The 72089-nt window shown below is 37.1% G+C and overlaps 1 long non-coding RNA gene and 1 pseudogene across 1 annotated transcript; both read left to right on the top strand.

Annotated features, from left to right (window-relative positions):
• The first annotated feature begins 11965 nt into the window (after positions 1 to 11965).
• LOC141922907 (bifunctional heparan sulfate N-deacetylase/N-sulfotransferase 4-like) lies at positions 11966 to 14140 on the top strand (annotated as a pseudogene).
• Positions 14141 to 38705: 24565 nt separating this feature from the next.
• LOC141922350 (uncharacterized) lies at positions 38706 to 49904 on the top strand. The gene is made up of 4 exons (XR_012622958.1): positions 38706 to 38819; positions 44916 to 44972; positions 45112 to 45222; positions 49834 to 49904. It is a non-coding gene; the product is annotated as an uncharacterized LOC141922350 (long non-coding RNA).
• The last annotated feature ends 22185 nt before the right edge of the window (positions 49905 to 72089 follow it).

Genomic DNA, 72089 nt, shown 5'->3' with positions numbered 1-72089 from the left:
ACAGTACCGTGCTGGTTCTTGAATGCCTGCGTGTGGTTAAATAAAGCAACAAACACAATTGCTCCATAATGTCTTGTGCATGCCTTGAGTCTCTTTCCAAATTAATTCTTCACTGACCCACTCAGGCTCCAATGGCTCAAACGAGGTGACTCTACATGAGAGCAGGACACAGGACTGGCTGAAAGCTGACAGTTTTGGGGCTGTGTTCAGCTCCAATGTCATGAGTTCTGGCAACAGCGTAACAGTCTTGGTAAGAAAGCTGCTAGAGCACAAGCTGTTTTCCTAACCTGACAAGTAAAGTGTTTGCAGATGAACAGAGGAGGATATGAAGCTTGCATAGTCTGCTGATGATTTTTCGCCATGCAGAAATGCAAAGATAATTGAATAGTATAATGGAGAAACATAAAAATTGTCCAGGAGACATATTGACCTCTTTTTTTTTTTTCCCTATAATATAATAGGTGGGGAAAAAACAGCAGGGCTGGAAGAAGGAATGGAGAAATTAAAGAAGACAGGAGCACTCTTGCAGGTGTTTGTCACACAAACTTCCTAAAATTGTCATCACTTCTGGAAGGGGTAAATGGGTTGTAAACACTGGAGGCTGAGTGCTCACAGAGACCTAGCATCTAATATATACTCACAGCTTCTGCTTTGCTGAGTACGCCTCGAAGGGAGACTCTCCAAGCAATAGTTATTCTTAAGTGAATTATCTTCTCTGGTTTTCCTGCACGGAAAACTAGCCACAGGGAAATGTAACCGTTCCAGCCAGTCATGTTCCAAACACTTCCAAAGCTCCGAGAATCTCTTTTTGTCTGGAGCTACTGCTGAACAGCATCTGCTCCTCAGAAGGTGTCATAACAGCTGCATTAATCCCTCCTGTTGTAAATGCAACAGCTAAATATATGCTTCCTTGAGATACATATATCAGATTGAGATCAAAAAAGACCTTTGAAGTAGGGATGATAAACCACAGGTATGTCTTCAATATATTGCAAATTGCTTTCTGCAGGGTGCTACCCCTCCTCTTGTAAGTGATTTTTCTAAGATAGGAAAAAATCCTTCTTTATGCCTCTTTTGCTTCTGCCTCTTTTTTGCATCCCTGTAGAGCTGGCCATGGCAATCTGTCCCTAGATTAACAGAAGTCAGATTTGTTATCAATAATTTGCTGAATGATAGTCTGTTTATGATTTCTTTTAAGATTTCATGATGTGTCATGCAAGAGGCAAAATCAGTTTCCATATCTGCTTTTGTTTCAGATTTGCATGTTTTCAAGTTTCTGAATAGTTCTTCATTTTTTTGCCCTGTTACCTTATTTTCAGTGAATAACTCCACATATATTTGCATTAAATCACAGCTGATGTATTGAATCACTGCAAATGCATCCATTCTTTCAAATATTTGACAGTGTAACATTTCATAAGCCCATTATCTAGATAATTTAGAAATTTCCAAACAATGAATAATTCCTCCAACTTGAGACACTTGGAGAAATAGCTTGAAATTTTCAAAATTACCTTGAATTTCTTGTAAAAATCAGTGGTGTTTTTAATGTAGTCATCCAGAATAGAGGAAGGCAAATAAAACTTTGATAGTTTTTCCTCTTATTCTACCCAATATTGTAGTATGTGTATACGTGTATTTTATATCTAACTTCCTCTCTCTAGCTTTCTTCATCTCTTTATCTATGAATATTGGTATCCTTATCTATGTTCAGGTTATTTAAAAATGCAAAAGGAATGGGAATTATTATATATGTTCTTTGGAAATAAGTTACCATATATTTTGCCTGATAGTAGCATAATACATCTGATCCATTGAAAATTATGAGTATGTATTTTTAGCATTCTATTGATACTTTTCAAAAGCAAAGAATATGCATTTTCGGTAGTATATGCTAGTGCTTCCATTTTTTACTCTTATTTTTAAAGCAGAATTTCAGCAACTGTCCCTATTACTGTTAGTCTGGTCCTTGTCCTGATGAAATGCATGAGCTATGAAACAATTCAATATGACAGTGCTCAGAAGGGGGAGATAAAAGATAAAAAGTAAATATTTTTTTTTCTTCCCCCTCCTCCCTTCTTTTCATGAGCCAACCCAGGTAATCTTCTCATCATTTTCTAATGTTTTCTTGATGTGATCCAGTTGAGTATTACTGAGAAGACTGAAAAATTGGCTAGCAGCAGAAGCTAGTAGGAATCCATTACTTCACTGAAAACAATCTACAACCTTCCAGGTGCTTATGTCCACTTACAACATACATGGATATTAACTATCATGTCTATATTCTACTGGTGTTTCTTCTATAAATGGGAAATGTGCTGGAAGGAAAGGGAATGTTTGTTGTCAGTCCTTAAATATGTCACGTATTTTTTTATTTTTGATGTTTCTACAAATAGATTTGTCATGTACCTAGTATATGTAATTGTAATATAGTAGAATTAAGGAATATATAAATAAGATTCCCTCCCCCCCCCCCCCCCCCCCCCCCGGTAAATTAGTTGTTGTCACATGTTGAAGTGAATTTGCATTTAGAGATTCATAGTTTTCATAGACATCTTTCTGAAAACAGAATTCAGAAATGTGAGTAGAAATGAGACAAATGAAATTTTCTATGACTGAACATATCTTGAAATTAATATAGCAAAGCTTAAAGCATTAACCCTACTCCCAAAGCATACTTTCAGAGTTAAAAGTGAAATAAGTGTGGAAGTAACACAGGTTACTTGAGTAGCCTTATCACTTTTGGCTACTCAACATGCTACTCCATGAAAAAAATAGTCACTTGTTTTGTGGTTTAAAAGCAAAGTGAAAGTTTGTTAAAATTAGTTGCAGAAGTCTGAACTTCAGTGGTCTTGAATAATAGACTCAAAGAAATGATAAATGCTTTGGAAGCTAGAGTTATTCATTAGTTGGAAGAATGGAAGATATAAGTATCGGAAGTGGCATAAGCATCATAAGTGTATCATAAGTATCGGAACTGAGGGGAAGAAAGAGTTTTAAAGCTAGTTGAGGCATATTTCAAAACAAGTGCTAAAGGTTTAATTTATAGAAGATCAGATCTACAAATTGCATAAAGCTTGAATGTGACAAAGAATTTAATATAAAAGTATTTTCATGAAAACCTACCTTCACCAATATTGTATCAATTTCTTCTTTATTTTAAGGATCAAGATATCATTAGCTGATTTAACATAGATTCAGTTCAGATCACAACTTGCCTTTCTATTCAATAAATGCAGTCATCCTCTCAAGACTCAACTCCTTCAGTGAAACCACAAATGCAGAACAGTACAGAAGTCCAATTCAGCTAATAAAGTTTATTAAAACCATTGAACAAAGTGTAAGAAAAATGTCTATCATTGTGGAAAATGGGTAGCACCTGCCTGAATACATGTTTCTCTCTTTTCACTTTATTTAGTCATTTACTGTGGTGTTTTTTGTTTTGCCTTTTAGGATGACAAACAGAGGTATTTCAGAGTGAGACTCTATCATTGTGTTTCTGATGGGAAAATTAGCACTTTTTTTCTTTCTGCAGATTATGATGTGCTGTTAGTGGCAAAGCATTATCTATTCTGCCAGCTAGCTTACTATGGACTACTTTCTTTGATAAGTGGAAGCTGAATGGAGTATTTCCAAAAGCAGTGATGAATTAGAAGATGAGGTTTGATGTAAGACCACAAGTCACTAAGAGACAAACCTTTGTGTATGTAATTAGGTTGATCAGTATTTCCAGGTCCTAGCATAGGTTAACTCATTTGTTAAGTGAACATTCTACAGTACTCTATCCAGCAATGTCCAGATGTATGTAGGACCCCACAAAACACAGTAGTTCTAAAAGTAGTTTAAGGTTCCTGAGTAAATGGATATTAACCTGACATTATTATTTTTCTCCCAATCATAGATATAAGCCCATCTCTAATTATTTTTTTATTTTTAGTAAGATTCTGACATGGAAGGTGTTTACTGCTAAAGACTTTATTATAATATATGACCATTCATTCATGCATGTAAAATTTGAATTAATAGAAGCCATAGAGATGAGTTGGCATTGTAGATTTATGTCTGGTTTAATGTAAGATCCTCTAAGAAGACAGAAAAGAAATTATTTATATTCCCATCATTTAAGAGGTGAAGCCCCTCTCAGCAGCACCTGAGTACCTCTAAGGTTATACAGGAGGACTTTTCATAAATTACCCGGTTCATTTAAAATAAAGATTATTCAGAGTAATTATGTAGGTCAGTCCAATATAGTAGGGTGGGAAATTACTTGAGTCCCTTAATTTCATTTGTGTCCTGTCAGAGAAAAATCCATTGGAAGTATAAATCAAGGGATTGCACTTTCTCCAGAAGAGGTAGAGCATGTATAAGATTCCCTCACATGTGTACGTAAATTCCCCCAGATCACTGTTTGGTTAGGGGACTCCACCTGAACTGAGCTAACCCTACCAGCTCTCACAGGACTAGCCCCACAATAATCGGTAGGGCTTACATGACTCCATTAAGATACAGTGTGAGTTCTGTACAGACTTCAATGCCTTTACATGCACAAGAAATCAGAGGCAGGGAAACGTTAAGAACTCCTTTATAAAGGAGGAGCCTATGGTGTGACTTGGATGGACTTTTAGGGTAGGATTCATGTGGTCTTCTGCCATCTAAACTGGTACATTCTGTACAAAACACTGTTTTACTTTACTCAGAAACAAAGTAAGGGGGGTAGAAAGGTCCTTTATTTTATTCTTCATAGCTTCATTTGTAATACTTGCATGGTATGGGAGTCCAAGGGTTTCTGTCCTTTCCTAATACAAATTTCAAAAGTTTTCATCTTGTTTACAGCTAACATCATGCCAGAAGAGTGCCCTATCTGTATTACTACAGGTTAGCTTGGACTGTAAGAAATCCCTGCTTTACTCTTAGAATCTGTGCCATTCAAATAGATCATTAAAGATTCCTCAAACCAGAGGAAGAGTAACAGTATAACCTGCACAGTACACTATGTGGGACAGAAGAGATAGGGGGTCAGTTCCTTCTCCAAGGACAATTAAGGTATGTTCTTTAGATTAATCATGAACTGAATAAAATATATAGATAGCTGAACCCACAGCATGTTTTTTCTTGTGAATGCTAGACTCAAAAGCTACCATATAAAAGGCGAACACCATAACTTTATTCTCTAGATTCCTCTTGTGTTTTTCAAAAAAAAGATGGTGGATGTGCTTGTGTTTGTCTGGAAGCCTGGCCTGGGTTGTCCTTAATGTGTATTCTGGACACAAAAAACAGGTGGAGAAGCGCCTTTCGTTTTGAAGACTGAGGAGCATTTACACAGTTGCAAAAGCCAAAATGTAGGAGTCTATGGAGTTATAAATAACGGAGTTTGGGCATTTTGAGGATTGTAATCTTGGTCCTGGGTATCTAAATGTCAGCTACGAATCAGTTATGTATGTAAAATTTATTGTGTATTTCATCCTGAATGGACTAGGAGTAAAAATCACACAAGTCTGTGGAAAAACAGGGCTGTACTTACTTTTTTTTGGAAACAAGCAAAATCTGTCACTCCTTTCTACATCTTCTTCACCACTCCTAATGCTTTCAGATCTATCTACAAAGTCTTTTGAAAGAATCTTCTCTGTAACTGCATCGCTGAAAATCTGAGTAAATAAGGAAAACTCTTCATGGATCTTCAGATCATGTAACAACAAAATCAAAAAGGAAAATAGAGTCAAAAAATGACTGGTTTGTGTTGCATGCCCTGGCTTGTGCCATAAGGAATTGTGGGAGGATTTGATAGTGCATTGCCTATTATCACAGTGTTGCAAGAGGTAGAGGGAACCAAGCTTTGTGAAGCTTCTTTCATACAACTGCTTGGGAATTCTTCCAGGAACGACCCCAGAGAGGTGCCACATTTTGTTATAGAGGTAGTTGGAGTGGCCCAACAGACACGTGTTCCCCTTGCATTTGCCATCACTTAATGCAGGAAAAAGTCATGCAACATTTTAGAAACAGGTTTCGGGGAGAGAGAGACTTCATAGAAGGAGAAGGTGATAATCATTTTAAAACCAATTTAATTTGTCTGTAGTCACGCTCTTATACCCACATACTCTCAGGCACCAAGATATGTGTGCCCCAGTGGTCTCTACTGCATTCAGGCACCAAGATGCACATATCCAAGCAGCCTGGCCAAGATTCTTTGCAGTGCTGCAGAGGATGGGGACACTGGCTTGTACTGAAGTCCTCATCACATCTCCTGGACTGCTTCTCAAATTGCCAGTTGGCTCTTTTGGAACCATAGAAGAGCTGACAGCAATAACCACTTCTGTTAATCTTTAAGATTTACTCATTGTCCTTTTTCTCTGAATCTCCTTGTTGGAAGAAGCTGCATATAGATATGCTGGAATTTTGATAACCTACTACTGTAAGAGTCATCAAAATATGCAATAACTCAAGCCTTTCTTTTGCCCTGCCTGTTGATGCTTCCACACTCAGACATCCATATTCATTCTCCACTCGTATCAGCTCCAACATTTCTATTACAACTAAATATTTCTGGACAGTCAGGGGGGTCTAGTGTTTCTGTTTGCTTCATTGCCTAGAGTTACATATCACTCTATATGTATCCAGCGTGTTTTTTTTTTTTTTCTCTGGCTCAAGTTGGGTTGAAATGTCGAAAATCTTGGAAGCGTTTGTAAGCTAATAATTGAGAAAGTTTTTGGTGTTACATCAACTGGGAAATTTCATTTTGATGCTGACCTTTCTGAAAGTACTATTCTAAAAATACTGTTATTGATTTACATCTCTAAGCAAAAAGTAATCTCAAGCCAAAATTTGGAACCTGTCATTTAGAAAATGTCGACATGGGATGTTGTAACAACTGTGAAACTTCTTTTCCATTTAAATGAAAAAACCACCAAAATCAGCCCGTTCCTTATGAACAACTTTTTGGTTTCAGCAGATCAGCAGCAGTACAAGTTCAAGCAAAAAGTGACCAGGAAGCTGTGAAAGTGATGCCTGCTGCCTTTTGTGGTACCTAGTCCTGAATTCTGTGACATCCTGAAGTGAAGCCTCTGTGTTTGCAGAAAGGAAGAGCACAGATGACTGGCATGCTTCCAGATCCTTCACTTCTCTGTGGTGCAGAGGAACAGGTTAAGGTCTGTAAATGAGGTGGATATCCTTTTTTTTGTTTAAACAATGAGCACTTATTGATCTTTTCCTATAGTTCAGATATACGGAAACTTTGAATGTTATGGTTTTGATCTTACTGAGCATAAGTTCTCGCCACAAATGTGTGGAGTTTCCTTTTGCACTACGTTGTGTCCTACACAAGCTGCTTGTGTGTTGGAAGAGCTGCTGCTTTCTTTTTTTTCCGTGCAGGATTGTGTGTGGTAGGTATGTGTCATACCTGCCACACTATGTCAGCAGGTATCTCTTTCTCTATCACGTGTGAACTTCTTAACATAGGTAAATGGGTAAATCAAGACCCCTGCAATCTCATTACATGGATCATTCAGTCCATAATTTTTACAAGCATCGATAGAACAGGTTAGCTGAAGCAGCTTCTGACATCCAGCTCTAAACACATAATCAGTATTGGTTAAATTAAGGTCTGTCTACCTAGAAGATTGAGAGCACAATTGGGTTCCTGTTTTTCCTCTTCCAATCTAACCAAACATTTTTCCATCTGAATTAGTGCAGTACTCATCCTGACCTACTGAGATAGAGGATATGGTAGGTTTGGCTTGTCATTGTGACACTATGGTTCTACTTGCTCTAATTATAGGATAATCCTGTATCTCCATATATCTGCAAAATGCCATGTTAGACAATGTGTGATAGCTGTAGTTGTGTTGTTTGTCTTGTTGTTGGTTTAGTGTTCACCACGTGTAAATGAGATTGGCTTAACTTCCACGATTACTTTACTAAGCATCTTTACTATACAAGCACCTTTTTTCCAATTTCCAAATAAATTTTGGTAGTGGGGAACCAAGATGTTATATCTTGAAAGTAGGATGTGAAAGGATGTTGCTTTTCCCTTTATTTTAACTTTATTTTCTGCCTACTATCCCTTGACTTTGAAATTAGAAAAAGAGAAACCATCTACCATGTCACCAAAATAATATAGTAAACAGGCATTCTATATGACCAGTAAGAGCTTGAATGTATTACTAAACTAACCCAAAACATCATTGATTTTCTCACCAAAAAATGTGTGCAATTTCACTGCATAGCATAATCTGGAGGAAGCCAAACAAGATACCACATACATCTCTGGGTAACAGACCTTCATCTTCAGTTTATGACTGAACAGAGACTGTCAACAATCAGTTCCACAGTTACTACATACAAACAAAACCTCCATAGTTGAAATTTTTCACTGAATTGACTGACTAAAGGCCTTGAGAGTGACATCTGGAATCTGTAGCTGACCCCCATAGAAACCATACATTTAAACTGAGTTTGGCCTTTCAAAATTATCACTATCAAAACTGACTATGTCATTGCCTCATTGCCTTTTCAAATAGATAATAATTTTTTTCCCTTACCATTCCCTTTTCAAATAGATAATAAATTCTCTGCATAACGATCTTAAAAATGAAGCAAAACAAAAATTCAAATATGTTTTCTTGGCAATGGCTTTAAGTGACCCTAAACTCTCCCAGCTGGAAAAGCCATTTGTGTTTTCTTTTGTTCAGAACGTATGACATGGCATCTTCAGAGAACTGTAAATCATAGACTGGAAGTCATGTGAGGTCTTGCTGTCTATGCTCACCCAGATGTAGTTGCCACTTACTGTTTCACATTGCATATACTGTCAATAACAAGTATCTCTGAAACACTGCAGCATGACATTAATTATAGCTGTATGTTCAGTGAAGTACAAAGGAATGTCCCTCTCCTAAGCAGTTTTTCTCTGGAAAGTCCAAAGATATCCTGATTATAGATGGCTATATAAAACTCCTAGCCAGAATAATGTCAAGACTTGACAGAGCTTCAGTTCATAAAATTGCTGTAGTTCCATTTACTTTATTAGAGCCATATCAGTTTACATCAAATGTGGAAATTATGTAATTATATTCTTATTATGTTTCTTTCTTTCTTTCTTTCTCTATTTCTTGTTTATTTCTTGCAGTATATTTTATGTGTTCAAATAAGATAGTAGAAGTATAACAGACAAGCTAAAAACATAATGTTGTTCTCTGGCCTGCCGTTGAAAAATCCCATTAAGACTATAATTGATTTCATAATACATATTTTCTCATCTTAATTCCATTTTGCAAGAGTCTGTAATGGAAAAGTAACTTTCCTGAATGAGGAAATAGGCTTGAGATAATGATATGATAAGTAGAAAAAGCATCCAGATACCCCAATGGAAAATTCCTTCTGTTCTACTTCTGAAGCTACAGAAACTCAGTAAAAAGTAATTGTCTTTCTCACTCTAAAGAGTATATATCATCTGCAGAAATTAGTTTCATTTTTTTCCCTAACCCGTTAAGTTCTTTTGCTTGTTTATCTGCAGAAACATTTTACATGTCCCACCAAGAGAATCAAAATATTTCACACCACAGAGTGGTAGGGTTTTTTTGGGGAGGGGCAGTCTGCAGCATTCAGACCCCCTCCACCCCTGACAAACAGGAATAGTTTGTCCCAAGTTCTTGGAAGATAATGAATAAAACACTTCTTATCTTAGATCTTTGATCAAGAAATTGCTTGAAGGGTAGTGGGCATTTGATCAGTTAATTAACGATTTAGAGAAAGAACTTCCATTTCATGAAAGCTGATTAGTGTCCAGTCTAGGTTGTTAATTTAAGACCATGTGTTCACCAGGTGATATACTGAAACTGTGATATACTGAAACTTGATAGAAGCATTTTGTTCCATCTGGAGCAATGGGGAAGGTTCTCTGCTTGGCCACAGGCAACAATACACTGGATAGCAAAATAAACCTGCCAGAGAATCAAATACTCCATTTTTCAATCCTTAGCATGGTTAATTTTGTGTTGACTCATTGTTAACTAAAATGGTCTTCCACACCAAAACGTCATTTAGTTGGGAGCCAGAATAACATCTATTTCAGATAAGCATCTCTTGACAAGACTGTTTTAGAGTTTGGGGTTTCATTGTTCCGGGGACAATAACAGAAAACTGTGTGGGTTGTTAGATGTTGAGGCAGGTCGTATTGAAATCCTCAAAGGCAATTGGCAATTGTCACTTCATGATTTTTGTCTCAGAGATTTTCCCAGTTATGTCACTTTGCTAGTGGTTAGTTGGATAACCAATACTGTGACGTCTGTGTGAATGTTTGAATTGACTTCTGTCAGTTTAGCATGTTCCGCTTAATAATTTTGCAAGGTAATATTTGCCATTAAGTTTTCTACTGTCTAGTAGACAATTTCCAATTCTTCAGCCTCTTCTTGTGAAATGTTGTCTTTGCAGTACACTAGCTTGTATCTTGTTTAAGCTTAATGAAGCCTGCAAAGTACATACTTCTACCAGCTTTCTAATCTAGTATTATTCTCGTAAGACTCTATATAGTCCTGCTATAGACATAGTTACTGCACAGTGATTTAGATGAGTTCTTATCAAAATATTAAATGAGTGATGAAATCAACAAAAGTTTCTTACTCTGTTTTCTTCTGCAGTTTAATCAGTGGCAGCTACCATGCTAATAAATAGATGGCATAGCAGACAGCTAATATCACCATACCTTGAAGCTGCGTTTTAATTTTCCTTACAAGTCTGTCTTCCATTTTAGCAGAAGAACTTTTATCTTCATTACAAAGAAAAAAAATTAAGTATATTTTTAAAGTTTCATTTACATATCCTTGAGGAAAGCAGAATCAAAGAAAAAGTGTTTAGGAATTACTGAAACATCTGATTAATTGCAGGCCTTTTTCTCACTTAGTTGTACGTTATTCTTGAATTGCTGCTTTACTCTTTCTGGTGACTGAAAGCTCCCCATTATTCAGGGGACATTTCCAGCTGTCTGTGTCGGTAGCAGCAAATGACACTCATAGGTCTCTGCTAAGAAGCTGCCTAAATCTGAAAGCAAATAGTGTGGCAGCACCATGACAGAGCCAGAACATGCTTTGGGGCTGTCTAATCCATCACCTGACTGTGAGAGGAATACAATATTTTCCCAAATTTGTCTCCAACAAAATGAATCTTTATGTAAAATCCTAGTGTGAGAAATTGTATTGTAACTAACAACACTGGTAGAACTCGACTTTGCAGTTACTGCTGATTTACCCTATTGTAAATAGGATGGAAGTATGACTTAGTGTCTTGATATAGCAAAGCCTAACATTATCTGTATTATCTTCAGCCGTGGATTAAATGGTGATCATCTAAAAGAAACTCCCTCCCTCTTCCTCTTTCCCCAGTAATGTAATTTATATTAAACTAGCTGTGTGTGGAGGGGAGGTTCCTATCTAGCTATCCTGCAACAAGCACAGAATTACAAAATATGATACACGCCCAAGTTTTTATAAGCTTCACTTTGTAGAAAGAGGAACTAGATTTGTCTCACTTTCTTTTTAGTTAAGTGCTTTTCTGTACTCAAGACTTACATGATTTGAATGAGTCAACTGTCTTTGTGTGAGCCACATATATGTACAGAAAGAGAGCAAGAAGTCTGAAGGTATGAAAAAGGGGGGGTGTGGGGGGAAATAAACCCCCACACCCCCAGTATGGGGCAGCTGCTATGCAACAGGGTTTGTGTTTCCCCATCAACATGTACCCTGTTGTATTGTTAGGGCAGGGCAAGAAGCTGCATTGCAAACTGTGCTGAGAAAGAGAGCTGTAAGTCATTCCTGCTGCTTGAGTCTTTTTAATGGGCACCGGGCAGCCAGGCAGGATGCAGTTGCTATAGCTGCTGCAGGCTAGGGGATCTCCTCTCTCTTCCTGGCATTTGTAATATTTGCCCTGCACAAAGTCAGAGACAAAATATTACTTTTAGTCCAGTCTGGAGGGTAGAATGACACTGTTCTCATGGGAGCTGCTGGGGAAAGACCAGAAGGCTGCAGTGCAGCTGGGGGCTTCCATTTTGGAAGCTGTTGCAAGGTGGCCCTGCAGCTGCTTGTGCATGTGCTGATTATAAGGACAACAGCTCATGCTGTTGGGACCATGCATCCAGACAGAGATGAGCTTATGAAGTGCTAAATACCTGACAGCTCCTCTGCAACATGCTTAGGGTGAGTGAAGCTCTGTCCCTGCTGGGGCACAGAGGAGGGTCCATGGAAGTTGGGTCCCAATTTCTTGGGCAGTTTCCCTATTCCTTTTTGGGCTGCCCCACACTGTGCCTGGCACAAGTATGGAGTGATAACGGCAGTGGGGAGTCACCCTGACAGGCAAGGAACAGGTCCTGGCACTGCTGGGAGCACTGGGAAGAGACTCTGGAGGGGAACAAGACTTGACTCCTGGGTATTTGCTTGAGGCAGGAAACCTCTGTGACTGTTGAGCTGCCTCAGTGTGGTCTCGAGTGGCAAGGTCTAAGCACAGCCCCTGGGAAGGCTGTGGCACAGGCATGCCTTAAGTAAATGAATAATTTCTGACAAATCTTCCCAAGGTTAGGCATGGGTTTTGGTCTTGACCACTGACAGTGATGAGTTTTTTGGTCCTTATTTTGTTAGAAAGTGTTTGGGTACAGGGCTGGCCAAATTATGCAGCTGACAATTTGTGTTCCTCCATTCCTCCCTGAAGTGTCTTGGAGGCTGTGTCCAGACAGCATGAAGTCTGGATATCCTTGCAGCCTGTTCTCCTCCCTTAGAAAGGAATAGAGAGTCGTTGCTATTGGTGTTATAGTGGTAATGAAAGCTGATTTGCATTTACTGGTCTGGTGGTTGTCTCTCCTTACCCCTGCCAGCATTTTGTTCTCAGTGCCCATCACTATCTGATCTGAACTCTTATGTACTGCAGATAGAAAGATTCCTGTTGTCTGCAATATGTGAAACAGGGTCATCTATCAAAAAATAGCTGTCCATGGTATCTTAATGGAAATTAACATTACTTAACAGCATTTTCCTTTTGTCTATTTTGTATTCTCAGCCCTTATTCTTCGATTTCAGTATGCAAGCAAAATTATCTTACCATTTTAATGTCAACTTAGAAGTAAATAGTGTTCTTTTTCATCCTTTTCAGGCATTGCTATTGAAAGTTGGGAAACTTCTTTTATTGTATGTGATATTTACATGAAAATATAATGGATAAATGAATTGCAACATCGCAACTGAATTTACAGATTAATTGTTCCATGCACAGTTAATATATAATTTACTGAAAATTGTCATGTATGTACAACATATCCAATTCACTTTAACAGTCATTGGTTATTTATTGCAATGGTTTCATATGTTGTGAAAGATTGCATCCAAACATGGGGGTTTTTTCCCCCAGCTTACATCCAGTTAAAAGGCAAGATGTATAAGTTTAAAATCATGAACTGTGGACTCTGTGGTCAGGTTTCCTAGCCATTTTTGAAGACTGGTTCGTCTCTTGACTTTATTTTGTGTGGTAAGTATTGCTGTTTCAGCTCAGTGTTTGTTCAATGAATGTAAGCATGAAACGGATGTTTCTAAGACAGTCTTCAGAATGGGATGTGGACACATCAAGCTTTTGCTTTCTTATCTGCTTGAGGAGAAAACAAAAAAGCAGTTGATATACCCAGAACTGAAACTGTTGTCCTGCTATTAGTGGAGAGACAGTATTCACAGCTGGGGCAGGACATAATTGCAATCCCAGAACAAGTTGATTTCATCAAAACATGGAGATTGCAAAGGGCAAAGTTGTTGTTCCATGTCTTATTGATAAAAGAAGGGGGAAACACATACTAATTATTTAGGAAAATATTTTAAAATATGTAAATACAGGTGCACAGCATAGAAACATTTTGGATAGGTACTGCTTGGATTGCAGTGTTGGTATGATTGATTGTCATAATGCCAGTGAGAACAATTTGCTCAATGCCCACTTAAAAGGATTTTCACTGCATCTGTATAACAGCTCAGGTCTTAAGGATTGTTGTGTTAACCACTGTTCTCCTTTACTTCATATAACCAAAGCTTCCAAAATTGCAATGAGACCTCTGACTAGTGAAGACTGGACGATATTCCAATGCAATCATTCCACTCATGAATAACTCCTGTTAGTTTGAAAAAAAAATCTTTGAGTCAGCTCCCAGAAGGAACTTCTCTAAGTATTTTGTATGTTACAATTTATTTGGCAGCAATTAAAACTTTTGGCTTCACAAGCTAATCTTCATAGATGTCATAGAAAAGAAAAGGCTCACCTGGTTCTTGGATAGGTGCATTCCAGTTGATACAGGTGGCATCTGTGCTGGGACAGAGAGAATAAGAATGAATACCAGGGATGTGCAGGTAAGAGGAAAATTGTGTGAATGTGTAATTTTAATTACCAGGGTTTAACAGGGTGATTACATTTTACTGCATTCAGTATGATTTCCAGCAACAATACTCATTGTCATTGTCTTTATGAACTCCTGATAATAAATGCAGCAAATGTATACTGAGATAAAAGTAAAAGATCAAGTCTTCAAATGAAGATATTTCTCGTTATACTACTTAAAGCCTGACCTATGTTTACCTAGCTAAATCTAAACTTAAAAGCAGTGTATTTCTTTGTGACTATGGACATAATTAAGGACATGGACCTGTTGGAGTGAGTCCAGAGGAGGCCACAAAGATCAGGGAGCTGGAGCACCTCCATTATGAGGACAGGCTGAGAGAGTTGGGGTTGTTCAGCCTGGAGAAGAGAAGGCTCCGGGGAGACCTTATAGTGGCCTTTCAGTACTGAAAGGGGGCTACAGGAAAGCTGGGGAGGGACTCTTTATCAGGGGGTGTAGAGATAGGATGAGGGCTTTAAACTGAAAGAGGGTAGATTTAGATCACATATAAGGAAGAAATTTTTTACTGTGATGGTGGTGAGACACTGGCACAGGTTGCCCAGAGCAGCTGTGGCTGCCCCCTCCCTGGAAGTGTTCCAGGCCAGGTTGGACGGGGCTTTGAGCAACCTGGTCTAGTGGAAGGTATCCCTGCCCATGGCAGGGGGGGTTGGAACTAGATGATCTTTAAGGTCCATTCCAACCCAAACCATTCTATGATTTCGATTAGTTCCATATATACCAGTAAATTATTGAAAAATATAGTGTTAAACATAAATCTTTATCCTTATTATCAGCAGCATAAATTCATTGTTTAGATCTGCTTCTAGTGAAATCAACTGAAATTTTGTTTCTGATTTCACTGAGACCAGGATTGAGACTACCAATATAGATGTGGAAAATGAAGGTAGCCAAATTTTTGAATGTGATTGAACATGTGTAATAAAATATAATACCATCATTCATCTTAATAGACATGATAAAAAAATAGTTTTCATAGAGTCTACAAGTAATACAAATGAATTAAAGTCATTTAATTGCAAAATATTTTAGAAGTCATGATGATAACTTAAAAATAACTGCTATGCCAAATTTTAATAAGATAATGACAGCTTCATTAGCTTTAAAAATGTGCATAATTTACAGGAATGTTGTATTAGCATTGGGGTGACATTTTCTATTTTATTCAGATTAAAATTCTGTAAATAGGCCATTTGAAATGCTCACATTGTATATTAAAATTAACTGCTCAGGAATTAATTCTTCAACTTCTCATGAGGGATCCTTATTCACACACGAAGTCCCATTGACTAATGGCGTTTTTCAGGCATAATCAGATGACAATGGGACAAGTATAAGAATTACTCATGTGAAAAATACCATCACTCTTTGTTAAAATATTTGCTGATAATGGTTCTTTTCATGGAACTAGTTATTTCAGTGTTCAGTGCTGTACAGCATACTGAGGGAAATTCTTTTGTGATCTCTGTGGATGATCAGTTTCTTCCCTGACACATGACAGGAATTAAACAAAATGCTGCAGAGACAGCATGAAGGTGTGGTGGTGGGAGGGGAAGGACACAATTTTTTACCTAGAAGAATCAACATAATCCTTTTAAGAGCATACATCAGGTATATTTGTGAGTCCAGACTAGTACAAGGCCTTCTCCTACCTTATAGCCACCTTGTTTTTTTAAGGCATATGCTCTTGGGAAGGTGGATAATTTTAAGAAGAATATCAGTGTAACAATTGAGACTTACTCTGCTCTTTCAGTGCCATGCAACACCACAGATAGGTGCATAATTGCCTTGTCCATTAAGGTAGAGTTTCATTTTTTTGGTTCTTTAAAGACATCTCTTGGTATTTTTATTGGGGGTATAGGACTGTTTATAATAATTTTTAAGATCTCAACCAGATTAGATAGTATGTGCAAGGTTTCACACTTGGATCAGGGCAGTCCCCAAGATCATTACAGAATGAGGGCAGCCCAGCGGAGTATTTGGGGATACTGGTGGATGAAAAATTGAACATGAGATGGCAATATGCACTTGCAGTCCAGAAAGCCAGTTGTATCCTGAGCTGCATAAAAAACATGGCCAGCAGGTCAAGGGAGGTGATTCTTCCCCTTTGTTCTTGTGAGACACCACCTGGAGTGCTGCATCAAGTTTTGGGCTCCCCAGTACAAAAAAGACATGGACCTGTGTGAGTGGGTCCAGAGAAGGGCCATTTCAATGATCAGAGGCCTTGAACAACTCTTCTATGAAGAAAGGCTGAGAGATTTGGGGTTATTTAGCCTGGAGAAGAGAAGACCCTTGGGTAGGCCTTAATGCAACTTTTCAACATACAAAGGGAGCCTATAAATAAGAAAGATGGAGAAAGACTTTTCACCAGGGCCTTTAGTGACAGGACAAGCGACAATAGTTTTAAACTAGAAGATGATAGATTTCATTTGGATATAATGAAGAAATTTTTTATGATGAGGGTGGTGAGACACTGGAACAGGTTGCCCAGAGAATTTGTAGACATCCCATCATTGAAAGTGTCCAAGGTCAAGTCAGACAGGACTTTGAACAACCTAATATAGTGAAAGGTGTCCCTACCTATGGCAGGGGCGTTGGACTAGATGATCCTTGAAGACCCTTTCCAACAAAAACCACTCTGTGATTCTATGATTCTATATACTATTTTCTAACATGAATTGCTGTAGCTTCTCAGCTTTGAAATAATTTTATAAAGCATTTTTGGCAGATCTTTTTTTTCCCCTGATCCAGCTTAAAGTTCGAAAACTTACAGAACTCTTATTAAGAGTGAATTATGAGGAAGTTCTCTCTAAGACAATGGACTGCATTGTATAGGGCTTCTGGGTAAATATCCAGAACTAGCTGAATCTAATGCTACTGCACTGTCTCTCCCATGCTAACAGAGTTCCTGGTAAAACATTGCTGATGAAACCAGAGGATGTTGTCAAATACACCAGAGGCTGACTCCATAGGGACTGAACATAAGGATCACTCCCCACAGCTTCCCCAGGCAGCAGAAAGATTGTATTTTATTTAAGTAGATTAGGGATTTCACCCTCCGCTTTTATTAAAGTGTTATTCTTATGAAATTTTCTTAAATAGTTAATTTTTTGTCTTTGCAGAGGAGAGGGAAAAGTAGCAAATATGACCATGCTGAAGTGAAGAAAATTAATTCAATGATGAGGACAAAACATGATTAAGAATATAAATCTTTAATATTTATTTTTTCCGCTTGATTTCTGGTAATAACATCCTTTCTGAATGGTATGTGTTTGTATGTGCCTTTTTCACCTCAACCCAGGACAACAGTGGAATCTCAAGAGTTAGATGCCTGTCTAAATGGTTGGCCTAAAATTCAGCTTTATGGTGTAAGTGCTATTGTGATGTTCTGCAAAAATGGAGGTCATCAATACATGAGATAACTAAGCAGTTGGTCAATTTAGTAATTTGTTACCTATTTTCATTGCAGATCCCTAAAAACTTCTAGTTTGCTTGCAGAGTTCTGTGTAGGAAGTTTTAGTTTCTTGACAGATACGCTTGCTTTCTATAAGCAAAGTCTTTCATTAGAGTCCAAAATCAATCCATGGCCATCAAAGAGTCTGTGGACCACAGACTGAAAAATACTGGATATATTATGCCAGTTAATTGCAGTACAACTTGTATTCCTAAATCATGTGGCAGCATTTTGATAAACTTACTGATGACCTAAATATGGATATAGAGTCTTAGCTTTTATTACATATTTCTAATGCTTTCTAGTTTTTCTAGCCATGCTTTCTTGCAGCTGTGGCTCTTTGAACCTCTCTTCATCATGCATAGTATCCTACTCGTGTCATTGTTTTCTATGACTTATTAAAAGATACATATATTTGAAATGAAAATTCTCTTGAGCATTTAAAAATCATCCAGTAGTATATTGAAAAGGATTCCTTGGGATTTACAAGAAGCACTCATTAAAATATGTCAGCTGCTCATCCTGTAATTTATAAACAGATAATCCTCATCAACAAGAGAGATGGAAATATTTCCTAAATCAATCTTGTTGCCTTTGTAATAGATCGGATTTGTGAAATATGGTAAATAATGCAAAAGAATATTTGGAGAGTGAAGACATAGGTCCTCTTATAGGACTGTTTCTTCTCCATAAGTCTGGATTGAAGACTACTATCTCCTATCCTACTACACTGATACACAGACTACATTAAAATATTTTCTTTTTTTTTTTTTTTTTTTTAAGAGCAGCTTGTTGGCTAATCTTATTTGCTCAGTCTTCATAACTGATTATGAAAATAATTGTTTTGTTTTTATTACTTGCTTTTTGTCAAAAAGACTTATTACTCCCCAGCCTTTTCTCGCATTTGCAACAAATTTTAAATAAAAGTAAAGTATTGGCAGCTGTCATGACCTCTGACTGCTGGATCCAGAAGCTCATATCAAGAGACTTAGAAAGTAGTATCCAGAAATTAAAATGTTCTAGCATAATTGTGTAGCCTCCTTTGTGTATTCAGCTGCTTAAATAGCACAATCTTTCATTCACCATAAAAAAAAAAAAATCAACATTTGGGTTGAGTTATTTCATTGAAGGGCAGTAACAATGTTAATTAATTGGAACTTTATTTATATTCACAGTCTTGATGTCAAGTGTTTGAAAGAAGCCACCAACATTTCATCAGCTACAGTCAGAAGACTTTAGAAGAATTCCTAAGGAGTTAATGCATTATTTTAAAACACAGTTTTGACAATTATCCCTTTGAGCAGGAAAAGAGGGGTGGTTGTAATAAAATGAAAATGGCATTGTGGGTCTGTGTGAAGAAATATTTAAGTCATAACATAGAGCCTTGTAAGTAGGCCGAAACTTTTTATTAATACATGACATTTTTAAAAACAGGATGGAATATTTCTGATGAGAAATGGAATCACTTTTGTCACCTAAATTAATTTGCCCCTGTGTCTTCTAAATCATTTCATGCCACAAATAATTGATCAGAGACTGAAGCAGAAATGAACAATTCAGGCTGTGATTTAAAGGGAATTAATTCTTAATTAAGTTGGCTTACTTTGGATTTTCATCTTTAGGGAGAATAGGCTGCTAAGCATTCATAGTATTGTCACTTAGTTTAATATTAGGAAAAGCCTTCACAAGAGATTAAAGCATTCTTCACATTACGGACATCAGAATGAAGTACCTGAATTTAAGACTAAGAACCAGAACTCATATCAATATATAGGGGTCTGGTGTCATCTACTAAGTGAGCTTCAGATTATCCCAAGAAGTGAGATGAAATGGCAAGTTCAGAATCCTGTGTTTGCAGAGGAAGCAGGTAGTTAATCCTGAAGTCTTTGCATGATTATCTTCCCTCTGGTGTATTTCTCTGGTATGGCTTCTATCAAGAATTTCCAGTAAGGATAATAAAGTCCCTTCTTTGTCATCTAATTGTAGTACCTTATGGGTGCTTATATATAAGAATACTGAATCTTATTTCTGAATACTTCTAGAACCGTATATATTGTTTCAAAAGTTCTGCATCCTTACATCTTGCGGTCCTTCTCTTCTATGTTAATTGTTATTTATACTGTCCTTCTCCTGTGTTGTTTGTAAATGGATATGTGTTTTCACATTTCTTTAACATAGTTTGGAAACTACATTAGTCTAGCCAATTAGTATGAAAGGAAACGTCATTATTTATTTCTAGGGACTGAATCATTAATAATAGTCATTCTGTATAAATGAAGTAGGTGCTCAAAAAATATATTTAGGTAGTAAATATATATTCAAAAAACTATTTGAATCATGCAAGTCAAAATATTTTGTCTGAGTTACTTAGATTGTGACAGACCATTATGAAGAAACCATTTTAAGGTTTTTCAGAGACCTAAATGCTGAGATGACTTCCAAATAGGTTTTTCAAAATTGTGTAGGTGTTTAACTTCCACTGTTTCGAAGGCTGGCTCTTAATTTCTCATTGGTACAGAAATTGAGTTTTGCTTGCATTTTATTAAAAGTAAATAAACTTGTAAGTTGAAATGATTGTAAGTTAAATTAAATTTTAAAAATGTGGGGTTTTTTTCCTGAAAGGCAATTTAAAAATTTGGGGTTCACCAGTGCTTACTTTTCATAAATGAGAAGAATATCATAGTAAATCATCAAGGAGCAATGTGTTTTAGAGCGTTGAACTGTCAGCTGTTCTCTTTTGTGATTCTGAAGAGATGGGACAAACTTGTTTGTAATTTTAAAAGTGCCCTAGGCACTGATTAGAAACAGCTTAAAATGGGGTTGGAAGAGAAAGGGAATTGTATGATATGGCAACTCTTCTCATTGGATTCCTGTATCCATGCCATTGATGCATTTGAAGTCATTTGCAGGATTCTTTGAAAGTATTTGGGATAGAACTATGAGATGTAAGATACATTGCATAGAAAATGGTATTAAATGAGTAGATGGGAGACACAAATGTAGAAATGTCGGTGGAAAGACTAGATATGAATATGTCATGACACACATCTTGGTGACAACTCTCATGTAGATTGCATGAAAATGCATTTTCTAGGAAATAACAGTAAGGAAGACAAAATTGATTGCGTGGCTAAGGATGTAGAAGGCACCCTTGGCAACAGTAATATTTCAAATTCATTGAAAGTAGGTAATGTAAGAAGGTATATTGTTGGACAGAAGCCGCTTAGTTTCAGTAGAAAGATTTTACAATGTAATTAATTTTCAAGCCTAGAAAACCTAACGTGAATCTCCCCTTTTATAAGGCCTAACGTCTGGCATTTGTGTGAATTCTTACAGTACATTGTATAATCTTTCCTACTACATGAGCTGTGACGTAGAAGCCACCAGAAACTAGAGCAAAAGTATGCAGGTAACTAGTTGGCAGGTGTGTGCAAAGGGAGCAAACAGTGTTTATTGGGGATATGCAGCTGTTCCACATTTGGGATGTTTGTGTTTGGCTCAGATTGATTTTGTGTGATTTTTCTGTAATACTAAAATTTTAATTAGGTTTAAGCGGAAGTGTGCCAGTGCATCTTTATTGAAGTGGTGTGAGGATTTACTGATCTGAAGACTAACTACTTGGTGCACAATAACTGATAGTTAGAAATAGTGATGTGTTGAAGTTAAGAGTGGGTAATGATCTTGCTAATTTCTGGTTACTGATGGATCTTTCTGTGATTGCTGAACCTAGTAAGGCTGTGTAATTGAAGTAGAATAGCAAGTCTTAAATAAAGAAAAAATTCAGGCTCTTAAGGAGTTGTAATATCTCCCTATTCCTATCAAGAACTAGAAAATAGTGAGGTGAATCCGAGACACCTTGGTTCATCCATCTGAATGGCATTTCCAGCTGATTTATATGTTTCAGACTTCCTTATCTTGCCAAAGGTGACAAGAAACAATAAGTCACGCAGCATGTGCTGAGAGCCTGTGGATTTGGCACATTTTGGATCAGACTGTGCACTGGACATCCAACCATAGGATAATCCCAAACATTGTTTTTCCTTTACATTTATTTTAATTTGGAGATAATAACATTTTATTTGTATATTCTCTTATGACGTGTCTTTCAAAAACTGAGTGTCTGTTTGTACCAATGGAACATTGAAAAATCAATTGCCTTTGTATATGTGTTGATAAGATTATTGGGATGGTGTTGCTTCTCCAGTATATTTTAAAATTACTCACTGTTTCTACCTGACAACTTGATGTATTTTAGTTTGTTACTTGATTAATTTCTTAAAGTATTTGCAGAAGTCAGGAAATGAAGCACCATGGTCAGCAATCATGATTTTATTGCAATGGTTGTGAAGTCATGTAATTAGATGAATTTCAGCTATTATGTTTTTAGCCCTTGCAGCTTTGGAGAAAAGGCAGGAAGCAGGATTCAGAAGACTGACGGGAATAGAAGACATCAGGAAGACTCAAAATACACACACCCCTCATGATTTTAAGACAGTCTTATAATTTCTTAGGGTCGAGCTTGTAATTTGTCAGGCTGAGTGTAGGCAGCGTTGCTGAAGATACAAAATCCAAGTCTGACACAGGACTTGGTTTATTCTTCATGTGCATTGGGGTTAGGGTTACCAAATATATTTATCTAATGGAGTGCTAGTGTATTAAATGATTTAGTAAAAATAACAGTTTTAAAATGTTGGGGGAAACAAACTCCACTCATAGCTAGTTTTTAAAGACAAAAGGCAGAAAAAAAGAAAAGGAAAAAGTTAAGAGGAAAAAAAAAAAAAAAAAAGGAAGTAGAGAAGACCCTGCCCTTGAAAATAAGAAAGTGAGCTATGTTACCTTTTTGTGTTATTCTTTTTGCAATACGTGCATGATGCCCTCCTGACTGACAAAGTTCTTGTGTTTCCCTTAGAGTGTATCTGTTCATTAGTGTCTCCAGACAGAGGTAGTTTAGCTTTTAATTAAAATACAATTTTCAGGTTTTTTAGTGTGTTAATGAGACAGCAAAAATGAATTCATTGAAAGAGGAACAGATATCTAGGCCTTACAGCAGTGAAAGTTAGAGCCTCATTAGTAGCTAATTATGCAGAACATAGTATATAAATAGAGCTGTTATGGCATTAAAAAAAGCCTCAGTGCATTACCTAATGACATAAAATGTTTACAGTCTGTTCTGAGAATGGTATAATGTCTTACTGAAGTAATTAATGGCATATTTAACAGTGACACAACTGGAATCACAATTGCTTTACAGGTACAAGTTGAGGGCAAGGGAATGTATAAAAGCCTTTGAGGGACAGATTATTTGTCTGCTAATAAATGTGAGAGTATCAGAAGATACAGGAGGAAGACATGATTTATGCATCAGGTGGGATAATGTCCCTTTCTGACAAGGACAGAGTACACTGGACTTTATTTTCAGGTTTTCCAAAAGAAAAGAGCAGTGAGATGACAGAAGTCCAAACTGATGCTTCCAAAAAGGGCTGATTCCCTGAGAGAAGCAAGGCCTATCTTCTGGTAACTAAGAAAGTGGAAAGTATTTTGAAAATCTAGATTTTTTGGATATAAAAATGGCAAGCAAGATTGATAATACACACAAGGTGAGAAAGGAAGTTTTTGTTTGAATATAAAGGCTTATGTAATCAGACATACTCAAAAAAAATAATAAGTTAAATAATTTTTTAATAAAGCATAAAAATGATTTTTGCTCTGCCTAACAAGAACTGTATATGTAGCTTAAGAATTAATTATTATTAATAATAATAATAAACAGCATTATGCTTCCATAAGGTGGTTCTTCATACTAAGAAGTAAAGCTGTAACTGGCAATAACTAACTGTAACTTGTTATATGCAGTGTGGTGAAAACCAGTCTCCACAGCAGTAGAGGAATGACTGAAGGCGAATACTACATTTGGGGAAACATACTGGCTATGGAGCCTGTCTAGCACGTCAGAGGTAATTTAGATAGAAGTAGAAAAAATCTTGTGAAAAGCTGGAGAGGGTGAGGAGGCAGATGAGGAGATGTTTATGCAAATAAGAAAGGCCTGTAAAATGATCTGTGCATTAGTCATGATGATTCCAATTACTGTTATATTGACTAGGAACCACAGAGCCACAGAATCAATTAGATGTTTTAAAATACAAAAAGCTATTTCCTTGCTCAATTTGTTCAGCAGTCAACAAGTTTAGAGTTTGTTCTGGGAAATTATTTTGGTATAATGACCAAGTTAGAGACTGATTAATGTTTAGCTGGGGGTAGGTGAATTGAAATGATTTTGCTATGAATTCAATGCTTTATTTTCTAGCTGTTAACGAAATAATGTAAAATGATGGAAAACATCATTCTTCTGTGCTTCTGTGTTAGCACCATTGCATATGTTAGTGACATTATCAGTTCTAGTGGGAGGAAGTGTTAATGACCTGCAAGTTTGTGTTACAGCAGGTAGGAAAAGCAGCTACTTATTAACTGCGGTGGGTTTTTTTTGAGTTCATTAATGAACATAATTTTGTATTCATAAAGAGGTCTATGTAGGCCAGAGCTGAAGGCCTGAGAAATCTGTTACACGTATAACGGGTACGGTTAAATAAATGTCAATGCCGGCATTGCCAAAATCCCAATCTGCCTCATTCTTAACTGACAAGACATTTGTGTGTGTGTGTGCACATGTGATTATTTTCACTGATCACTGAATCTGAATTTTTTTTATTACTGTGGTCAACGTGAATGCCAAGTTCCAGTTGTGATGATGCTTTCTGTAAATAATGAATAGAGTTTATATAAATTTGCTGAAGAATCTTGACTTTTGTAATCAATTATATATGACACATAAGGATGGTCAATTACATATAATATTATATGCCCATAAATATCTGTAGCACATTTCGATATCAGATTTTCTATGTTGGGACCATTAAAAGATGTACTTTGCAAAATACTTGATACTTTGCCAAAGGACTTGCTTCTTGCCCTATGGCTATACAGAGAAGTTATTTTGGCTGGCTGTGGACCTAGAGCAGGCTAGCTAACCTTTGTGACTGCCTGTGGTCACACTATTGCCTCCAGTAAGATAACACTGTCTTTGTAGACAGATAAACTGCTTTTCATGTATTGTGGAGAAAGGGAATGGTTGTAGTATGGTGAACAGCTCATGCACTAGAAGTCTATAGTTTTAGTCCAACTTGAAGTAACACAATCATAGTGTGTTTTGGATGTGCTTAGCATGTGTCAGTGACTATATTATGTATTTGCTTGCCAGAAGTGATCTGGTTGCCTTTAGGTCAGTGTCTGGATGCACCATCTTTGGCTGAGCAAAACAGTAAATAGCAATTGATTCAGATTCCTGGTAAAATCCTCAGATTTGCTGTGTTAAAAAATTGAAATTTCTACATGGATACTCTTCGATAAAAAATTATAAGCCTTGTCACCAGCTCAGCTCAGAGTCACCAGCATACACCAATCCACAGTTTGGCTGGTCACTCTGAAAATCACTAGTTTATTACTATTTTCAGCTAATCATTTTCAAATACTTTGTGGTAAGGGTGCTGCATTATTATGCAGATGCCAGTCTGTCTCTGCTTAGTCCAGGAGGAGAGCAGCAAGACCAATGCCAAAGATACTTTCCTGTTCTACTTTGCCTATCTCAGAGAGGCAAGAGTGTACTGCTCTGCAGGTGATTCATCCTGACTCCAGCTTTTTGTTTAACACCTTCCATCATGTTCAGGCTGGTCTGTAAGTCTCTTTGGCAGATGCTGTGCACCAGACAGGCAGACCCTGCACAATTTGCTGGTCATGGTGTCGGTGTCTAAGCTGCTCTGGCTTCAGTCCGCAGCCATCTTCCATCTTCTGCATCTTCTGTCTCCACAACGTGCTGCATTCTTATCCTTCCTCTGCTATTCAGACCTGGACAAAATGCAATATTTGTTTTGCAAGGTGATTCTGTTGTTGTTTGTTTGAATTGTGGATAATTGAAATTTGCATAAATTACTTTTGCAAACCTGAGACGGAGGTGGGGAAGGCATTCAGAAATAGTCACTGCTGAAGAGCTAAAAAAGAGTGCCTAGAAATCCTGACTTTAATGACTCTCTTTAAACTATGGCTACAGGAAGCAAGGGTCCATGTCCACAGAGAGATCCTACGTGAATGTTTTTATGGATTTTTCAAAAAGTTTATATTTTGTATTAATAATCAGGAGGGCAAGCAGGTGACTCAGAAAATTTTCAGATGGAAAAATACTACTTACAGTGTTACAGATGGATTCTTAATTTTTAGAATCCTGGGATCATATTTCTACTGTGTAAACATAATTTAAAAGATGTTATTAGAAAAGGAGCTATTAAAGTAGGAGAATAGCAAATGTAGAGGAATTTAAAAAATGGGTAAGGGCTTTGTATGATTTTTAGGTTACTAACTGGCTGTGCAGCACAACATATGGGAAAGAAGAATCAAAATGTCCTGTCTGTTTTGTGAAGAAGGTAGATGAGTGATGGAACATTTAATGTTCTTAAAATAAAAAATAAAGTAAAAGTGTGCCCAGTGGAGAATTTTTCAACAAAGAATAGAGAACGCTGTATGGATAGATGCAAGTCAAGTGGAAATAAAGAAACTAAGAGTAGTGGATACAAGGGGCCCAGGGGTCCCTCTGTTACGAGGATATCTATAATCCCTATCAAAATCTGTGCACAGAACTTCTTGGATAATAAAATGCAACTTCAAAGCTAACCAACACAAGCCTTCACATTAGATCTCATCAGAGGGACATGTGAAAACAGATGTTCTTTGGTTAAATTAATCCTTAGAATGTTAATTAGTTCATTCCCTTTGTACTTTTTAAAAAACCTTGTGCTTTATTTGTTTCCTTTACCTTACAAATTTTCCCTACTGGATCCACTGTTTTCACATTGTACTTTTTTTTTTTTTTTTTTTTTTTTTTTTTACTAGCACCTGGCAATTCGATTCTAGTACACCCCAGGCACGTAGTCCATGAAGCAGGTGTATTCAGAGTAATGAATATTGCCAATAGCTTAAAGGGAGAGATAGTAATGAGAAATCACATGATTTGTGACAGAGTGACCCTGTAAGAGAAGATGTGCACAGGAAAAATATTCAGCAAGTGTGAAAAGATGAAGTAGCGCCCTCCACATGATGGCAGTACAGACTGCGTATGTTGGGCACCTCCAGGAAAGAGCTGGTTCTTCCCAGATCTTTGGGAATTGGTGCCTCTAGTATGCTGGAGCCAGTATCATTAAAAAAAAAAAAAAAAAAAAGACTTTGCTAACCATCTGGTACACGTTTTTGTCCTCCTTTCTTGAGGAGATGATGCTTATAAGACTGTGCTCTTGCTAGTTTGTTTGTACTGGATACCCTTTCTCTCCTTCCCTTTAAATTAGCAGATAATTTTAACCAAGTTAAGAGAGCTATTCTATGCATTTCATGAAAAACAGTGACTGAGAAGTGGAGTGAAAGCCAGAATAACAGTCTTCCTGAGAGGAACCACAGCACAATTCACAGCCCATCTATTCCAAGGGACACTCAGCAACCCCATCAGACAGCACTTCTCTGCTGCCTCTAGTCCTTCAAACCAGTAAACAATGTGGAAGGCAGCAGGAGGTAACCGGAGATGGGAAGGAGCCATGGAGGTTTCTCTCTCACCATGGGAAGATGCAGGGAGTGTATGGAAATGGAAAATTAAGGAGTACTGCAGTGGGATGAAAACGTCACAGGGAAAATGGGGCAGGTGAAACTTGTGCTGTTGGGGAATATCATGTACGGGCTGCATTATCTGGATAGCTATGCAACATCAGATGTTACACTAAATGATCAAGTGATGCTTTTTGTGCATAAAATTTGTGTGTTTTCATCTTCTGCACCAAACAGACTGTTCTTTTGAAATCTCTTTTCTGGTTTGCTGTATGTATGACAAACTCTATATTATCGTATGTATGGCTGTGATATACCACAGGGAGCTGGAGGAGCAGAGCTATGTAAGGAAGAAAGATCAATCTCTGAATTTGTTCTTTATTTCTGCTTTCTTCTATTTTGCTGCCTAAGACAGGGCTTCAAGATTAGAGTGGGCTGGAAAACTTCATGGAATCATATATGCCAGGAACTTCTGATGAGCACAAATAACAATATGTACTTGAAAGCATTCAGTTATGTTTACTTCTAATTGAATATCTCCTCCTCATGAGATTTTTGAAACCTGTCTACTTTCTTGTTTACTTACCCACACAGTCTCTGGCTTGCCTGTGAGCCAAAACCCTTTGAACTTGGGAGCCAGACATACAATGCTGAGCAACACCAAAAGAGCTGAAGTCCTTCTCATTAGTGTCCCACAATGTAGTGTGTGCAGTCTGTGTAGTGTATTAATCTTTTAAACTGGATTGTGATAGTTCCAGTGGTTTCATTTGATAATTGGTAACAATGAAACTATAATAGTAATAATAATACAATTATTAGCAATAAAACATGCCATTCAATAATTAGTGGCAATGAAACACATAGAAATTGCATCCGGTTCAGTCAGTGTATTGCAAGGGCTTCCACAGTCTCTCATTCCATCTGAAACAGGTTTTCCTTGTCAGCTGTACAGTATTATGACATAAAAAGTCAGGAAAAGAAAGTGATAGCATCTATTGTTTTCTTTTTTTTCTTTCCTTACCAGTTAAGAGAAATATCCTCATGATTCCTAATCATGTAGGGGGTGAAAAGAATATTTTGTGATTATATTTCCTAGTACTGGCTTGCCTTACAGAATATGAGAATCCCTCTGAAGCCATTAGATTCATATTATCAAATATGTACAGTTAAACTATTTACAGCTATTTAAATTTGATGCTTTAGAAACTTTAATACCAGTTTTGGCTGAGGTTTTGATATTTTTCTTCTTTCATTATAAAATAAATAATCTGTATAATATTGTGGTTATTAATGTAAATTACTTCATGTATTGGATCATTGATGGAATCAGCTAGTGGAAAAAAGCTCTGGTAGATTAATTTTGATTATAAAATTTATGGATCAGAATGGTTTGAGAGATTGTAATGTAGTGGGGAAAATCTTGTCTTTATAGCTAGTTTTTAATTGAAAATCCTACCTAAATTGTAATTCAAATACTTCTTTTTTCTATTTATTAATTCATGTATCAAGAAAAATATGCTTCTGTTATGTGGCTATGAAAAGTATTGAATTAATTCTAGATGAATATTTAGTAAAGATGAAAAAATAAGGATTCTGGAAGAACGGTATGCAGTTCAGCCTGGTGTGTTGCTTTTAAATGGTTCCTGATGAAGGAACCAAACTGGATATTCTTGCCAAAACAGATACAGGCAATGATCTTTCTTCAGCAGCATGCATGAATTATCTCCTCTTTATTTGTTTCTTTAGTTTCACATGTAAATGATTCAAAAAATAGTCATATAAATCAGATTGACAAGAAGTGTTAACTTGTATAAAGTACCTCAGTATTCTTGGCATTAGGGATTATTTCTATGTCTTTATTTATTCTTCATGTAGGAAACTTTCAGCTTGGTAAAAAAAAAGCATTTCTTATGGAATAACACAAAGAAGCTGTTGTGAAGCCTCCATATATATGGGAAATTGCCTTAAAATAATGATATAAAACATTTTCAGTTTGATGCTCTAGAGACTTTGTGCTTTTCTCTTGGCCTCATTTTAATTTCAATGATGAGATATCTAAATCTGTGCCACTTGTGAGTCATGTAGAACAACTGGCCATAATATTAAGAACTTCCAAAGACTTCTGAATTGGAGAGAATATTTCAGAAGGTAAAATGTAAAGTAGAAGTTAGCTTGCTGGGTGGTGCTTGCAAAAAATGGTGATGTCTTAATTGTATTATGGGAATGAAGGGGGTTACCATGCAAAAGCACCCTTAGAAGAGCTGTATGCCAACTCTATGCCAAACAGCCAGGGTTTTCTGCTGAATACCATTGCACTACTGCTTCTGTAGGTGAGCACTGTATTCTGAACACAGAAGGATCAGTTGTTTCTCATCGGGGTGAACTAGATTCATTTGCTTTCAGTGAGGCTGCTGCTTCCACCCCTCTTGAGTTCCCAGCAAACACTGGCTCAGGCTGGCTTGGAAACACCTGGCTTCTGCCTCACAAAGAAAAGGCTTTCAAAGATCAGCTGGCTGAAAGTAACTTTCTGCACTGCAAGTAAGTGTGGCAAAGCCTGCCAGCAACCAGGGCAGCCCTGCCAGCTGCATGGCCGATTTCTTCCTCTCCTGTGCAAGCAGGCCTCATCTGCCATCAAGGGAGGTGGAGAGCAGAGAACTGGCTGCCAAAGCCAAACCAATGTCCATTTCCTCTGTCTGTGAAATACATGAGAAATGTATTTAATCCAGTTGAGGACAGTCATCCATGTCTAACATTTCAGAAGAAAGGAAATAGAAATTTCTCTACTCCCTGATCTGTTAGGCAAAATACTGCAGAGTACGAGGAAAAGAGGTTGAAATTTCCTTCCCACCTCAGCAAATAATGAGTTAGCACCTTGACACATAAAGATTGAGATGCCCTTCAACTGTCTCAATTGCCCGCTGGAGTACTAGCTGGTATTTTCATTCCCTAAATGTCTGTTTCTTTTGGAAGTGTTGCTGAGCATTGCTAGTAATTGCCCGAAGACACAAAACACTGTGGAAAATAAACATTCTGTTAAATTTGCATTACTTCATGTAGTTTACCTTCTGAAATGTCCCTATCCTCTCCCAGTTGGTTCTTCCTATGCCAATCTCTTGCAGGTCTGTTCTAATCAATTTATTCCCCATCTCCATATCTTCTCCATTTTGGCAACTATAGTCCCATAGCCTACTGTAGCATAACTGAAGTAGAAAAAGCGCAGACAGAAATGGAAAATAAAATTATGTTCCTGATGTATGGACAAAACTGAGTTCAGTTATCATCATGAGCAGCCAAAATTAGTTTATAACTTTTTTTATTATTGATACAAACAAAAAAGCTCTTAGCTCATGACCAAAGCTCTGAGCAAGTGATCTTTAGCCACTGATGTTTCAGTTGGTTTTAGTGTCAGTTGTATGTGTATGAAAAGTTTACCCTACTTTTTTCTTCCATTATGAATTCCTTTGGTGCAACAACCATTATATGAAATGTACTGGTGTCTTTTTCAGGTGGGCTTTTTTTTTAAATCTTTTTTTCTCAAATTTTTCAGAGCCCTGAAGTTTTAACTAACCTGAGTAATGTGTATGGGGTGTTTATTGAGTCATTACTGAGAATGTCATTCAAATTATTCATTAATAGATCAAACAATCTTTGTCAGTGTACTAAACCTCATGAACAATCATAACATTACTTTCAGCAGATCTTAAATTTGTATGTTCCCCCTACCTTTTTTTTTTTCTTCTTGTTTTGTTGTTAAATCTATGAAAATATTTCTCTCTCTTCATGGTGGCTCAGGGACACCAGTGGAGCCATGAAAACTGCGTCTCTCACCTGCATTCAGACATCGGTTTCTATAAAGATCTGTGAGTCACTTCAGAAAAATGAGCATTTCTTACAGACTTGACTTTTACAGTAACATGGAGCTGAATTGCTCCTTTGAGGTGAAGGTTATCACAGAGAAGTTCAGATGTGTCACAGCTTCCTGCCCTAAGAGAAAGTTGATCTGTAGCACCAGTATAAATATAGTCCATTTTCTGCACTTTCTGGTTAGAATATAGTTAGGATTGCCAGCATCCTCTTCATTTCCCTGGGTGAATTGCACAAAAAAATAGTACAGTGGGAGACTAATACAAAAACAAACACCCATGTTGTAGTCACAGTTAGACATGAGTAAATCCCATTAACTCAATGGAGAGTTCTTTTGTCTCAGTGAGAGTATTTGGTTGATTTTTAAAATTAATCTCAATTAGACACTCGTAGCTGGCTTTTCAAATCTTCATCAGACCTAGTCAGCATGGATTTATGAAAGGCAGGTCCTGCCTGACAAACCTGATCTCCTTCTATGACAAGATGACCCGACTGTTGGATGAGGGAAAGGCTGTCTATATTGTCTACCTGGATTTTTGAAAAGCATTTGACACAGTTCCCCATAGAATTCTCATAGAAAAACTGGCTGCCCATGGCCTGGATGAGCGAACGGTCTGCTGGATCAAGCACTGGCTGGCTGGACGGTCCCAGAGAGTGGTGGTCAATGGAGCTAAATCCAGCTGGCCGCCGGTCACAAGTGGTGTTCCTCAGGGCTCGGTGTTGGGACCATTTCTGTTCAACATCTTTATTGATGATCTTGATAAGGAAATAGAGTGTATCATCAGTAAGTTTGCAGATGACACCAAGTTAAGCAGGAGTGTCGATCTGCATGAGAATAAGGAGGCACTACAGAGAGACTTGGATAGATTGGATCCAACGTTAACGGGATGGGCTTCAACAAGGCCAAGTGCCAGGTCCTGCACTTGGGCCACAACAACCCCATGCATCGCTACAGGCTTGGGGAGGTGTGGCTGGAGAGCTGTCTGGAAGAGAAGGATCTGGGGGTTCTAACTGACAAGCAGCTGAACATGAGCCAGCAGAGTGCCCAAGTGGCCAAGAAAACCAACGTCATCCTGGCTTGTATTAGAAATAGTGTGACCAGCAGAAGTAGGGAGGTGATAGTCCCCCTGTGCTCTGCACTGGTGAAGCCACACCTGGAGTATTTTGTCCAGTTTGGGCACCTCAATACAAGAGAGATATCGAGGTGCTGGAGCGAGTGCTGAGGAGGGCAATGAAGCTGATGAAGGGCCTGGAGAACAGATCCTGAGGAGCAATTGAAGGAGCTGGGACTGTTTAGTTTGAGGAGGAGAAGGCTAAGGGGAGACCTCATCACTCTCTACAACTACCTGAAAGGACATTGTAGAGAGGTTGGTGCTGGTCTCTTCTCACAGGTAATTAGTGATAGAACAAGAGGGAATGGCTTTAAACTGCAACAGGGGAGGTTCGGACTGGACATTAGGAAAAACTTTTTCACAGAAAGAGTGGTCAGACAGTGGAATGGGGTGCCCAGGGAGGTGGTGGAGTCACCATCCCTGGATGTGTTTAAGGGCCATTTAGATGAGATGTTGGGGGATATGGTGTAGGGGAGAACTTTGTAGAGTAGGGCTGATGGTTGGACTCGATGATCCCAAGGGTCTTTTCCAACCTGAATGATTCTGTGATTCATCCAAGGAGGAGAATGATATTTGTTAGACCATTAGTTAAACATGGTGATTATGATTATTTAGCTAATGTTGATGAAACAAATTCGAAACAGCTAAAAGACAGTGCAAGAGTTTAAAAAAAAAAAAAAAAAAAACAAAACAAAACAGTGACAGCTTAAACCCCTGTATCAGTAGAGAGGTAAGCATGTTGACTTTGGTAATTATAGGGCACCTTTCGGAAGAGCTTTCAAAACTACAGAACAATAAGCACTAGCAATACATCACCTTTTGGAAAACCTGTTGGAAATTTAATCCTTCTTAATTCTGGTCAAAAATTTATTCTTATAAATTGACCTGTTTATTATTACAATGAAAAAAATTTTTTTATAATCTCAGAATACTCTTATTCCTGTCACTTTTCCTCTGTGAAATAAATATAAAATGTAACAGCAGGTGAAGCAAAGATTATCATAAGGTTTTTATAATGTTTTGCTATTTGCAAGAAAGAAAGGATGAAAGTTAAAGTGAAAGACAATGTGGTGGTTCGACTGGGAAAGCCAAGTATTTTTCTGGTCCTACCTAGGTAGAAGTCATAGAGGTTTCCAACTGAAATGTGCAATGACCTCTCTGCCTTGTAGAAATTTTGGTGCAGTTCATGCTGACTTTGTTGATGATTTGCAGGCACTGAGAAGGAAGATGAAGGGAATGACCTGTTGCTGAAGTCAGCAGAGAGCTTTTGGTGGTTTCCTCATATGTGGAGTCACCTGCAGCTGCATCCACAATGAGTGGTCAGTGGTGGAGCAGATGAACCTCAAGACAGGATTTGATATAGTGAGTCTCTCAGTTTTAATATAGCTTATGTTGCAGCATGGTTATAATGTTAGTTATTTCAGAATACTCCAATTTTCACATAAAATTCATGTATATGATGAGATGCTCCAAAATCTGTGTGTTGGATCAATGGAGTTTTTTTTCCTCCATTCACATTCATAGTTTTCCTGGAATTGCAGTAATGTAGGATCTGAAGTGAAGATCATGCCTCTTTATTAAGGCAATAAATAGGATGTGATAGTTAGTCAGGAAAGATTACAGAACATGTGAAAAATTAAACAATTTCAGACTGATTGATGATTCAAGACAACTGGTAAACTTTCATACCTTTCCTTTCAGTGCAACAGGATCATATCTGATGATTGCATTGCAGATTTTTGCCAGGCCCTTGTTTATATTATTCTTCTTTTCCTACAATTCATAAAAAACAGTTCATTTTGGGAAATGGCACATATTCCACGTGGGCCTTAGCTGTCATGGTGTGTGAAAAAACATCAGTGAAATACTCCAGTAAAGGATCTTGCATTTGTTTGTATTTGAGGCAATAAGTGGAAATATATTTTTACCTGTAGCTGCAGAGAATCCTGAAACCTGATTGTTCTGTTTATCATGTACTTCGGTGATGATACTGATAAAACAGAATAGTATATCCAAGAGAGTTTTCTGACCCTATTTACTTCATCAGTAGAATGAAATTTATACAGAAGAGATAAAAAAGACTAGGCAGCTTGAAAGATTTAACTTATGCTCTCTACATAGGTACCACAATATGAAGACAGTCCTCATATTTTGATTATGAACATTAACATTTTTATATAAGTGCTAAAGATATCAAAGGAATAATAAAGAATTCATGCTCAGGGATGCTATTTTAGTTATTGAGAACTACTTTCTAGAACACAAGTGGATCAATTGTTCTCCTTTTTACCAATTAAAAGAAGAAAAGTCCCTTGACTTTAATGAATGTGTAATGATAAAAACATGATGTGGATGAAAGTGGGCTCAGCTTCAAGATGCTGGAAACTATGTGAAAGCACCTATCATATGAGTGCAAAGAATGTTTTGCACATCCTAGTAACAGGAATTGCTTACCTGGCAAGAACTGGGACTGTAAAATATTTTACTCTAATTTTTGTAGTGAATGATTAGTATTCTTGTTTGATACACATTAGTAAAACCATTCCCATTCAAACTTGTGTTACCAATGGCCACATGACTGAAGTTAAATATTTCAACAGTCTGTGCAAAAACACTTAATACTCTTTTTTTTTTTTTTTTATTCCCCCTCAAGGCAAACCAGGTTGTTTATTAGCTGGTTTTCAGAAGCTAACCTTTTTGGGATATCATTTTGTAGTTCACAAATACCCATCTGAATGGATTTGATCAAAATAAAAGTTTGATTTTAAAAGCACCTTGAAGAAACATAATTTTGACTTCTGACATCTTGCCTAATGCCAAAATGCTAGGCTTACTGAGTGCTGCTAGATAAACAGCACTTGTATGAAATAATTCCTGGGATTGTATGCTCTCCTTCATTAGATGGCCTTGTGAATGGAAGAACCATTTGAAAACAATAAATTCTCTGGAAGTGACTGAAAATGCAGACTGCACTATCATTTAATTTCCTTTTCATTGACAACATTGTCAATAATCTTTCTCAAAACTTTTTTAGTGCTCATTTAAATTTTTAATGCTCAGCTGATGAAATAGGCTTGTTATAAACATTTCATCCTGATTTATATTACCAGAAGGATATGACCTGTCCTTAGTATGTAGTTCATATTTATTTCATTCTCTCTTTGCATCGGAATGCAGCTGATTTTGAGAGAAAGTCATCTTCCAACAAAATATTTCAATATTGAAATGTCCGCTTCTGCTGTTATTAGTGCCTGTTCTGATAGATATTACTGCCTTAGGATTTTCTGTTACTGGTGCCTTGATGTGAAGGTAACTACTGTACAAACTCAAACAGGCAATCTAACCTCTTCATACAAGGGATAGAGTATGTAGAGAGATTGATATTGTCATAACTGCCAAATTACACTATGCATATGTTTATTTCTAATTTAGGTAGGTTTGGGTTACAGTAATTTAGCTAAAGAAGGAAAGACAGGGATGATAAGAAGATAATTGAAGGAAGTGAGTAAAGGAGTTAGGCGAAACTCCTTTGGGTCTTCACAAAAAGCAACTGTGGCAATTCCTTCTTAAAAACCCCACACACAGTCCACCCCCTCTCCTCCCCGAAACAGGTGGCAATGGTTGTTTTACATTAGAGAGTCTTAAATAAAACATACAGCCTTTCTGTCACAGTCTGAAATCCAAGAATTTCCCAGTCAGACAACAATTTTTCTTCTGCCTTTTGGGTCTTTTCATGGTTCTGTGAATCTGAAATAATTTTCTTCACACCGGTATCACTTCAGCAAGATAGACAGTGACTTTCATGAGGCCAGCCATACCTATGGTCTGAATGTTTTCCTGAAAGCTGGGCTTATTGGGTCTTCCTGAACACCAAACCGGTCAGTGTTTGGCTAACTCTTTCTCTTATTCTTTACAGGGAGACCTGTTGTGCTTGTGCGCTATGAACCAGTTGAGCTGAACTTTCAGCAGCTAATATGCACTTCAGTCCAGATACCTGACCTGAAAGCTATGTCACATTTTGGCATCTGGCAAGTCTGCTGAAGAAGGTACTTGGGACTATAAACTCCTCTGATATGAACTCTCTGAGATCAGGAATATTATTATTTATATAAACAAATTACATTGTTGTTGTTGTTGCTTAGTATACAGAGCTACATGAAAACAAGTCACTACTGTCACCAGCATGAAATCATCATCACAATAAACTTCTAATAAACATGTCCACATCAGTTCTTGGGAAGAAATGGCATAAACCTTTACTTTCAGAGCTCCAGATACACTTCCCAAATGGGTTTCGTACTTAAACGTCAGAGTATGACAAAGTTTTAGAAATGCTCCTTGATTTTAGTATATTGTTTTGGCTGATGCTATCATATGTACATCTGATTCTTTTCGTAATGAGAGAGTTCATTACTATTTTTAAGTCCTTCAGTACTTTTTCCTATTACTGTCATCTGAAATAATGCTATCATTTTCATGGTTCTAGCAACAACATAGCAAATGTCTTTATTGCTTTCCAGTCCTCATTTGACCTTTGCAAATCAGCATTTGGGAACAATGCATCTCTCTGACTGTGGTATACTTTTGAGCATTAACACAAACTCAGAAGAGAAGAAAACGACATCTTCTGAATCTGGAATTAGAACTGGAGGAGAAGGCTGGGCTTATCCGGAGTGTTTTAACCTGTATGTTAATCTCACAACTGGGCAGAGTTTCTTGCAAATCTTTTCTTTTTTTGGGGACAGTTCATTTGTTTATATGGATGTTTCCTGTTCTCTTAATGTGCGGCATCGTATCCACTTCAGTGGAAATTCATGCAGAAAATGAATATTTTGAAAACAAAGTGTTTTGTAGGGAATGATGACATTGCCTTCTGCATAATTGTGATCATTTCTGTATCAGAGCTCTTCCTTGTTGATATTTTATAACAGCATGATTTTCCTTAATGATTCAGAAACAAATAAAAATAATACTTCAAAGATATCATTACGTCCTGTTGAAACAGGCAAGCAGTGGTCTGATTTTGTACTACTAACAACATCCTACTGAGTAAGGTAAACGAGAAATTAAAATTCCCTAAAAATGTTTGGCATGAAATTTCACAATTCTGAAATAAAATTTGTGAATCTATTTTTTTTTCCCCCCAGAAATTCCATTTAGCTTCTGAAAGTATCTCTTTTGGTTACCTTGGAGCAGAAACATTGTCAAATTTTGAAATTTCAGATGAAGTCAAGTTCTGACTTGGAACCAACATGACTTACAGCTCTCTGTGGCAAAAATGCCGTATCAGTAAGTGTTGAACACAAATCACAGAAAAACAGGCATTGTTATAGTTCTGCTCATGACTGCTACTGTTAAGATATTTCAGGATCATGGCTTTCCAGCTGATGTGGGGCATACAGTGGCTCTGCACTGTTCTGTGGTCTGCCCCCTTCATATTCAGTTGTACAGGCCTGGGTGAACGTCTGACCTATCCAAGTCACCAGCACAGAAGAATACTCTCATTTAAAATCTGCACAGCATAGCTGAGGTTTTATCTTTAACGTTATTATGGTAATTGGTTCCATATAAATATAGATTTCTCATTTATTATGATCTTAAGTAGGACTACATGAGTGTATTCTAGATTTTTTTCTCTAAATTTTGCTTGAAAACCATGCCTTATGAGATCTTCATGCATTGTTATCATGTTATCTTTGCCACAATTGTTCAGACACAGAAGGAAAAATAATTATTTTTAAATTACTTGTTATTCAGAAATGGCTATGATATTCCTAACCCAGGGAGAAGCCACTTTGGGGTTATGTGGTGAGCCACATTATGTATTCCAGCATGTACATGCCATCTAAAACTTGTGTAAGCAAATAACAGTTTGGGTGCTTTTGGGCATAGAGTTTCAGACAAAAGCTAAAGTTTCTTCCTCCCAATGGGGCTCCTTGGGAAATGCTAGCAGCTGTGCAGTGCCTCTTCCATGCCGGGACGGGTCATCTCCCTGGTAAACTTGTCTGCTGGACACAGGGTGAAGCCCTCTGCACCTCCAAATGTGAATCTAGCCTGAGCATGGGCAACTGGGCAGATCCTTGTGGTGGATGGAAAATCCAGACCATCCATTTAAAAATAAAACCTGGTGAGGTCCCGAGAGAGTTAGAAATTGTCTATAAAATGACCTGGGCCTATATTTATGTGTTTTTGAATTCTAATTGCTGCTGTCTTCACAGGTGCTCCCATGACAAATTCATGGCCTTCTCACATGTGCTGTATCCCCCATAGGTCATCCTGCTGGTCAGAAGAACTAGAGGAAAGCATTCATGTTGGGGAACTTTTCTTTGTCATTGTTTTTAACATGGTAAATATTTCAAACATATTTCAAACTTGCTTTTCAAGAGTAGCAAAATATTTTTAGGAGTATTTTGGGTTTTTTGAAAGTGAAGAATGCTTAGTGGCATTATTTAACATGGTACTAATGGGAAGCTTGCAATTACTTGAGGACTCTCAGGAGAGATGACAAGATCTGCTGGACAGCAAAGAAACACAGGTGGAATTGTGTACAGTCCAGAATGGAGGATAATGCAGAATTTAAAGTGGAAGGGCAAGAAGAGGTTAAATAAGAGCTAATCTATTTCAGTAAAAAGAAATATGACCAGAAGCAAAGCTAACTGTAAAGAAAATGTGTGTAAGTACATTAACAAACTTCTCAGAGTTTCTTCATTTTGTAAATATCCATTATGCTTTCCATCTTCAGCAGAGAAAAATCTGAAAACAAAATACATGATCCCCTGAATGACAGTACTGCTAAACCATAATGACAGCCTGGCTTGTACAAGCAAGAAATGAAGGGAGCAGAACTGCAACCATTTTCATTTTCTTTGAAGGAGATTAATCATGCCACCTGAAATATCAAATATTAAAACAATAACTTGTATAAAGGATTTATACAGTGCTCATCAAGTGTAATAATGTAAACCAAATGAGCTAATCTATTACAGCACTGTAATCATTTCTTCTCGTGACCCCATAAGAGGGGGAAGGCTTGCCACACACTGCAGCCTGCAACTATTCGCCAGTTGGAAAATGCTTTTACTCCAAAACAGCAGCTTCCATCTCCTGTACAGGCAGCTGTGACAAACATACGACAGACTTTGTGACATACATAGAAGAGACTTCATCAGCTTTATGAGCCATATAAAAAGATGATTAAATGTGCTGTCCACTAAATGGGAGCAGCATCAGGATTCCAGCCAAAGAGTAATAGGATTAATCTCAAGAACATAAAATGCGGTATTTTAGTGAAATGTGAATCCTCCCTCTCAAACAATTGTAAAGTGTGCAGCTTTTGCTTGTTTCCATCATATCTACTTAGGCTACTGTTGCAAACATTTGATTTATTCCTATATTTCTAAAATAAGTGAGTATATTTATTTCTGCTGCTTGGGTCACCTACAAATAAATTGGCATGGCATACTTTCCAGTGAACTGCTTTAGCAAGCATATCACTGACTCCAACATTTTGTCAGGATTCTTGACTTTTACAAGCAAAACAACAACGGGAAAAAGGCCTACAAAAGCTGCAGTAGTAAGGTACAAAGCTCTGAGATAAAAAAGAAGTCAATTTCCTATAAAATCTGCCTGGATGTTTTAATTATGAAATACCATCTTTAGTTATTTAATTCTTGGGTGCCCTAGGAACACGATAAATTAGAGTATGAATGATAAATGGGTTTGTGAGAAAAACTAGATGGAGCTGATTTCTTGTTTCATTTTTGTTAACAAACATCTGGGGAAAGTCCATGAGTTCAAAGAAAACTTTGCCCAACTAAGGGAATGGGAATCAACTTGGAAAATTTAGAGAAATCCAAAGAGTTTGCATAAAAAGATACTTCATAGTTGGTAAGATAAAACCTTCTTTAGTAGAAGAATCGCATTTTATGGAATATAACTTCCAGTTGTTATAAATACACCTTTTTATTTAATATGAAACAACAGTGCTATTTATCTAATCATTACCAGAGTTAAATGCATTATGACACAGTTAATAGCATATTTCCTGTAGTGATATATTATCTGAAGTAGTTTGGTTTTGTCTTTGTACAAATTCAGTTCTTTTTTAGGGGAAAATTGTTCTCCCGTCCTCCTTTTTGCTTCTCCTAAAACTGTGAGTTGACAGTAGTGTTTAATGATACTGTCAATTTCTTCTGTTTCACTTAGAAATAAGGCTTGAAATAATTAATTTTGATGTGTACTATGAACTCTCATTTGTGTTTCGTTGTAGCCAGGTTGTCCCTAAATATCTCTAAGTTTCATTTAAACAACGAATTATAAATGTACAGGTATGTTCACTTCCACTATTCAGCCAGTAAACTTTATTCAAAAGAAACAAATAGGGGTATGACAGGTTGGATAACAAAAGCATTAAAAGCCAGTAATCTGATGTCAGCTTTTTCTCCTTCATTTAAAACCAGATTTATTGTGTCTGTTTTCTTTTCTGAGGGGTTTACATTAATATGGAATGCTGGCTGCATTATACAGCCCTCCCTCCAGGATATGTGTTTATATTGTAGGCATTGCTTCTTTCAAGCTTGTATCTATTGTGTTAAATTATATTTTATGTGTCCATAATACCGGAGCATGTGGTCTATAATGTGACCCTTCTCCTTTTTATATTACAGCACATCAAATACTTTACTACTGTCTGCACAAAATGCACAAACACAGTAGACTGGCATTTATTTCAGCATGGTTTTGTGGAACATAGGGATATTTTCTTTGGAACAGTATGGTTGTGATTCTGTAAGCTGGTGTAGGTAAGGCTGTCATAAATCTTTATCACAGAAGAGATATTAATTTATCCCAGGTGGCATCCTGGTTTGTGCTTATCTTACATCTGTGGATCCATTTGGGAGGCTGTAAGGTATTTTCAGTAGAGAAGGCACAAAGCTACAGTCAGGCCAAGGCAGTGTTTCGAATCAACCTATCTTTTGCAAGGAACTAATTGAAGGGTCCTTCTGCATTTCTGGATGCCCGTAGTGAAATAGGGTGTGGGTTTAAACTTTTTGACTTGGGACAGAAATTGTCTTGTTATATGTAAGATTTATTGAAATGTTCTACATCTAAAATAGAATTGCAGCCAAACTCAGGCCAGCAAAATAGAGAAAACAAAGCTGATAGCTCGCATTCACAGGTAACTTATTCTATTGTTGAGTATCTATATACTCCCCTATCCATGTAGAGGGAAAAAAGTAAATATTGATGTTCAGTTCAGAACAATATTAAACCTTTTAAGTAGTTTCTGGCCATAAATCACATATGCTGCAGTCTTCCTTGTAATGTTGCAGAGAATGGACTGGATAAATACTTTGTCAGTTAAATGTGGCTGTTGAAAGAAGTTGCTAAAGCATGTAACAATGTAGCCACTGGGATCAATTTTTATAATGTGCAGCAATATTCAATAAGTCATTAACAAGATTAATGAACTCTAATAAAAAATGCAAGCTCCTATTCCATATTTTACTCATACGGCTGTAGTATAAAATAGCATTTTATGATTTTATTAGGCATATTACTTAATTTTTCTCAAACTGGTCATTTTATTTAAGTTAAAACATATTAAATAGATTTTTTTTCCACAGAGAAATAGGATTTAAAAGAAAAACACCTTATAAAGTACCTTTATAACATTAATAGGTATCTAATCAATAGGCTCAAGTCTGCTCTATTGCAGTAGCATGAGACTCTGAGACTGAGCCAGTGCATAATTGCCCCACCTTTGAAAAGTGGAGTATAAGGAGTGTTATATCTCAATCATGTATCACCTAATCAAGATTATTTCTTTTGGTGATTTATATGTTGGTGGAACCCCACTAAATCTCTATTTAGTCGCTCTCAGCCCTCCTGTTCAAGAGGAAAGTATTGTCTTTGCAGGAGCCACTAAACTCATTCCCTTATGCAGACCTTTAGGAAAAGAGACTTGAAGCCATTTGCTGTGGTGAGGAGGGAATGGATGTGAAAGCTGCTGCAGCCATTGAGCTACCCGAGTGCAAAATATGAGAAACAGTAGCATGAGTGACAGCAGAATTTGGCTGAGGGGTCTTGTTTTTCTTGTTAATGTCTTAAATTGTAGCCAATGAGAAGATACTACTGTCAAAGGATATTCATAGAAACACAGTATTCCAGTATGGAGAGAACTAGCTTTCCACTGAAGGCAAACCAACTTGATGAGACTTTCAGTACAACTTGTCTAGGTGATGGTATGAGACATGTGGAGGCATATTTGTTGCTCTTGGTAACAATTGTGAGATTTCTGAATTAATGAATGGGAAGTGACTCAACAGAAGTCAATAACAGAATAACAGAAACAAGTTATTCTTTACCGGTGATTAAGAGTGAAAGAGACTTAATAACCATCTCCCTGCAACTGTATTATCCCTGGCCTTATTACTTCTCATCTAATGCATTTTTTAGAGTATTTCGTCTGGGCTAAATAATTCAAGTTTTGTACAGCATCTGAGAAGCTGTCTGTCTTTCATGTCCTACTGCTTAATGCTCTTCCACAGCAAAATTTCTCTTAGGGATTCATTGTAGCCCTGCTACTTTCATGTACCTTTGTAGTATGCTGCCTCTGAAGACTATGATTCTTTTTTAAAAAACTCAGAAAACCAAACAAAAACCAGTTGTTAGTAAAAAATGTTTAGTGGGTATAGTGGCCATTCTTTCAAAACGCAGTTTTCAATTAGTCAGTGTTCTGGGAGTTTGTGACGCCTCCTTTCATGCTCCACTGTGATTCTTCTGAGCAAATTTGCTGCAAAGAAAGTGTCCAATGTCAAAACACAGTTGGTTTCCATTTTTTTCTGCTTTTGTGCAAATTTTACTTAATTAATAACTACTTTGAGTCTTCTTTTATAAAGCTTTGCTCTGGAGACCAGATTCAAGATAGTGTATTTTTGTGATTTAAAAGTTAATTTAAAGGACATATAGGGTGTTACAGCATGCAGCAACAAAGCTTATTTTTGATTCATGTAAGTCTTAGGTCCTGGATTGATTGGTTTAATAACATTTCTTAATAAAGTAAACTGAATGCATCTTATTCCTGTGGTCTTGTGGGATGGAGAGTAGGAAGTTTCAGTCTCTTTATAACTTGTTAACCTTGACTTCGCAAAGGATATTAGAGTGCTATGCTTAGCAATTATTGTTTTATACACACAGCCTTCTTTTGAAAAGACATCTCCATTACACTTGAAAATGTATATATTTACAGGATATAAGTGAGCTTTCAATTTAGCTATGAAGTGCAATCTGGGTATTTATTTGAACACTACATTTACAGCAGTTCTTCTGGACTTCCAGTGTTTTGTCTATGGGCTTTGTGGTCCTGAGGCAGTACTTCAGGAAAACAATCTTACTAGGAGGACATGATTAATAGCACACCAGTGATTTCCTCAGTTATGAGTTAAGTTAAATGTTTGCTTCTTAGTAAAATCTCACCAAAAAATATTTCTTTTCTTTTCAACATACACTCATATTATTCATCCCAATTCCATTCTACTGGTTTTCCTTACATGGAAAAATGCAGACTTGCTGCAATGACTTAAGTATTATGATAAGCCATCTGGGAAAGTGCTGACTTGTACCAAGTGTTAATTTATTGTATTCTTCTCAGAAAACATCTAGAAAAGCCGCTATTTTGTGGATTCCAAGAAGGCCTTTAAGAGGTAATAAATGTGGGCAGTGACCTTCAAACTGAACTCACTTTGGATCTTAAACCTCATTCGTTTCCAGCAGAATACATGCTTCCAAATCTAATGAGCTTCTGAAAACCCCTTCTACTTGAAGTCTGGACATGAGAGAGACGTGTATTTGTTCTTACTGAGAAACTCAAAAAAAGTTTCTTACTGAGAAACTGTCCCTCTAAATTTAACAAATGCTATTTAATGTGTTAGGTACAGCCCTGTGAGATTTCAGGTGTACTCAATGAGGTACAAAAAGATTCATTTCCGAAAATGTTATCTTTCTGCATTCTTCAAATATATGTGAGTGTAGAGGGCATCAGCTGCTTGCAGCATTTTGCAACATCAGCTGAAGCATCGGTTGCTGTGCTTACTTACAAATGAGGCTACAGATAGCAAACCTGGAAAATGAAATATGGAAGGTGCTAAACTAGGAGAACACTTCTGGAGGAGGACAAAAAGAGCACACACAGGCCTACTTTGTTGAGGCAGGTGGTGTCTGCCTCTGGTACTCATTTATGGCAAAGCCAGCCTTCCTTTCTCATCATTATGAATTTCTGGAGTTCACATTTGCATACTTTCTGTGTATCAGAGGCTCATGGGAGAGGGAAGGAATTCATATGAAACTTGTTACTTGACATACTTCTTTATAACTTATCTATGCAGGCATATTAAATTCTCTAATTACAAGATTCAGGAAAATTATTTTGTATTTTCCTCAGGTCCTGCAAAGCAATGAAGGGAAGATGTACAACCAGCATGATTCTAAACAGGCAGAGGTAACACACAATTTTGGTTGATTCTTAACGTTATCCCATGTCTTTGGGAAGAAAAGGTTCTATAATTTGAGAACAAAATTGTTCTCAAGTGGTGCTATGATTTTGGAACAGAAATCACTGAGATTTTTTTGTCATTTAGAGAAAGAGAATTGAGGAGGCACTTTCTTGGGATCCTCTGGAAGGCCATTGGAGAACACAGATACAAACTAAAATATGAGAGTGCAAAAGAAACAAGCAAGTAAACAGAAAGGTACAAAGCAGAATGAAAACCCAAGTTGAAAACAAAAAAAAATAATTTATGTATTCTTGCTGTTTGAGGTCAAGCCAATTGCATCTATTGTTTTGCAGAACTTTCCCAAAGAACAGTTTGTTTCTGTTAAAATATGTCTCAAAAAATACAGTTAGAATCAATAAAGAATAAAAAGGTCTGTGTGTAGAAATCATCTGGCATTTAGCTTCATTTTAGTCACCTTGCAAATGCTTTCTTCTACCAAAGATTTGAAAGCTTTTTTGACTAAAAATAATGTTCCTTCCTCCTTGCTTCTTTCCTGATTTAAGCACATGATCTCCTCCCAGAGGAGATGATCACTTTGCCTTGAGGAGAAGCATAATGTTGCCTTCTCATTTCTGCTGTGCAAAAAGCTGAATGCACAGAGGCATATACTAACAGCAGAGTAATGCCACAAGCCATGGAAGAATGGTTGTTTTGTTTGTAATTTATTCACCAAAAAGGTCAACTCCAGACACAACATCTGTTTTTTACCGTGATCCTGATTTCACCAAATAATTTGGCATACTGCTGAAGTTTTCAGGAAAATAAAAAGACAAGTTTAATTAGCTGTTTCAGGGGACTTTCAAAAGTATTCTGAAGTACGTAACAGTTATGGGCACATAGCAAAATCATTCCAGATGAGATTCAGCTTGGTGTCTTACAGGAAGAAGCTTGGGAAGAGAGATCATGAGGTGAGAAAACAGCTAGCTGGAAGGAGACCCATTATGGGATAGGGTGTATAGAGTTATTAAGTTGGAGAATTAATCCTTCAGTAGGAGAAAGATACAAAGTGCGTTTATAGCCTAAAAATGTGTTAGTTAATATTTATAATGTGCATCCATCTTTCTCTGTTTCTTGGCTGTGTGTTTAGCATCGGTATTGGCTGGTCTCTTATCAAGTGAAAATGATTATATAAAGCAAAGTGATTAATGTCTGTCTGAGACAATTGAAAGGCTATTTTTGTCTTTTACAGTGCTGCTTTATGTACAGCAAATATGCACAGTACATGAGGTACTTTACTAACAACACAGATAGATGTTTTATTGATCTCCTTCTGTTCCACTTCACTAACTATGCCTATTTTCAGTAAGGCATAGCACCAGGATAATCAAGTATGCATTTAATGTTAAGAGTGCATGTAGCTATCTGGAGAAGCTAGGTCTAATGAATTCAAAGAAATTGCAGACTTCTAAAACTTACGGTGCAGAGAGGAAGAACAGGAGAGAAAAATAAATATTCTGAGGTAGTGAGGTTAAAATGATTTAAAGCACATTGAAGACCTAAAAATAGGAGTTGTCATTTTAAATGGCAAATGCAAATTGTTCTCTGAAATTAAAAGACATCTAGGCAGATTTTGAAAATGAGAATTGTGTGTTCTAAGCCATATATATGCTCTTGAAAACACTCACCCAAACTGACAGATTTTTATGCAATACAAAAATAAAACAAGAGAGAATTATTAAGTAGAATGGTGAGAAATAAATGGCTTGTGTCTGTATACATTTTCAACATTTTTTTCTACTGGGACTTTCTATATAAAAATGTAACTACTTGGTAAATATTGAAAAAACATAAATGCTTGAGCTGGCTGGAAACATTAAACTTGTGATTAGAATCTGATTAATTATTAAATAACAGCTTCAGTAATATCTTTTCCCTGTAGACATAGTTATAGTTGGTATAACGCATATTAAGATAATTGAGAAAAGCATGTCTTTGTGTACAACAGTATACATATTATCCAAATGGATTCAATTAAACCCATATCAATCGTCAATGTCTCAAAAATTAGGAAATAGCTGATACTAGCAGTTCAAGGGCATACTTAATTTATCCCCACTAGTATTTTGTCAATATTAATTGCATGGCCATTTTATTTTTTCTGTAGAAAATATCTTAAATGTATAGTAATTTTACAATAAGCTGAAATGTACAAAGGGGAATTAAACTAATTAAATGAGCAAAAGAATAATAGCAAAAGACAATGATGAATACTTTACTCAGGAAGTGGACTTGTTCTAATATCTCAAGATCAGGTTCTAGATTTAGTCTTTCCTTTATGTTTTTCTTAACAATCCTGTGAAAAAATTGAAGGGAATATTAATTAAATTATTAATTAAATTCACAGTTCATACAGTGCTAAGAGTGTGAAGAAAAATAAATCTGTTAAACTGGACTCAATAAAATTAACGATAGTGAAATGAAATGCATTATAATACATGACTTCCTTTATTATGATCACATCATGGAAGCCACTTATGTAAATGTGCCTGAAGCATCCGACCAGTTGACAACATAACTGTTCCAGGGAAGACGTTTTACCCCCTTTTTACAGAAAGGGTATTTAAGACATGGTGATACAAAGTTATTAGCCTAATACTCCCACTGGAGTGGAGATACAAATTGAGATTTCCATGTTCCAGGTTAGCATCTGGAGCAAAGAACTGTAGAGGGAGACTTCTAATGTAAATCTGAGAGAAAATGAAGATGTCCTTGATTGTAAGGGCATTTATCATATTTTTAATTTTCATTGTACTGCGCCATAATTTGGAAAATCTTTAAGAAAGGTGGTGGTCTTAAAATTACATCTGAAGTATGTTGTTTGCTAGGATTTCAGTGAATATAATGGTGGAGTAATTACATCTAATAGGGCCGTGTTGGCCCTAAAGATAGTTAAGTACAAGACTAGCATAATGAATTGTTCTGGTTAGGTCAGCTGAACTACATTTATGCTAGAAATAAGTGCAGGTTGGAATATTAAGAATGAATACTAGTTTCAAATTCAAAGTATTTATCAAATATGATCTTATAAACATTTTAAGTTTTATGCCACTTTGAATTACTTGTTTTAATTGCTTTCTTGCAGTGATGTTTATGTAGTTTTTCAGAGATGAGAAGACAATTAGTGAACACTGTTATGCAAAATGTAACAGGAACAAATTTATGCATAATCTTAGTGTGAGAGCAATTTTCAAGTCATGCAAAGACATTTTCTCATTAGTTTTTGCCTACCCAAGTTTAGAGTACTAGGAGAGTTCCCTGAGTTAATTCTTCATTTCCTTCCACATTTTACCATGATCTGAAAGCATTACTGTGAGCTCAAACCTGTCATTGTATTGCAGATCAACATCTTTGTGACATACATGACACACATCCAACTGTGGCAATGACCAGCTGGGGTTTATACACCTCTGTGAACCTATCCAACTTTTTTCAGAAGTAGACCAACCTGAAACTGAAAGTATTATTGTTCTAGGGGTAGTCAGTGTCTCAAAGTCCTAGTCCTGCAGCTACTCTGGTTCTCTCAGCTAGAGTTGAGAATACCAGGCAGCTCCATCTGGAAAGTACGTAAGATCATCTTGTTTCCTGGACATCTATATCCACTAACAAATTTTGGAATTACTCTTACCTATATCTCTGACTAGAGCGGATAGTAATATTAAATTTATTGTGAAAATATTTATTTTTGAAGATATTTCCATTTGGTGGAACTCATACTGAATGCATTTTTCAATTTGTGACTATTTGTCATCAAGATTCATATATGCACTTATGAAAGGAATGGTTGATCTTTCTCACTAGAGAAACAAAATTCATACTGACAGAAGCTATTTGAAATAATTTGAATAGTTGTAATTGAGCAACTTAAATCTGGGGGAGTAAAAGGCAAAATTTATTCAGCATCTTCTTCATTATAACTCGGACAAAAGGGACCTACCAGAAGGATGTCAGCTTCAAGGCTGAGAAGTATTACAGCACTGAGGAGTTTTAAGTAAAGAGTTTCTACAGGAAGAAATTCAGCATTTTTGAGACTGAAAAATTGTTCACCTGCAATATAGTATTTTTCTGTTAGGATCCATGCAGTGATAAAAGACACCTGGTCAAGGAAAAGAGTTGTGACCAATTACTCAGAATTCTTGTAATAGGACCTCAGAAAACTGGTAAGAAACGTGTAGGAAGGGAACTTAACTGTGCAGTATGTAAATATGTTTTAAAAGATTTTTTTAAGCATTGAATTTGGCAAAGGAGTTAATATAGTCTCACTGATACATAGAAAACTCAGGTGTTTTCCTCCTAGAGAGCTATGAACTACCATTGTTGGATTACTGGAGGAGGAATTTCTTTAGTAGTGTGCATGTTTTGATAATAATAAGCGAAATTTACTTTAAAACTAATGTTCTGATATTCAACACCAATTCAGTGCTTCTAAGATTAAAATATGCCACTCTTGATACATATTTTCAAGGTATCCACTTGTATTGATAGTCTCTATTGTTCATGATATGAATATGATAAAAAAGGAGAACTAGCTCTCATAGCAAAAGTGAAATTGATTTTGCTCATTATCTTGAGTGTCAAAACAAAGGAGAAGGAAAAGAAGCAAGGTAAGCAGTGAAAATGAGAGGTTTAAGATTGTGTTCATGTTAATAGTTTAAACTACTTGGAGTAAAATTTTTACATAGATGACTTGTATTTTCAGACCATAGATTTTCCATTATGAATGTCAAAATAATTATGTTTAATGAAAAATATAATAAATGTGTTCTTGTTTCTTGAGACTGACTTGTTTTGTTTTTTCATTTTCAAAAGGTGCTGCTACTCTGGCCTGGTTCTTAATGATCCATTCTTGAATTGCTGGCAATATCCATGGATCAGGATTTGGAAAACTGCAGGTTTTTTGATGGCTATAACTGATGTAAGGGCATTTGCTGGTAAGAAAATTACTTATATATAGCAAATTGATAAATACTGCACCTTTTTACATCTGCTTTTTTTTTCTTCTGCCTTCATGCTGATGAGACTAATAGTGTGGTCTGTCTAGATGAAAATGAGAAGGATTGTTCTCTAGCGTAAATAGGTACAAGATGCTATTGAAGATGCTTGTGGCCACATATTTCTCTACCATCAACACCATTTGTATTTTTGGTTTTGGGGATTACAAGTTGATAGCAGCCTCTGCCAGGAACACTGTTCAAATCCCTTTGGTTTCATATAACTCTTGTCCATTTTGGGAAAAGCACTAGTTTTCCTTTTTTCTATTGAATTTCTGCAATGTCTCTGTTTTGAGGGATTGCACAAATAGAAACTGCCACAGTGAGTCTGACTGCAGAGGTACATATTTCAGTATAACATTGGCTATAATGATCTTCATTGACTTATTTCAGAGGACGTACCAAAAAAAGGTCCAGGAGGACTGTAGTTAATGGTTTAATGTATCAAAAGAGATGTTTCCCCCTAAACCTTAGGGATTGAACATTAACTAGTATCTGCTTCAGAACAGGTACTGTTTCTTTCATACATACCCTAAAGTAATTGAATAGTCCTGCCATTTACTACATAAGTACCCATTCCTCCTTTAAATCCTGCAAGTTCGTACTGGCTGAGATAGCTTTCCTTTCCCATTTAACTCCCAGCATTTTGACATGCCAAATGCTTTATACCCAAGAGTTTAGATTTTCCTGCCATAGCAACCAGGTATGGTTATTATGTGTTTTGTCAATACTTTAAATATCAGGAGTTATTTGTGTCAAAGGCATTGAAAGTCTTTGGTGATTTTTACAGGAAAAAGCAGTGCTTCATCACAAAGCTATTATGAAGATTACTCTAAAGGCTGTATTCTGCAAGATCCAGTGCCTTTGATTCTCACAGAAGGTCACCAAAATGTGCTAAATGAACTAATATATTGAAAATTGTGTATTTATGAAAAGTACTAGATCTGAGAGTTACTGAAATAAACTAGTGTGAGAGGAAAATTTTTGTATAGAATCAAAATATTGTAAGTCAATATATGAAGGAAGAATGTACCAAACTGTATTATAAAATTACAACTAATGCTATGCAGTAATGAAGCTGTAAGTAAAACTGCTCTAGTAGCAACTGTAATTATTCCATAAATTAAAGAAAAAATTGCTTGAGAGAGAATGATTGTCAGGCACTTTACACAACCAGATTACTTTAACTGCATTTCTCTTATCAACTATACAGTCCATGGGTGGTAATGGTTTCTAGGCAAGTGCAGATTTTTTTGAGGTAGGTATACTCTACATTTTTTTAATCTGTTGTGTAAATACTCACTTTACTTGTTAGTTAATAATGATAAAAAGGGTGATTAAATAAAGGTGCTGCTTTGGTATAATTAGCACAGCTGTTCATGGCTCCATTTCAGATACCAAGAATGTTTATTTCATGGCAAACATAGAAGACAGAATGGAGCTGCTGGGATTATCTTGAGAATTCAGATCACAGGACCTGCTTCATGAGCAATTTCTTGTCAGAAGTCAGCCAGGAGGCCCTGAATAGCAAGGAGAAGGCACCCTTCACTCAGGCTGCCCATCAGCTAGGGAAACAGCAATTGTGCAAGAATTGTGCAAACAGGAAGGGGGCATCCCTTAAACAAACCAAATCATTGTGGCATCCAGTGATGCTTCTTATTTCTTAGAAACAACAAGCCGTTGTGTACATATTTGAGGGTAGGAGGTGACAAGTGAGGAGGATGAGTGATTCCACAACATTGTGAAAACATTGAGCATCAGCAGTAGGAAACAGGTCGGTCTCAGTCAGTCAGCTATTATCTGAAGACTTGTGGGGTTTTTCCTCTTTTTTCTTGTTTTGTTTTGTTTTGTTTGTTTTTTATCTGGGAGAAGTGAGTTAGTTTGTGATAAGAACCTCTAGCTTGAGTTTTGAAGCTTAATAGATTAGACTTGTCTAGTTGCAGTACCCTGCAGATAAAAGGCATCATGCAGCCAGTCCAGTCTCCAATAATTAGTACCTGAGCTTCTTAAACATCTAATTTTATCAGTGCTTCTGTGATTATACATGGATGAAGTCATAAAATACTCTGGGTGTAGACTATAAATGAACAGGTAATATTAACTGAATGTGGTATAAATCAGGGCTCTTTAGAGTCATCAGTGAGCAGGAATCAATATTAAGGAAATTGTAAAATTTCAAATATTTTTTTGCTCTGATAAATAAATTGATTACTTTGGGTTTTCTGGGAGGAAGTGTAGCATTGTAGTTCTATTAGCACTGGAGTAGAAATCTGGATATATGTTTTTGACCTTACTCTACTATAAAATAGTGACAATACTAGTAACATATATTTGCTTGAAGTTTTCTCTACACAGTCCTAGTGGTTTTAGATCCTTACAGTCTAATTTCAGTTAATGTTCATCATTTACAAGCACAGATAAAAATATCCTGGAGACACATTCTACCTACAATAAATAAATAAATATATTTATAGTTAATAGTTTTGGGATTAGAATAACTTTGCTTTTTAATCCATATTTCTATTATTTGTCCAAGTACCTGGAATTTTTCCCCATTCCAGTCAAAGCAACAAGTAATTTCCTCTTTGAGAAAAGTGCCAATTATTTCTATTCTGAGAAAGCTCCCAGATGAGCACCTTTTCTGGCCTCCAAGGCCAAGATTATCACCGTTCTCACTGATCCATCATATCAGACGTGCTCCTGATATCAGGTATAATGATGTAGCCTCTTGTTACTACCATTCATTGTAGTTCTTCCCCTGTGTTAAATTATCAGAAGAGTGCAGTATGACACCTACCATGCTATATCTGGAATGGATGCATTTGTTAATGTCATGCACTGAATACAGTTATCATGGTTGTGGTACTGTTATGACACTCCAACAATGCATTAGGATTTAAAAACAATTTTCCAGCAGCACTAGGGTGTGCTTCAGAATCCAGCAGCCCTGAAACACCTTCCCTGAAGTGGTCACAGCTGGACTGCATGTCCCAGGTGAGATACAGATCCCGCACAAGGGATGCCTTGAGCCTGGGTGGTACAGTACTCGCATAGGAAGATGACTATCTTGTGTTCCCTGCTTTCGCATGAGAAATGGAGAGCTAGATCCTGTAAGTTTACTGAAGGTCCAGCTTTCTAAATTCACCATCTAGGCTGGGCTGCTCTTTTACACATAGGGGTGTACTTACCCACTCATAACTTAATTCACATTAAAAATTTGTGTCCATCTATTATACCTACTTCTTTTAGTGCAGACTAGTGGCTTTGTATGAACGTTCAGGTCAACAAATGAGGCTGCTTATTCTGTGCTTTCTGAAACCTGGTGACCTTCCTCTCCTTTTGGTGACTACAAGAGGAAATAAAGGTCCCAAATAAATGGATGTGCTGTCTTCCTGATATTAGACAGCATGTATGACCATAACTGATGATGGATGTGGAAATTAACTCCCAGACTGTGAAGGAGTCTGTTTCTCTCCACTCACTGTTGAAAAGCCCAATGAGATGAGCCTCCTAAATGAGGCAGCCATGTTAGGCATCCAAGGCTAGATAGAGCAAATACTCCTAATAGTGGAATTTGAATATATGATAAAAATAACAGTGGTTAAAGAAACTGACATCAGAAGTAGTCTAGTGGTAAAACCTGCTCTTATCGAGTCTAATCAATGCACACCAAAATTGGTATCCTGCACCACCTGTGCTAGGGCTCCCAATATTTTTCATACCCAGGTGGCTGAAGTTATGGCAGCAATATTAGGAATTACTGCAAAAAAAATGTAAAGGCAAAGAAGGAGAGCATTGAGAAAAGAAAAGCCTTGCTTGTGATGTTAGAGGCTTATTATATTTAAGCAACAGCTGAAAGAACTTGCATTTTGTTGGGGTTTATTTTATTCCCCCATCTGTTCTACCCTATTCACTACATACTTTCTTTTTTCATTTTAAATTCAAGTTCTGATTATAATGGAGTTTTCTGAAAGGCTTTGGAGAAAACATATGTGTTGATGAAATGAGAAAACTTCTGAAAATAAAGGTTTTGAAAGTAGAAGTGGTTTTTAGTCAGAATGTTTAAAGAATTGCAGAAAAAAAAAGACAATAAAATAATCTGAAAATAGAAAGACATTGTTATAGGGGCAATTTTGATTTCTTTAAGAAAGTTCTTCAGACTTAGTGATTCCTCCTGAAAACAAGGAAACCAGATTTTTTTCTATTCAAAGCAATTATATAGTAGGGCAGATGAATATACATTCAAATCACTGTTATATACTACTTTTAAGACACAAAGATTTTCTCAACTCATTTGTTGAAATAACCTGTCTTTTTTAGGACCTGACCCAAGCCTAATCAAAATCAAATTTAGAACTCCAGTAGTTGATAAAATAGGTTAATCTTCTAATTTATGTTAAAATGAGTATTGGGAAAAAGATTTCAGACAAAATGACATGAACAAATTTCAGTTAAGAGGAAATTTTTGAACTTTGTGGTTCAGAAATGTCTGCATACAAGCACTTCACTATTGCTGGCAATGTTTGCACAGCTTAGAGGTATGAACCCTTATTTAAATTCATATTCCCTGAATAGTGGACTTTGAAAGTCTGTCAGAAAATCAACCCTCTTAACACAGCATTTAAATCTGTAGTCAACCTTCAATATTGCTGAAATCTCAGTGGGACTTAAACTCATGCTTAAATGTTGTCCTTAAGAGAAGAAATCTTCCCGAGGAAGTAATTTTCTGAAACATGGCCCATAAATGCTCTGAAAAACAGCAAAATGTCTTTGTCTTTCCATTTCACAAACCTCAGATCAATTATAAAAATACCTATTTTTAAAAGTTCTTTAGAACGAGCTCTTTTTCTGTCACGCATGTGACACACGTCAGTCACATTTCTAGCCAGCAATTTGAAAACCAACCAGCAGAAGCAGCTACCTTTGTCATAAATTTAACTTGACAGCTTCTCTGCAGGGCTTTCAATTAGGATCTTTTTTTTAAAAAAAAAAATGAAAAAAATGAAAGTGCCAGTCCAAATGTGATGAGCAAATGCTATTTTACGGGAGACCTACACATTGTGCTTTTTGTTCAGACTCCATGACGATGAGGAACCTGCAATGCCAAGTGCTGGGTAAAAAGCACTTAAAAAAACCTCATTACAGTGACATAAAAATACCCACTTTTGCCGTTTGATGGGATACATGCGTTGGATGGCGGGCGGCACCTGAGGCCTGGTGGGCTTTCCTGCTGAGCTGAGGGACAAGGACAGGAGGTAGTGGAGTGAACCTGTGATACTACTTAAATAATCCCATTTCTTTCACTTAAAACTTTGTATGCTCAATGGAGGAAGTTTCAAAAAAACCCCTCCAATTTCAACATTGGTTACTGAAAGCTTTGATTATGAATCAGCAGGAGCTCATGTGCCTGGAAAGAGGTAAAAACCTCAGACACAGTAAAAGCTTTCTGTGCCTCAAGTGCAAACTGTTAAACGGTGTTGATACGATAATTTGATCAGCTTGTCATAGCTGCAGTCACTGGCAGCTCTCCTCCTGAGGCTGCCTCCCAGGAAAACTCTAGCTTGTTTTTAAGTCACAAGTGATCATGTCTGACCCTGCGTCAGGATTGCCACCACTGCCTCTATCAGTTGTGGTAAATTTTATCTTCTGGGCTCCAGAACGGAAAGTTTTCTTCTGAAGTGTGGAGAGAAAATTTATAATGGAGTTTCTAGCTCGGAAAATGGTAAAACTAAGCTTGAAGCAGTCATTAAATGTAAATTGATTCAATGATTTCTGCCTGAATCTTCAGCAAGCCTTAAACAAAGCACTCAGTAGCTGTAAATGGGGATGCAAGGCCAGTTTCTGAAATCACCTTGACTTTATAGTCATTGCTGAAACATATGTCTGGAAAACTGATAAAAATTCTTAGGATAGACAAAAGGGGTGAATGTACAAAGGAGGACAAAAAATTTTCCCCACACACACCTTTTGGATATGTACCACACTGGCATTCCTCATTCACCGTCTCTCTCTTCCTCTTCTATTAAAGTTGTAACTGTGGCAGCTTAACCAGGTATGTGATAAATTTGTTAAAGATATTATTTTCTTTTTACAGCTATTAATTGTTGACAGGCAACAACTAAGAAATGATGGATGATGTTGAAAAGTTTGTTGGAATTTCTCTGTGTTATAATTATTCTGATGTCTTTGTGTCATTTATATGATGACTGTTTGGCAGAAAAAAGATTTATATGAAAATGTTTTCAGACACCATTCAGCATGGGAGAAGTTGAGGGAGGTTGAAGCTGATAGTAACTTGCAGCCTTATGGTGGTTGTTCAGAAACTCTCAACAACCATTCCTCAACAACCGTTGGTTTTGAATTCATTAATTCTGGGGTAGCTAGAAAATGTCTGTTAACTGCCAAATTGTCTCCCAGCACTAAATCTCCAGTGAATAACCAGTGTAAACTAAAATTAAAAAGAGCTAGACTAAGAAAATATCGAGACCTTTTTTCAGAATCTGTGTTATTCTTTAAAGCAACTATTTCCGGCTAATATTTACGTTTCAAGAAAGGAAGATTTTAAATTAAGCTTTATTTTCACAATTCTTGCTACTGAGAGCCAGTAGTTATGAGCCATTATCTTTTGTGGCAAGACTGAGAGTCAGAGGCTGGAAGAATATGGGAAATGTCATTCACTTATTAAAATAATTGGTATATGTTTATAGTTGTGAGAGACTGACATGTCAGATGCTTGTCTCAAAGCTTGCTTGTGTGTGTGCTTTAAGTCATGGGGTGGTGTAAGTAATGCCTCGAACATTCATCAAGAACCAACTGTGGCCTTTATAATTAGTCTAAGGAATGTCACCCAAGGAAACAGGAGTGTATCGAAGGATGCACCCTCCCCTCCCTCGAAGTTGTACTGACAAACTCCTTAGATAAACCTCAAAGATGGGGAAACATGGACTGAGTAAAACCAGGTGTTTCTCATCAAGCACAGGGACGCTCATCACTGGCTCCACTGTGTAAACCAAATACTTTGTGGCTCTATTGTGTATGCCAGATGCCATGCATGCCTTGCAAACGACTTTGCCACTTCATCGGTGAGGAGGAGCTAAGAACTGATAAGAAGTGATCATTTTTGCCCCAGAAGGCAGATGTTTGCGCAAGAATCATGGAGTTAGCAGATCTGTGGGAACTGAGGCAAAAACAAGGGTGGGCAGGGCGAGCACAACTACCAACTCAATTGGACAATGCGTGGTGCACCCCATTCCCCCTCAATGTATGCACAGCAGAACCCATAGTCCACCTTTTTCCTCATCTCTCATGGAAATGAGTTCGTGGAATACCTGTCTGTCTAGTATGCAAACCAGCTAACATGAGCTTAAAAGGTGACAGAGAACTTTGCTGTGTGTGCATCCACCACTGAAGAACTGAAAACTGAGGACCAACAGGATGCTGCTGGAGCCATGGTGGTGACTATTCTTGCAACTCTATTCTGGATGCTTGCTTGATTTCTGTCTTTTCCTTCTATTCTGTCCTATCGCTGCCACTGTTCACTTTTAATAATAAAAACTGTTTTGGGTGTATGGCATTTGATCTCGTTTGTGTCTTAATCCCACTCTTGGGATCATATCAAAACGAGGTCCAAGATTGAATTGAGACAATAGTTCTGAGAACATTATAAGAAGGTAGAAAAAAGGAGAGATCATTTTCCCCCAAAGAAATCAAACTGGCAGAGTGAAATCTTACCCTTTTGAAACTGATACCAAAATTAATGTGAGATACAGTGGGGCCAACTAAATAGTTGGCAAAAAGATACAAAATCAGGTAAGTAATCTTATTTCAAAATGAACTAGAAATCTGTCAAAGAATTCAAGTATCAAGGAGGACTTTTAAAAGTAAGAAGGCACCCAATTTTGTGACTCTACACATCTTGCAGATTAGAAACCCACTGGTATCATATTCTCAGGAACATCTTTCTGTCCTTTGTAATGCAGTTGAAAGGAAAAAAAATAACAAAAAAAATCATGATTATTTTGTTTTGTTGTTGTATTTCATGACTTTGTGTTAGATATCTTTATAAAAGAGATTTTTAGCCAAACCTTATACTCAGCTAGGTGATGTTTTTCTGTTTGTCTGCAAAACTCTTGAAAAAGTCTCAAATAACACAGCTGAGATTTTCTGAGTTACGGAATTTCAAAGTTTCACTTGTTGATACACAGAACTTTGCATTTTCTGGAAATTAAAGAAAAGGAGAAAATAGGGACATAGTTCTGGATCTTGTTAACAAAGCTATCAGATATAACCAGATTTACAACTGTCTGCAGGTACAGGAACTGACTTCTGTGGCCTTCCAGTATACCGCTCCCCTGTGCTGTGCCATATCTCAAAAATTAGGCTTGACATTTTGATGCTGTGGACCAGTTAACTTCTAGAAAAGAGGGGGAAAAAAAAAAAAAAAAGAAGGGGAGGCAGGAGATTAAAGAGAGATGGAAGGAGAAGTTACTAAGTTGCTTGTAAGGTGGGTACCTGCAGGAGGTGGGTAGGTGGTTTCTAAAAGCATGAGGGGAGGACAGAGAGTCCTGGGTAGATGCACTGAGCTGGCACAGCAGAGGAAGGAAAGAATTCTCCTGGTAGAGAGCGTTGTTATGGAAGTATATTTATAAGCTCTCCCTTGATGTACATGTCTAAGGTCTACTTTGTCCAACCATCCCAGCCATGTTTTTCCATTCTGATTAACGAATGTTAGGCCTTAAACCAGAGTGCCTTAAAAAGCTCCCTTGAGTTGCTCTCTGGAACAAAGCCAATTACAAACTCCTGTTCAACAGTTTTGACACCCTCATACTGAGCCGGTGTGTGTCTGAACGCAGCAGAAGGAAACAGCTCCATAAACCTTTCCCGCTGTCACTCCTGGGTGAGTTTGTCACATTCAAGGTGAAACAGCCCTTTCATTAGTAACATGCTGGCACTCAAAGGGGTGCTTCACGTAGTCTGTAACTCCGCACAATGGAAACATATTTCAGGCTTTCAGAAAGTGCTGTTACCTGCTTTAGTGTTAACACCTCAGTCTGTCTTTGCTTCCTCAGTATTGACTTGCTTCTCATTAAAAATAAATAAATAAAGGGCAGTGCATGTCCACAAGTGTCTCCTTCCCCTAAGTTTGACAAGATGAAAGCTTACAGCTAGATCATATGATTTTACTAATAGTACTGTAATTGCATTCTCTCTGCTGACATTCTGAGACCTAAAAAGAAAAATGAGGCATGAGAAAGATCCAGCTGAAAAAGTCTGATGTTCACTAAACAGTGCTTTGTTAAACCAGACATTGGTATTTATTGTGCATCTATCTGAAAGGTAAAGGTAAGGGAGCACAGTAACACTACTATCACATTGCCATTTTGGATTGAGTTAACTTGTGTTAAAAGTTTTCCAGCTGTTCCACACCTCATCTTCAGCTGTTCATCACCCCTTCCCTGAAATTACCAGCCTCTCTGATCTGTCAGTGTAACTCCATGTGTAGTCTCTTCATAAGCCAGTTTTGTTGAATGGAACTGTGTTAGATAACCTCTATTATTAGAAGTGTTTTAGCTGTTGGATTCATTTAGACAGAACTGGGTTAGAAACAATTACATATGCCATTAGTTGACAGTTTGGAGAAGTCTGTAACCTCCAGTAGTGATGAAATGGGTGATGGGATCAGCAGAAAGTGGAGTGATAACCTCTTAATCTGGTACAACTGCTGCCCAAATAGCCTTACTTAGCATCAAGGACCCTATGTGGGCAAGATGCATTCATTAATACTGAGAAATTAATATAATTATTATACCTGAAAGACTCACAGTGTTGCTGTTCTACCTGCTATTTCTTAAAAGTGGCAGAATCAGACTTGCAGTTGTGCTCATAATTTTCTGTTACATTAGGAAAATAGTCTTCTATCAACAAGCGGTGTTGTGTAACTCTGAGCAGTCAACAGCTAAAAGCTCAGCAGGTTACCTTCTTGTTCATTAGGTAAACAGTTGTCATAAGTGTTTTACTAAACATTAAGAGAGACAAAGAGAACTAAGATGAGGTGAGTTACAGCAGGTTAAGGCATCTTCTTTGTGAGAAACTTACTGAGTATGTGAGAGATAATGAGACTGAAAGAGGTGTCACAAGCCATGCATTTTTCCCCATTCCTAATAACCTATTAGTATGTGAACTGAAAAGTGTCCATATTTTTATGTTTGACATTATTTTCAAATTTGACCATAAGAAAGGGTTTTGGTGCCAGCTGCTAGAAGAAGAAAAGACTAAGTGCATGAAAGAGTTTGAAGACCAAAAATATGTATTCATGAACCAGGAGGTAACCTTTAAAAAAAATACAGAAGTTTTAAACTTCAGTATTTAGGGCACTGCAGTGTTAATGCAGCCAGGGGATAGTGTTATAGATGCAAACACTATCCAGTATAGTATAGCGAAGTCTAGAAAAAGACTAAATTTATTTTAAAAATAAACCTGATTTTCAGTACAATACTGTATTTGTATTTTTAACTTGATGAAGTCTTTATGAACAGTTATGTGAAGGTGAATATTTTTCCTAATTATTCTATTATATTTTTTAAATTTTCTCAGTCCAGATCCTTTCTGTCAAACTTATCACTGGGCTGTCCAACCTGTGTTGCTGCACAGACTGGGGAAACCTCTCCCACCCTGACTGAGACAGGATCTATAGAAGGTGAGATGGCATTGAACATGAAAAGGAAATGAAGTGCTCCTGTCACATGGGAGATTTTCATACAGCCTAAAAGATAAATACAAAACAGAAAATAATTCATTAGGCGCAGGCATTTGGAAGCATATTAGCATTTTCATGTTTACTTAGACTCATGTCTAATTAGTTCAGTTGCTGTAAACTTCTCTCAAGGGAATAAATTACTGAAAAATATCCCTTCCCAAATACTGTATTTAGTGAGGTAAAACAGCAGATCTTAAAAGAACTGCAACAATCCAGAAGAAATGACACATTCTCATGAAAAGGATTATCCCAAATTTTTTCCACCAGGAAAATGGTCGCATAACAGCAAGAAAAGTAGTAGAACCCCAAGAAAAAGAGGCTGCTTCTGACATTTTAAATAGGTATTTAAGCATGAGGGTGGTAGGGCACTGATTTGCCTCTGGGGGTGGCTAAAGGATTTATGAAAACAAGGCAAAGATATTGATTTCTCATTACAGTTTCTTCTAAGCAACATAATCCCATGTATGTCCGACTGACAATATGCACTGTCTTGCATATGTCTGGATTGATTAAAATGTAATTCTGGACAGTATGGTAGTATGGTAGATTCCAGAAGGGTAAGAATAGTGAAAGACATAATTCTGAGGATCTTTATAAAAATTGTATGTGTTTCTGGATCATAAATCTGCCTTGAAGAATGAAAAAAAATGTTCTAAAAGTTATACACCCCCACCCCCCCCCACCCCCCATTTTGAGAAAAGCAATTAAACACAAATTTAGTCCAGGACTTACTGAGCAGAGCACCTGACTGCATGTTTAAGACCTCATGACAAGAGCAGCATTTCAACATGTGTGTTGAAGTGTGAATGCTTTGGTGAATACAAGAACCACAGCAGTGGCAGGAGAAAGAAAAAAATATCTGCTTGTGCAAGGGCTGAGTTTCTTTGTACTTCTGTGTATTTCATTTTATAGTTGTGTCCGAGTACTGTGAACAGATGTGTTTTTATAAACCTAAATAAACAACCCAGAGAGCACATAAACACCTGGGATGTCTAGCAGACGGGTGGTCATCTGTTTGAGCCTTCAATTGCATTTTCTCTATAATTAGTTGTCTAATTGCTCATCCAGAGTTGTATCTAATGTAGTTACACATGTAATTAATTATACTTTAAAAAAAATCTAACAGCCATTTTCAGTTGTTTGTCATTTTTTCTTCATTTGTAGAATGTCAAACTATGACCCTACTGTACTATTATCACTTTTATTTATGGACTACATATAACTGCATTCTGGATATGTCTGTAGAAGAACATATGATACTTAATTATTTCTTAGGCTAAATAAGGATATAATTAATATAATTTGCAACTAACTTAAGCATTGTGGCCAGTGATAGGCAGGGCAGGAATACTTCAAGAGTACGTCCAAGACTAGGGAGAGAGCTGGGACATGTTAGCTAGCCATGATTTTTATTCTACTTTTTTTAATTAAGAAATGGACCCCATTGACTTGTAACAGTATGTTCAAGTTTCTGAAAGCTGAATTTGGAGAGGGAGCTTAGACTTACTAGTTTCATGAGACACCTGGCAAACTTCTGGTAATGGGTAAAATTTCAGTATTCACCTGCGAAAGAACTCTGATATTACGAGGTGCCCAAAGAACACCTTTGCAAATGTACCTCTCTCCACTTTGTGTGGTGTAGATGATGGTGTTCACAGTGTTCGTAAGACTGAGACCATGGAACAGGGCAGTTGCATGTTGCCTGATCCCCAGATGCGCACCCTTGTGTTTCTGAAGCCATGGCTGCTCAGGGCTCTGGCTGAGCTGCTGATTTTCGTCTTCCTGAGTCTTCTACTCTCATCCATGTTTAAAGCTCTGTGTGTGCTTTCATTTGTGCTCAACTCCAGCATCCCCGTGGACATGCCCTTTCTCCCTTCCTCCCCATGCCAGAATATGGATACTTCTCACTGCACGTTCCTCCATTTTCTCCTATTTCCTCTTTTGTGAGGTATCTGTGAAGCCACCACAAATCCCACCTTTCCTTCCCTTTGTCTAGCATACATCATCCTATGGCTAGCCCTTTTAACTCCACTGTGACAGAAGAGAGAGTCCAGGTAAGCTGCTTCTCTGTTATTCAAACTGCACAGTAAAATCAAAGGCATGTAAAAGAGAAAAGCATCACTAACGATTTTTGCAAGTCTGTCCAATATTAATGTAACTTGAAAAGAACTGCAATTTTGTTTTGAAGACCACTTCAAATGTTGATCAGTATTTCTAGAATTAACTGAACTTTGAGGAAAACTCACAGGGTTTACAGATTTTGGTTTTGTCTTTAAAATGGTAAGCCTCATTCAACCGGTGTTATAGTCACTGCAGAGTCTGAGTGAAAATTAAAGACTGAGGAGGGAACCTTACAATAATTAAAAAATACTCACAGTTGCTGAATGATTTCCAGGACAAGTGGCAGGGCACAAATATGTCAGTGACACTGTGAGGTCAAGTGCACCCTCCCAAACCCATCTGGCAGTTAAGTAGTATTAAGAGCACTTGTTTTCAGTGTAAAAGATCAAAAACTCACTGTATTCTGGAAATAAGATTACTCAGGTTCCAGATGATCTTTGGATATAAAAGGTATTAGATTAGATACTGTTCTCTGCTTTAGTCTAACACATAGATGTTTTATTGTGGTCAAGCTGAACTCTTGGATTCAGAGTCGGCGTCAAACAAATCAATCTCAGAGATATAAAACAAAAGCAAAAAGAAGCCTCATCGAAAAACCTCATTGAATAGATAGATGGAGTTTCATAGGGCACCTCTGCATGGACCAGTGCTGTGGATGCTGTGCCAAGAGATGGGGTCAGGCCCAGAAAGCGGTTGCAACCCCCTTAGCATCTTCAGGGGCTTTGCCGGTGCTGTGGCCAGCGGTCCTTCATCAGGAGCTGAGGAGTTGCTGCTCTCCGTTTGGCCATGTCACGTACCCACAATGTGCATGGGTTGCTCCAAAGGAGATGGATAAAGGAAGGAAAATCAAAACGAAGGCTTAAGCCACGAATAATGAAACATCTACAAAATGTTGGGATTAGGAAAAAAATTAAGTCAGAAGTAAAAGTGTCAGAGCTAACTCATTGAACTACTAAAAATGAGGACTAGAATACTGTCCGGTTAATTCCTTCTGGTAGACCTATCAAAATTAAAAACACTTTGTTGCTGGTTCATTGTCCATTAAGTTTATAACTTTAGTGACATTAAGGGTGATATGTTGCAGACTTTAACAGGTGTATCAAACGACCAGCACTCACAGACTGTGAACCTGGTAATTGCAGTATAATTAATTTTTCATAGATTTAAAATATGGTATCTATATAAAATGTAAATTTACCCTTATCCTTAACCATCAGTTAATTAGTATAGACCTGCTTTGAGAAGGATGTGAATAAATTACAAGAGAAATGACTCCTTTAGCTTGTATTTCTCTGGCCTAAATCTTACAGTTTTATCTAATATTAGAAATAATGAAATATAGAAGTCTGCTCTTCAGAAAACTATCAAAGAAAATGAAAAAAGTAAACATGCAAGTCAGCAGACAAAGAAAATGGACAGGGTGTAAATACAGAAGGAAATACATCCGAGCAAGAAGATGGACTCAGTGACTGAGCTAGGCTACAAGATCACTGGTGATGACTAGAATTAGATAGTTTGGGAAGAGTTACAGAAATTCTGCAGTAGGCAATTACAGATTCACATTTCAAGAGGATGAATTTCTTTCAAACCCTTGTTATCCAGAGACTCCAGATCTGTAGTATGAGATTTTATATTCTTTCTAAAGCAGTTTAATGATAGTTAAGAGTTAACTCTAAAGGCTCTTATTATCATCTATAGATAGATCCCATTCATCCTTGAAGTCTGCTAAACCATTAGCTTCAGTAATATGTTGCAGCAGTTAGATGAAAACTGCCTTAAGAATAGAAGCAAAAAGGAGAACCTTCAGGAACTTAAAGAACTTGAGATTGATTTTGGTATGTACTTAACTCACAATGACACTGGCAAATAACATTTCATTAGAAAAAATATAACGAGGTCTCAGCACCCCCTAGAAAACCCCCAACACCCTTGAAGTGATTTCTATGGACTTTAGACCAGGAATAAAAAGAGGAAACAACAGAATAAGATGGCTAAAAAAAGATACTGGCTTTCCAAACTCTGAAATAGCTCCCAGCTAACCGGTGAGATAACAAAGATGCTACACAGTAGCTTCAGTGGTGTGAAAAAGACGGAGAGCTGGATTAATTTGCTGAAACTCAGGCATCCAGCAGCAGGGGAGATGCTCTGCAGTACAGCAGCGGGCTGCTGCCAGGGGATGATGGACCCACACAACTGGTAGCAGCCCCAGGTACCCTCAGGGGCTGTGTCCACGTGGAGCCGGTGTCCAAAACCTGTCCCTGGTGGAGCCAGAAGCCACTCAGAACAAGAGATGAACCCAGATAATTTCCTCTGATGATCTGCATATCAGGCTAATTATCAGTATTAGATGATATAAAAGAAGAAGTTTCACTGCAGTAAGGGACTGTGATTCCCACAAGTAAAACACTGAATGAATATTCTGCAGAAACTTCTTCACTTGATTCATTTCAAGCTGTTTACACAGTTAGATGCAAAATCAAATAGAAGAAGATGATTCTGTACTGAACTATTTACCTGAAGCCATTTGGTGATGATAGCAAATACTCATTACACAAGGTAAAGCTCATTGCATTGCTTCATTCTGTCATTATAATGAAATACTGCTTTGTTTCAGATCTGAAGTGTGGCATAAGCTTATCTTCTTTCTGACAGATTTTCTTCTGGATGTAAGTGCTTCTTTATGCCATTCACCACTGAGCTATACATATTACTTTTTCTCTCTGTCTCTTTTTTCCTATTTTTTTCTAGTTTAATTAATATGATCACATGGCGTATCAGAAATGACCTGTGCAATATGCATGAATCACCTTTTTCAGTTGGTAAGCTTATTTTATGTAGCAGCTTAAGGCATTGTGCAACAGCACACAGTGTTAAAATAGGGCTGGCAGTTTTCAGGGTATTAATCTGCTGGCATAATAGAATAAGTCAGAAAAGATTTGATAAGATAAAACTTTGTTCTTTCGCCCCCTTTCTAGCTGTAGGATTTCAAAATGCTTTTGGCTATGGCTGCTTTCAGCGATGGCTGCTTTCAGTACTGGCTCTCCAGGCATCCTTATTCCAGTCTCTTAGGTAGTGAAGCCAAAGGAATGCAGAGGGGAATTGTCTGAAGCTGTTGAAAAAAGTCTGTCAAAACTCAGCGCAGAATTTTGTGATCTTAACAGTGAAAGGTCTCGCCTCACGTAAAGGTAACTGTCTGGGGACCAGCAAGGGGGGCAGAGAGACAGGACAAGTGCATAGATGTAGGTTGCGGGTATGGGGGTGTTTAATTGATGAAAAGCCTCAATTCTGTAGCCAGAGTCCTGTGAGCACACATTTTGTGTATCTAAAGCTCATAATGGTTCCAAAAAACTTTAAATTATTTAATTAAAAAAGAAGCTATAGCTTTAGAAAGCTGGGGTTTTTTTTAATACACTTGCAGATTCCAGAGGTTTAAGTGGAGAATATGGAGAGGGTTAGGGTGGGGTGGGGGGGTGACGGGACAACGGTCTAGAGAAATCAGCCATGACCTTAAGTATTTGTTACATTGAAATGCAGTCCCTACTTTGTGTCTACCTAATGCAATTCACAGTGGGAAGACAGACATTTTGCCTGCACCATAACAGCTTTTGAAAAGGCAGATACCTTGGGTTGTCTTGCATTATTTTTATTTTATAATTAATCATTAACTGATGCCCTTTGTAAAATAAAAGTCAGGCATAGCAGCTGGGTTATTTGCCTTTGAAAAGCTGTTACTGTGCACGCAGCATGCCTTTCTTCTTGTCACTAATAATATCACAAAGATGTAAGGAGGGAAAATGCTACACTGAAATCATGTCATGTCCAGTACAAATGAAAGTGCCATAAACATTCAAAAAACATATGAATAGGAACAGCTTCATTGACAAATACGTCCACTGGGCCATCACGAAGGATGATATCCAATGCATGCTTAGTATGCACAGAGAGAGGCTCAGGAAATATTTCTATAGAACTGTCAAGCTATTTTAAAAATTTGTTTCTCCTTGCAATCTACCTATTTACATCCACATTTTTCCTATTTTCATTCCTCAAAGAATATTGAAAAAGAAGTAGAATTCATTAATGGATATACTTCTGTAGCAAGATCTGAGTCCCTAACAAAATCTGTCCCAATAATGTCAGTGCCCACTTTGGCCCAGTAAATGTATACGAAGCCAAAATGAGCATGAATCAATGTAAATTCTGCCTCAATTAACTATGCTAACCCTGTGAGGAATATTCACATATGAAATATGTGGGAGAGGCACTGATTTGAAAACCACACTGTATAATAACATATGAGCTCCAACTGAAGTCAGACCAAAGTCCATTAAGTTCAGTGAACTGTCCCCAAAGGTGGCTGGGAGTGAGCATTTCATGGAAGAGAAACTGAAAATTTGTGTAGTCATCCTACAGCAACCTCCCAGATCTCACTGGGAACATTTTGAAGCCTGTAAATGAATTCAGGATTTCAGCCTATGCTGGGGCATGTACAAAACAACTGGTCTCTGATACTCTCTCACAGTTCTGGCAATCGATATTGAACACCTTGAGCACTGCAGGAAGAGTTAGGGGATAGCCAGATAGAACTGAGCGTATTGTTAGACACTATGCAAATATTTATGTTTTTCAAATATGGGATAAATACACACAGGCAAAAATTTGAACATATATTGCAAGCCAAACAACTGATTCAGAGAGGCCAAGTGAGTGTATGGGTAACTGAGCACACAAACCCATATATATATGTATACGTATATGTATACGTGTATGCAGGGGTATATTTAAATATAAGAGAAGCATTGTAAAGAGAAAAGAAAGTGAGAATGAAAGAAAAGCAAGCATATGTGTGTGGCTGGTTCATGATTTCACAACAATGAGAGAAATAGAAGTAGTATCACCCCAGTAATTCTATGGGATTCAGTTTTATGGTGCTGGTGGCAGCAGCAGAACACTGAGTTATTAGCAAGAATTTAGGTGTGGTGGTTGAAGGATGGTAACATCTTGGAGGTTGATGGGAGCCAAATCAAGGAAGTTTTAAAGTATTTTGAGCAGAATAAAAAATTTGCAACAGGGTCAATGGATTTGGAAGACTGCATAAAGGAGAAGGTGAGTGGGATGCGGAGGGCAAGGTCTTATGAGAGGTTTTAGGAGTCATTCCTTTCCCAGGGAATTTTTTGGGTTTTCTCAACACCTGAGAGGGTGGTAGGTGTCCATACCTACCACCTCCCAGCTGCCTTTTTCCATCACGAACGACCACCACCCTCAGTCCCTGGCACTGGTGACCTCTCTCTCCTCTTGGAGGTCTCACGTGGTTTCTTGCTCTGCGCCTGCTGCTCCAGGGCAGGCGAAGGGGCAGAGCCACCATCACCCTTGGGGGCAGCACGAAGAAGGGGCTGGAGAACCACAGAGAGTGGGATTTTGAGTCCCTGCTTCACCATGAGTTGGCAAGATACCTGTGTCCTCCTGGTTTGCCTGAACCTCAGTGCATTATAACTTGCTCTTCTCAACTATTTCTTTTAGATATGTGTGACATGCAAATGAGTGTTTATGATGGCCAGAGCAGCAGATAAAACTCAATTTATAGTAATAGTTGATCTGCACACAAAAAAATTCTAGAAGTGTGTAATCTATTTAATTTTAAAATAGCCTAGTCTCTCTCTCTGAATATTTTTTATATTGTTAAATAAGATTAAAGTGTGATTGGTGATCTCCAGATCCAAATCTGGGTTTCTAAACTATCCAACTGCATCTACAACCCTGTCATGAGAGCACCCTCTTGTCAAATGCCACATCTTTTCAAAGCAGCTCATATATTTCTAAAACTCTCCTTAGTAATTAAATTATTTTATCACTATTATAACAAATGTCACTCATACTGTTAATGAAAGCATTAGACTAGTGTTTCAACTAAGAGCTTAGCAGGGGTTGTTAGTATATTTTGGATTCTCTTTTAAATTTTTTGCCTTTTTTTTTGAACGGAAGCCTAATTTGAATATAGTATATGCAGGCTTTAAACAGTTGCTTAGCATTTGAATATTCCTTTTCTTTTGCCTTGCAGTGGCCTTTTCAGATCTGTTCTTAACACATTTAGTACAGAAGTCAGTTATCAAGAGTAATACATAAAAAGATGGATGAAGAGATGCAGAACATTAATATATGTTGTTGGTGGCTTGACAGCTGTCAACTTTGCCTGTGTGCATTTATCTCATATTCTGTATTATTTATTCATCTGAAACACATTTGAAAATGAAGCAGATGAAAGGTAATGTAAGGTAAACTAAGCCTGTTTAAGGCAACTAGAGATCAGACTGGGATAAAATACTTGCAGGAGCAGAGTACCTGGGTATTGGTGGCTACTTCCATACATGAAGTGTTTCACTTAAAAACATGACTCGAATTATTTAAGAGTATCTAGCATGTCTAGACCCAAAGCATCTTTATTCTTCTGAATGTGCACATAATAAATATTTTATATTTTAAACTGAGTCTTCAAATGAAGGAGGTAAAAAGAGAACAAAGAGAAGAAAGCAAGCAAAGAAACAGCAATCTAAAGAGAAAGGTGGATGCATCCAAGATACATTTATTACAGGATTCACCTTGTAATGAAACACCACACCCACATTAAGAGAATGGGAGAATGCAGTGGAGGTGACGATACTTTGACTAAGCAGGTATATCCTGGTACAGACATACCTGAGGCCAGATGGTGATTAAGCATTCTTGCCTTTTTATGCTGAGCTAGATCACAAAGTAAAACTAGTAGTTTCATATTTTCTCATCTCCTTGTGTTTGAATTGTATTTGATTTCATGTAACTTAGCTCAAGGCAATTGTTTTGGTGTATCCATATTTTTCAGCTGCTGTTGGGTGTTGAGCCAGTATACTGCCATTGCTGCTAGATGTTGCATGAAGGATGGTGGTTTGACCTCTATCTGCATAGCTTTATGCTGTAAAGTGTTCTTACCACTATGATTTGCATTCCCCTTGCTCAATTTTATCACTGTTAGATGGTAGTAAATGGCCTAGGAAACCTGGGTAGAGTTGTATTAATCATAACAATCAAGGGCTCTGGTTTGAAAAATCAACATTAAGTGCTTCAAGCTAGATATCATTTTAAATGGCTGGTTAGCTAATCCAGTTAAGGACTTCTGTACTCATTGATTTGTTCTCATCTTTTCTGTCCCCTTTTACCATGTTTGACTCAGCTGCTCTTCACAGAGCAGTGTTGTCTTAGAAATATATCTACAACCTAGAAGAAATCAGTAACTCTACAGACTCTTGATGGATAATTTAATTATAGATCTGGTTAAATCAATTAGTATATTGAGTATTCACAAAACTCAAAACATAAACCAGCATTTTTATTTGAGTGCTTTGTTTTTTCTTTACAAAAATATCAAGGAAGTCTTTGCTGAGATGACTACAGGTAATAATGGCATTTTTTTGAACCCAAAGTCTATGTTTAGAGCTCTCTGTCAGCATGTGGGTGCACAAGTAGATTGCTTTTTCCTTGGCATTTTGCACTTAACACCTTTGGAGCTGGGGAATCCTATCAGCAATAAGTAGGCTAATATTAAAAGGGTTGTTTCTGTCTGTTTTTGATGAGTCCACCCCAGGTTATTTAAATGATGCACATATTTATTAGAAGAGTGAGAATGAATTACTCTGTAGTCAGAGGGATTTACTGAGGGATCTGGATTCCAGTCACGACTTTAATTGATACTTAACCATATTATACAGTAGAAAAAATTGACACTTTTCTTTCTGACTAGTTATTGCAGACCATACTACAACTGTGTTTTCCCTCCCTCTCATCACTGGTAGGTATGTTAACAGAGCTACACTGCTCTTATTTTCTGTGGTTGCTCACAAGGAGAAGGCTTGGCTATCTTTCTACACTTGATTTACACATCCAAAGAGGCACTTAAGTAACTATGTCTAGCTGGCAAATGGAGCTTCTTGAAACTGGGGACTCACTGGACAAGGCAGGTTTGGAAAATCTGAGCAAGGAAATTATGTGCTGACATTCATTTCATTCACAGACACAAACCTTGTACGGACTATATCCTCCCTGGAGTCCAGGAACGTACTGGACTTAATGAACTTTCATTAAGTAAATATTTTTCAGCTCTTTTTCAGGATGGAATTGCTTCTGCTTTACAACTTTAAAGATGGCAAAATCCTGCCGACAGTTCTGTAAAATAAAAATATATTTTGTCGTAAGCTTAATTTGTTTTGCTGTATCACCTACTCACATCTCTACCTCCTTTTTGAAATATGGACAGAAATTCAAGTATTCAAAACATGTAGCATGATTACTGCCGTCTCGGGATGCATGAGGATTCTTAGTATCATTTACCACATTTCCATAACTCACATGTTTTTTATGAAATTTCAGGTGAGACATTCTTTCAAAATAACTTCTATCTGTACCATTTTTAATTTAATAAATATCTCTGGAGAGGTGTGCTTCTTGTTCAATTGATGAATTACATTACTTCAATGCCTATAATTTAGTTTCTAAATAGTATGAAAATTTTCTAGCATGCTCTTAAAGTAACCACTTCATAGTGTGAAAAGACTTTTCCTGTCTTTTCAGGTTACTGTGTGACTGATGTTGGTTTAACTTGAGTTTAGTACTAGTCATGTGGGTTTTTTTTTCACTGGAATTGCCACAAACAGCTTGAACCTTTCAGCCTGCCTAAATTATTGGTTAATAATAACTAAATTTAGCAATACCTAATACTAAAAAACTGTGACTTTAAACACCTGTGTTATACAGATATATTTAAATAAATCTAACTTTATTTAGTTAATTTTTTTGTTCTCTAATCGTAATAAATGTATCCAATAATTATTATTTGTTAAGTATTACCATTCTGTGGCACTACTTGAATTACCCTTGTTTCATCTGTATTGTAGGTGCACAAATATAAAAGAAAACGCAGACACTAATTAAGTGGCCTTTGAAACAAAATACAGCTCAAGCTGGTACTTAGATTTGGTGTCTAGAGCTGGTTTTCTTTCTAAAATGTTTAGTTTGTAAAGCCTAATATGGCTTTCATGTAGCTGTCTCACTAGTGGTGCTCAAGGGTCAAACATGGACAACAGTCTCCAAAACATGAAATCCTCGCTTTCCTGACAAAACATTCATCCAGTCTGGACAGAGAATATGCTCCTCTCCAAAGTAGTAGTCAT

Source organism: Strix aluco, chromosome 4 (assembly GCF_031877795.1).
Source record: "Strix aluco isolate bStrAlu1 chromosome 4, bStrAlu1.hap1, whole genome shotgun sequence".
Lineage (NCBI taxonomy): Eukaryota > Metazoa > Chordata > Aves > Strigiformes > Strigidae > Strix > Strix aluco.
The sequence above is the reverse complement of the archived record's forward strand: the minus strand, read 5'-3'. Positions and strand labels throughout refer to the sequence as shown.